Consider the following 72,089-nt stretch of genomic DNA (forward strand, 5'->3'; position numbering starts at 1 on the left):
TAAAATTGCCATACCACAACTGCCATATTAGAGTGTAAAAATAAAAAAAAAAATTAATTGAGCTCAAAATTTAAGATGGACTGGTTCATGAGAATCAATGGAAAGGGACTACAAATGAAAATGGTGGTGCAGACAATTAACACTTAATGGAGACAGTGAAAGTGGAATCTATGCATTTGCAACAACATACAAATTTGTCCCAGCAGTGACTCCAAACATTCAGATTGGGCAATACAGGAGGAAGAAGGGAATAGAGTTAGAAAGTAAAGGAGAAAAGAAGGAGGTATGACAGGTGAAATAGGTGAGACCTGTGGTAGAATAAGAAAGTAAGCAGTATGTGAGGGATTGAGAGAGAATTATTTAATGAAGAGGAGATAGATGTAGAAGACAGAATCACTGAATTCCTCACAATTCAAGAATATTTAATGTTCAAAACTTTACTGCCTTCCTGATTTTTTAAATCCTATATCTTCTTTCAATTCCTTTCATGTTGCTATTCATATTCTAAATAACAAGGCATTTTTATCCTTTAGAAAACCAACAGACTCTACTGTTTGTTGCACAATACCTAAGCTATCATTGTGTCAGGATTATGATAAGAGGCTGACATGATTTGTGAAAATATAATGTGAATTTTTTTTTACCCCAACGACAGTTAGAGAACTCTAAGAGAAAAATATAGATTAGGACCCAGAGTCAGCAGGATAATGAACTACTTTCTATGAGTCTTTGGCAGTTTGAGGTACACACTACAGATTTTCCATACAGAATACTTTAAAACTCTTGCACATTTTACCATCTGCCCTAGAGTTCTATTTCCAGATAACTTCTTGGTCTTTACAATAATGATCTTGTGGTATCACTGTCTATTTGCAAATAGTAGTTATATTTTAGCTCATTCTTTTGCAACAGAGAGAGTTGGTTTCAGGAATACTTATACTCACATATTTAGCTACTTCCTTTCAGTGGCCTCCACACTATAGCTTAATTGATCCTAAAAAGAAAGTGTTTTGTTTCTCAGCTTTAGCAGGCGTAGCAAGCTTTTACAGAAGTAGTCTCAGTGGAAAACAGAGTTTGAAAGGCTTCAAAACCCTCTTTCTAAAAACGCATGAGGAAAATTTGGTAGGAGGCTGATCCCAAGTATTCAGTTATATCTTTTGTGTTTTAAGTGTTTTAAGTCAGGAGCTCAATAACTAAAGTCAGAGTTCTTTAGTTTTTGAAATTTTTTTTTCTCTTTGCTCATAAGAAAGAGCTTAGCTATATGACAAATTCAAAACACATGCACACAGACAGGCATAGATGTCTCTCTCCTTAGCTTTCCTTCCCAAGCCATTAAACCAAGATCAACAAAGTTGAACTGCAGGGCATTATGGTTCTTTGATTTCTAACTTATAGACTAAATGTCCTTCAAGACTTTTATAAATTTCTCAACAAAATAATTAAGGGAGAAGCATTTAGTTCACTCCTGCATTACTCTGTGAGAATGCCTCTTAGGTCAGATTGGAGCTGCTCAATGTTTCTTACTGAAACAAGCAAGAAATTGGATAAAATTATCAGACACCAGCCCAGTACAAACGAAAGGTACATTTTGACATAATCCTTACTTAACTAAACTGTAGAAATCATTAGTGCAGACTGTTGTGAATGACAACATTTCATAAGGATTAAATAGTGATTAGATGTTCGAGTAGAAGCTGTTTTACACAAAGTCCTGGGAATTCTACAGAAAAAAAACTTGCACTTGACAAACTTCCTCCACTAAATATCTACTTTTGGTCATTTTGGAGTCAGAAGAGAGGGCCAACTGCATTTTTTTAAAACAGCATGGTCATTCCATGCTCACAAACTGGTGTGCAAAATAAATTCTTCCACTTTCTAATACCTGTGGTCTCTTGATGATCGTGCCAAACAGAATGGGTTTTGGTGCAGTTTATAAAATATGTGAGTAATCCTAGCATTCTCAGGTTGCACTATCACTTCATTTACTCATAATTTTAAAATATGCATTCTACTAAAGTTTCAGGGGCAGTTATTTTTCATATGGAACACTTCACCTTTTTACGGACCAGCAGTCTATCAGTTTCAGATGACCCCTTTAAGTATAACAAGAATATTATAGGACTTTGAAGGCTTGAAAGCACTAATTGTTGATGTCCTATAAAAAATGATCATTTCAATACACTGACACAACATTCTTTTACCACACATGATTTTACACTTAACATTTGCATCATTAAATCTTAACATTCATTCAAATACATAAGGTAATACAAGTTTTTTCACTTGTATAGTGCTCTGTTTGACTCAAAGAAACTTTAGTTTTCAGAAGCAGAATGTGCATATTTTAATTTTTTGGTGATTCATACCCAAGGAAACCTGATGCAATCCTTTCATTTTTAATTAAATTGTGCATTCTTATGTCAGGTCTATCATTAATATGTATATTAAAATTTTTTTTTTATGTCTTAAAAAAAAAAAAGTAGCATGACCCTCTGAGATCTCAGCCATTACCCCTAACTTTGTGTTATTGACAAACTTACTGAAGGTACATGCTGCCCTATTGTTTAGATTGTTAATGAAAATACTAAAAATATTTAACTCAATATTGACCCCTGAGGTAAACTGTGTCTCCAATTGCTGTCCCTTCATGATCCTGAATTCCACTGTCTCATGTTTATTTCAATCAAGGATATCTTTGTCCTTCACATCCTAAATGACCCCTTCATTTTTGCTGAGTTTGAGGCCCAGTAGAGCACCTCTCCTTGTTCGGTCCTGTATCACCCGGGTGAGGAAGTTGTCATTGATGCATTCTATGAACTTCCTAGTTTGTTTGTGCCCTGCTGTGCTGTCCCTTTAGAAAATAACAGGTCCCCCATGAAGTCCCCCATGGCGACAAGAACCTGCCAATGTGAGAATGCTCCTATCTGCTATGTGTAGGGTATATATATCCACTTCATCCTTCTGGTCAGGCAACCTATATTAGACACCCACTACTCTTCAACCTTTAATCTTTACCCATCAACTCTTAGCTGGCTCATTACCATTCCCAGACAGAGCTCCATATATTCGGTCCCTCACATTAGGATCTACTCCACTTCCTTGTTTTCCCAGCCTGTCTTTCCTAAAATGCCTGTATCTCTCCATTGGACATTTCGGTCAAGGGAGCCATGGCACCCTGTCTTTGTGACTCCAACAGGATCATAACCCTGGAACTCCACACAGATCTCCAATTTATGTTCATGCCTCATGTTGCAAGCATTACTGTACGTGAGAATCAGTGTTACAAGGCAACATTCATTGTACCATATATCCTTACCTATAAAAGCCCAGCTACCTTCACAGTAATCAGATAGGACTAAGCTTGATTTTTACTGGTGTTGCTGAGACATCATTATTGGACCTAGTGAACATTTTTATCATGTTTTGTTCATGAATACGTCCAGGGCAGATAGCTAGGCTTGCAAGCTGCAGCACAAGCGGAAGGTTGAGCTCTGGGTGACAAGAGCCTGAGGTCAGAGGCTGTGAACTGCCACCCCTCTACACAACAAAGGAGCCGGGGACCTGTGGTACCAGGCAGGTGATAGGACACTCAGAGGCACATCAGGAGCTGATCAACACCAGACTTTTGTGCTTAGACTGTGAGGGTATAAAAGCCCAGGGTTTGCTTTGTTTGGGGTTCCTCCTTAGCGGCACCAGCTCAAGCTGTTATTTTGTTATTTACTTATTGCGTCAAGATTAAGCTATTTTAAGGATCGGGACATCTGAGACTGCTGTGGGAAACCTGGGGTCGAGTAGGTAAGGAAACCTGGTCTGATTATGTGAGCATGGGGTATGTAGCTGAAATGGGGCCTTGGTCCTATCTCAGGTGGTGCAAGTGTGACTGCCAGAGTGGCTCCTGGATGGTCAGACAAGGAAGCTTCCTTAGGAGTTTTATCTTCCCCTATAAATCTCTTCTGTTTTAAACTGTTATTAACCTGTTTTTGCATTCCTTTCCCATGAAAAGTTTGTTAAGTTTAAGTAGAGTGCACAAAGAAGAATCCATTGTAGTGCCAAGAAAACATGAAAAGGTAAGATGTGACCAAGAACTCAGAGGTTTTAAAAAGGTTTGCTACCATCTTAAAAAATCCTCAGACTATGCTTTTACAAAAAAAAAAAGGTAATTGTTTCCATCTTTTATCAGTGAAAACTGTCAGTCACACATCAGTAAAAACAAGCAGAGACTTCTTAGACCTCTGATAATTTAATGGTATAAGGCAGAGGATGATCGTATTCACACCAAATGCTTTTTTTAGTAATTTTACTCCTTAATTCTCTTCAGTTGACTCTCTGGTACTCATAGGTTAATTTGAATTTAAGGGCATAATGGGATACAAATAAGAACATAGTTTTATTTATTGTTTTCATTCCTGTATGGTCCTTTTAAAAGACTGAATCTTTTGGGAAGAATGTTGAAGCATGTTTTTTCTTCATAACTGGACACTTTCCTTGAGAGTTTTGGCCCCAAAAATCTCAGCATCAAGCTGCCTCGCAGCCCTTGCTGTTCTGGATACCATGAGATATGGTCATACATGGAAATCTTCTCTGCTATCAGAAGGTGAGAAGGAGGTACCCCTTTCCGCGAGTCTGCGTTTAGGTGTTTTGGTATTTATTGCTAATTATTTAATTATTAGGCAGCTTGCTATAGTTGAATCTGTGTAGGTATGAAAGCAGTGTTTGTAAAGTAATACAATTTGTTCCATTAATAGCAGTCTGCCTTAGCAATCAAAACCTGTGGCCACATTTCTTCTCATTTTGAATTCTTACTGGGAGATTTTTCAGGTATTAGAACTGCACTTTCAGACCTGTCTGCGATCTGGTTTAAACTGTCTTTGAGATTCTCTCTTTTTGTGAAATCCCGACTGCTGACAACAGGTACATTCAGATGGAAAAGAAATTTCATTTGCCTCTGGAATAAATCCCATATGTATTCAAAAGACATCTTTCTCTGAGCCTATCAATCAGAAAGTCATGTAGGAAAGAGTTCATACATCACTAAATTAACATGATGTTCTGTTCTGAAAATATTGACGTTGAATATTCAATATATAATAAAATAACAGAAAAATAGTTGACGTGATTTCTACACATGTAACCAGAATCTTTCCCACAAAGAAAACTGAGATATACATTGTTAATTTTATAGTGACACTTAGATATAACATATATCTATGTCTTTTGGAAACATCTGGAAAAGTAAAGGAATTGTGGGAAATTGTGAGAAACAAACCTTGTGTTGCTTTTGACTCATGTTAGACTCAAAAGATACTATAGGAAAGAATTGTAGACAGCCTTTACTTAAACCTTTACTTAAAGCAGTTTGCATAATCTACCCCCCCAACCCTACTCAGTTTTGTGAGGTTTCATGGTAGAGGAGGGGTGGTTCTTCATTGAGATGAGAGAAAGAAAAACATCACCAAGAGTTCATAGGAACTTCACTTTCATAAAATATAGCAATCCTCTAAAAAACCCTTTCTTGCATTATCTTTTTTTACTGATATTTCTGTTTCCTTCATATTCTAGGAGAGCATTTTATTTCTCACTGGCTTACACAATGTTCTGAAAAGAAGACAGAAGGTCAAAAGATCACCAGAATATTTCTGTTTTTAAGGAAAAATTTTGTTCTGGAGTATCAGACATGTGCATAAGACAATGCAGATCACCAATTTATTTTTTTTTCTTGGAAGTGCTTGACATTTCTGTCTCAGAAACATAAAATGTGCATGTGTGAATGAGTGCAGTGATATTACATTAAATAGAATCATAGAGAACAGAGTTGAACTATTTGTGGATTACATATAATAGTTTCATTTTCTTCAGGGTTATGTATTAGAGAGAGTAAAAAATTTGAAAAATAATAAAAATCATGACCTAAACCTTCTCATTCATGGCAACATTTTACCATTAAAATAGGTGGATTGCAGTTGTTTGACATCTCTAATGACTCATGACCATGTCCAAGAGACTGCAAGCATGCTGACCCAGTATATCATACTATCCAAGAAGAAAAGAAGGATGCATGAAGAAAATACCTACTTGAATTTCATTTGAGTGAGGGTATCTGGCTTCCAACAATAGAGAACTAAAGTAACTGTGACTCTGTAGTGTTGTCCAAGTGTAATTTTAAGACCTAGTGGTCCCCAGCTAGTGCCAAAAACTAGTTCTGTACAGAATGTCTATTTGTTGTAGATGAAATCAACTCTTTCTTTGACTTATTTCCTTTAACCACTGTGAGAAACAGTCGCCCACTTTAGCAGCAATTACCTCATGTGGGAGAAGTATGGGAAACATTAGGAAAAACTCTCTAACTAGATGTCAATGCCTGAATTAAATTACTCGGGAAATAAATGGGGTATTTCAAACACTGGTGATTTTTTAGTTTTGGTTGTTTGTTCTTTTTAGGAACTTATTAACTAAAACGATTCCCTGACAGATTTTTTAACTAAGTACTGAATGCCTTCAAATGGTATTTAGAGAAATGATGAGGTTAAGGAAGCTATTGCTTACACATCGTGGTGGTGAACTGTGAGCACTTGGCTGAACTCAGTGACTCTATGAGCCTGACTAATTCCCAAGAGTCAGACTTTTGAAGAGTCCTCACCTCCTTTGTCCACAGAAAACCATTTTATTTACCCATATCATATTACAGTATATCATATTGCATAGCATGCAGCAGAATGACTGGTGTATGGACGATACTCCCAATGCCGTGCTAAACTGATGAAGCTAATACATGTAAGAGATTTGTAGACTTTGGCTGAGCTGCTGGCCAAGCAGTAACAGAAAACTTCTAATTGTGGCAGTGAGAGAAGGGACCAAGAACCAGAGGTAAGCCAGTGGCAGACCCCTGTGACATGAAAAACTACAAATTACCTAAATTTTCAAACCCAAAATAATTGAATCTTCTATTATCCTGACATCTAGGGTACAAAGACAATTTTTTTTACTGAGAGAATAATTTAAAAATCATGTAAGAACATATATCTAATACGGGGGCCTTCGGTTTCTTTACTCCTTTTTCTTACATATAAGGTCACAAGTGGACACAATTCTGAAAAGATACTAGCAGTTCTGAGCATTTTTGGCTAGAATATTAATGAAATTAGAAGAATAAGTGCACAGACAAACAACTCACAATTCAACTTCTATTCAATGTTTTGGGAGAGGAATTTTTTTGTTTGGTTGATTGGGGGTTTTTTTGTTACTGTTTGATTCTTTTGGTGTTTTATTTTGGGGCTTTTTTTGTATGTAATAACATGAAAATGGTAAGACGTTTTGCTTCTGAAACAATTTTGGGTATACTGTGAGCAAATCATGCCTTTCTACACAAATACAACCTGGAACATTTATCAAATGTTTATGTTTTCCATATTAAAGACTCAAATAGGTACTGAATATATTTATATTGGCTGAGATGTATAAAAATATTTTTAAGTTATATAATATTTTACCTAATTATTATTATTAATAATAGTAATAATTCCTTTGAATGTGCCATATATTTTTTACTGTGCATCCTATATGTGGTTTTGAGAAAAAAGAATTCCTCAAAAATGGGGTTAAAATGGTTTGCTAGATTTTCCTTTCAGAGATCTTACAAAAGTATGGCCTTTGAGCATGCTGTTAGGATTGAACTTCTTGACTACTTTCTTAGAAATTTATTAAAAATACGATATCTCTCAAATCACCCTTAAAATGGTATCATTTTAATTTTAATTTCATGTAGATATTGAAACAAAGAACTTTCAGTAGATACATGATATCTAAAATATAACACATAATATCTAAAACATAATACGTAGGTAATTTCATGTTAATTTCTTCCATTTGCATGATGACACAACCCTACCAGTTTTGCCATTTATGTCACATTTTCGTTCTGGGAAATTTGGTTGGAAAATTCAGACCAGAAGAATGTGGGCTGCCTCTTCTGTTGCTGTTATAAAAGACATTTTCCTAAATTAAGAAAATAAATACATTCAATCAATGCTTCCATGATGTCAGTATTCTCAAAGAAAAATCTATTTTATTGTTATCCAAAAATGTGTTATAATGTAACCCTTGTCATGTGATTTTATGTCTTTTTTTAATAAAAATATAAAAAAAAATAAAATTTTTATATGTTGTCTATAGATTCTTCAGATAATGTTTACTACAAAAAGAATTCCTCCTAAGAGGACAATGCAGAAAGCCTGTGTGCCATTGGTGAAGTGGATTTAACCCCATAAAGCTGGTATAAAGAGAGAGACAAGAGTGAGGGAATGATCTCATAGGAGCTACTACAGACCTACTTTGAATATTTTTAAGCCCTAAAGCAACAGTATCACGTACTTCAATTTAATTTCTCCACACTGCTTTACTTTGATTATTTCAATGAGTGCACTCGACTCATATAAAGATACCAATTTCAAATGGAAAAGAGAAAATTGTCAGAAAGGAAAATTCCCTCACTTGCAAATACAAATATACTAGTTTTTGGAAAAATGTTTCTGCCATGTTGAACTTTTTTATTACATATAGAGAACAGGAAGTTTGATCGGGGGAAGAGTGGATTTTTTAGGAACTGCCAGTGGGATAGTGCATACAGGTTTACTGTAATTTCAGCTTTCTTTGGTGGACCAAGATTTAAGTATCTGTCTAGAGAGAGGATTTGTCAGACAATGTAGTATAAATGTGGTGACTTTCCATTTGGAGACAGCACTTTGTCACTGAAGAAACCTACATAAAGAGTTTACACTGCAAAGTTAGAAAGGATGAAACCTCCCCTTGGACAGTTCTGGCATACTGGAGTCCCACACTGTGGGTGATCCTTTAGGTTGCTTAAGAAATAGAATTGTTTTGTGTTGGTTTTATTACTTAGGGTGGGGAATAGTTTCCTCTAGGGCTAAACAATTTGGCCTCTGCTTGTTTTGTGCTTATCACATACATCTCTTCCAAAAATAGATTGCTTTGACCAGCACTCATCTGATTAAGGTGTAAGTTCCTTGCTCATGGTGCACTATGTTTAGTTCACATCATAAGCTTATTTTTGTAGAAAAGATTATACATATATACAATGCTGTATATTTATATTAAATTCAGAATAATGTGAACATAATGTTTAGTGTATTTTAACATTAATTCTCTTTAAGTAGAGTATTTAAAATGTCCATGTTTTTATTCTTGGTATAAAAATGCAAGCAAATAACGTTCAAAACTATTTTGAATCCCACTAATTTGAATCATTGACACCAATGACTGCTCAGCAGTGAGATGGTTATTTAGACGTTAGATGTTATACAAAAACAAAAATTAAAAACAAACCCAAACCCAAACCAATCCTCAAGCCTTTGAATATTTTTTCTTCTAAAATTTTGAATTTCAGTGAAAATGAATGTAGCTCATGGAGCTTTCACTCCCTGGCACTTCAAATGATTTTGTTTCTGTCTTTTCCCAGTTACACAAAATATGATTGAGTCTATACCTGGCTCTGAGATGCTGTCAATAGTACCACATTTGATAGCCTTTTGTACTAGGCCAAGGTAATTGTAATGTTAATAATGAAAATAAATCACAATTAGTGTATGCTCTTTGTGGCATTAGGAAAAAGTCTTTAAATAACAATAGTAGATTTTTTTGCTTTCTTTTGGAAACAAATTAAGCTTGAGTGGAAGATCTCTTAAGATCTCAGTCGTCATGTTAATGCAATGAATTGCAGCAAAAAGAACATGTATCAGCTTGTAGTCTCTCCACTGCTTAACCACAAAAGGTTAGACTAATGTTTTCCCAGCATCCTTACTGTGGCATTCTCTGACTTTTATGCATCAGACCTCTGTTAACATTTTCAGGAGTTTTCCTATTTATTTTGCAAGCGAATTGATGTGTTATTGAATTATTAACATGTTGCTCTTTTTAGAACAGCAAGTTCTTGTTTGCTCTAGGTTAACATTACCCCAGGAGTAATAGTGCAAAAGTAATTATTAGGTTATTAATTTAACAAAGTCTTTTTGATCTAGTTCAATTTTAAGACTAAAGCTATAGACTTCATACTTAATTTTACCATGGGAAAAAAACACCAACAAATCTGTCATAAATCAGAAGAAGTACAAATGCCAGTGGCTTTATAGGAGCAAACATTTTATTGTTAATAACATTTCTAGATAAAAAAGATTTACAGCTCGGTACAACTTCATAATGAAGTTTAAAAGTTTTGTATATTATACATTGCCATATCTACAGGTATGATAGACTGCAGTTCAGGTACACTGGTTATTTGCAGTAGACATGGCGAGAAGGATCTGTGGATGAATTTGTTCAGGGCTCCATGCTGTGACTTATACATTAATCATGAAGCATCATGCTTATGCAAATATGCAGCAGTCTAATTAGTCATACAGAGTAGAACATGGAATAATGTTATGAGCTATTGGGCCTCTGGAATATGTTCGTCAGCCAATTTTCAAAAGCAAAGTAGATCGAAGATGTTTTTTTGCTTTGGAAAACAAATATATAATTGTCTTCTTAGTGCTTATTTCATGCTTTCAATTTTAAAATAAAACCTGACCCCAGTTGGTATGACATTTTCCTAGACACTGAAGAGTGGCTGCAGATATTCTGAATCACTGACAAAGAAAACAAAATGTTCATCCAGAGCCCAGACCAAAAACTTTGAGAATCCTATATTTGGAGAATTTATTCAGCGTGTTTTGTGCATTCTGTCTCGTGAAAATGTTGAGGTTGGATTTAGCACTTTCTTCTTGCTACAACATGTGATTAATCAAAATATTCTGATTTTACTTCTGAGAATTCAACATCTTAAAGATAAATATGCAGAATATTAAGCATTTCACTTTATAATACAAGGTTTCATTGCAGAGATTTGTCCATAAATTACTCTTTAACAAAATTACTATGTGCTTCCTTCTTCCATGAATTTTTGTCATATTTTCTTCACATCTTTTAATAAGATTGGATAAAAATTAAACAGTAATTTACTTACTTTTTTGCAGCTGTTGTAGAGAAAAAGAAATTACTTACAAAACAAGTCACGAGTGTCATGATAAACACAACACAGCACTAAGCAATCCTAAAATAACCATACTTTTCACTAAATAAGCTCATCTTTCTTGATTTATGCATTCTTCACCTGTTCACAGGTTAGTGTGCAGATCAAATTCCATCTATACACACTAGCGAAATACAGAGTGCTGTTTATGTGTACAAAAATAATTATCTCTGACAACAAAAGCGAATGTCTAAAGACTGCCATAGAAAGAGAGAATTAAGACCTATTAACAAAGGTGCCAGTATGCTTAGAAATATCTGAAGATACTCCCTGCTGTGGTGGCCCGTGATGCAAGGGGGTTTTAGTAGAAAATGATGTTCCAGCTGCAGTAGAGCATCAAATAAAAGATAAAGAGCAGAAATTTTAGGTGGTAAGCAAAAGATTTGTCCTTTTTAAAAGATATAAGAAAGAGGGTATGAAAGTGTGAGATTTTGTGATTTTTAAATTGCAGAGGACACATCATCATCTGAATATCATATCACAGGATGATGAGGAGGCTGTCAGTCTTCTTCCTGTCCAGCAGAGGATTATTGGAGCCCCTTACAAAGAAAAGTATTATATATTTTGTTGTATCTCTCTCTATCAGTAAGGCAGCACCAAAGGTGACTTAAAAGAGGGGTTTAGGGTGAGATTTGGCTGTTTGGGGGTTCCTGTGGCCATGAACACCTAAGCACTGCCTTTTGAGGAGTCAGAAGCCCTCGGCAGGCAAACAGGTGAGCAGAGAATGGTGCCAAGAGCAATCGGGGCAGATTTAAACGGCTCCAGAGAGGGTGTGGAACAGAGGTGTGGCATGTCAGGACATTTGCACTGCTGTTTGCACAGGCAGGACAAACAGGAAGGACTCCTCTCTGACCATCTGGGAGCAGCCAACAGAGGCAATAAATAGACTCAGAAAGCAGGTAAGGTAGAGTAATGTTGATCATAGTCCTATGATCTCTCTCAAAATCCGGTTTCTCAAATACATTAACCACTTGGATTTTTGAAGCGTGACTACATTTTAAACAATGAGGTTCAAAAGCCTGCATAGCAAGGAGGACTTTTCAGAAGATTTGGGTATTATTTGACAGATATCTCCAGTTTGTCTCTGTGTATCTATTGAAAGGAGGTGTGTGAATTATATCGACAATAAAATCTTAGTATTTCTGAGTTCACGAAGTTTAGCTTTGCCTTATACAACACATAATTTCATTTTTGCCTTAATCCCTGCAATCTACATCACCTGATCCTTACCTTCTCAAAGAATGAAGACATCAGTCCTCCTCAAACCAGAAAAATTTAGAAAACCTGTGAAAGAAGAAACAATACCACAAGCTGATCAACTGGCTTCACATATATCTGTTCCTTTTATTCAGAGAAGCAGTGTAGCTTTTTAAAGCAGAAATTTCATTAATAGCAAGTTGCAGAAAAATATAATTTTTTAAAAATCTAGACAAATTTGCTCCCCAGTCTTTTAAAAGCATCAGAAATTGTAGCTTAAACCTTTTGAAGTGGTGAGAAAGCGAGACCATTAATTTCTTTGAGTCTGTAAATTGGCTGCTAAGAATAAGTTCCCATGCAGTCCATTCTTTAAATATGTACAAACAACTTGTGTATCAGTGAATAGAGTTGACATTTTAATTTGTTTAGAGTGTCAGGTGCAATTCTTGCTCATTTGGGACTAATTTCTAAAATCTTGACATACCAGGTTGGGTGGAGCTTTGAGTAGTCTATTCTGGTAGAAGGTGTCCCTGCCCATGGCAGGGGGATTAGACCTAAATGGTCTTTAAGGTGCCTTCAACCCAAACAGTCCTATGATTCTATCCTTTTAAAATATTAGGTCAACTTCTACGAAACTCAGCCTGAATTACTTTTGCAGAATTAGGTTAGTAATACTGCTTTTACTGTTCTCATAGATTACTGTCTTTATGAATTAAGTTTCTCTGTGTAGGAATGTCCAGTTGTCATAAACTGTCACAATACTCTTTTTTATTGAGTGGAAAATAGCTTCCTTGCTTGGAGAAAACGTGAAGAGCAGCAAAAAAATCAGTAAACTCTCTTATCTTACTGACATGCTAGTATTACTACTCCTTCAGTGATTAACATTTTATATCTCATTACATACCGCTAAAGGTAATTAACTCTAGAGGTATCTTTATGGGATTACACACCTAGATTACCTACAGGTAATCTATCTGTGTAATCTACAGCTTCTTATTCTGGTACAAGATTATTTTAGTAATGTAGTCGATGGCCTTTATCTTCTAGGAGGAGTACACTGAACTGAACAGTTTCAAATCCTGGGGGGGATCTTGAGGTGATCTGTGACCTCATACTTTTTTGATGCATGTTGAAAAGTAAAGTAAACTTGTGCTGTGTAATTTATATATTTTATTAAAAGGATAACAAGGATACATAAACTTAACTGTATTAATCTAAATTTACTAAGACTACTTATTTCCATTTGTCTTGTGAGAGACCAAATGCTAACTCAGAAAAGTTGTAAATCATCTTACCTATTTTATGCTTTTATCTTTTCCTGAAGGCTCATGCATCTTCTTGAACTCCCTTCAGGTCACATAGTAAAGCATCTTGTCTTCTCTGAAAGTGTATATCAGCTATATATTTTCTCCTTATATCTTACTATTTAATGTTATTGACACTCTTTTTCATTACTCTTTCCATGAAAATAAAATAAAATTGTTAGGGGAAAAAAAAAAGAAATCCCACAGTCTTAATACTGAATTCCTTCCAAAGGACTGCACAGTACTCTGGAGTATCAACCTCTTCTCCCAGTTTTGTGTCATAACCAAACTTACTGAGGAGGTACTCTGCCCCTTCATCCAAGTCTTTTGTGAACAATTTCAGTAGTACTGGCCTCAGTATTGACTCTTGTGGGACTCCACTAGTTACTAGCCTCTAATGAGACACTGTGCCATCAGTCACAGCCCTCTGGGGTCTGCCATTCAGCCAGTTCTCAATCCACCTCAGTCTGCTCATCCAACCTACACTTCCTGAACTTGTCTAATGTAGGGTACTGTTAAGTCCATATTCTCATAATTTCATTAATTAATTTTCTCATTAAAGACAAATTTCTTCTTGCTGCAGAAGGAAAAGGACAAGGATGAGGGTACTGGCCATGGTGTGACTTGGATTATCTATGGAAGACTAGTGACTAGGTTTACAGATGTAAATGGTCTATGTCTCAAGAGGCCTTAGAAAATAACTCTGCTTATCAGGGAAAGAGTGAGACTTTTTGATTCAGAACAGGGTCTACCTTTTTTTGAAGAACTCATTCCCTCTTTCATAGAGTTTCTCCTTAAAAACTCCAACAGTGCCCTTTACTCTTACGGGTATTTCTCATCTGTAAAGAAAGTTACTGTAGAGGGACAGCCAGCTGCCTAGGATTACAAATTACAGCAGAAATCTCCTGCATTAGACAGGTCACTCATCATGACCCCTGACACTGCTGTTTCTCAGAGGTCTTTCTGTTTCAGTTTAGTGTTAAGGATGCATCCTTTTAAGTATGCCACACTGCATTAATATCTCCATTTTTTAATATATTTTATGTTGCTATTTTTGTTGCTCTTTGGAAGACATGTCAGCCTCTTCTTCCTATTTAAAAATATTAGTATCCATAATTTACTCAAATAGAATAAATCACTGTCACTTTATTACTTTATTTTACTTTTTTAGAGTCCAGCCCAGAAGTTTTAAGTCAAATGACTTTTATTTACGGCCAGAGTTTGCTAGTTCTATAAATGTTACCTTGTGTCTTATCATCTCACCATCTTCTATTGATGGAGGGAATAAAACAAAGCTGTGAAGTTTTAATAGAAAGGTTTCTCATGAAAAGAATACACTTCCTCTTGAAACTGGACATAACTGATTATTAAAATAGTGCAAGGATTCTTCTTTGTTTAAAATATGCCTGTCTGTCAGTCTCCAAAATTACTTTTATTCCTACTCAATAAATTCACATATTAGCAGTAAACATTATCTGAATCCATTTGTAAAACATGTAAAATACAATTTACTGTTTACCTTTTCTTTACATGCAGAATTCCAGCCCTTTGGTTTAAATCTGTATTACAATTACAATGTTACCAAACATACTGTGAGTTAAAGACAAACACATTCTTGTAATCAAGATATATTTGAAAGGTTTAGCAACATTATTTTATAAGCATATTTTAATAGGTGCTCCACATTTTAAATTATTTCTTTTGAAAACTGCATTACTGTAAAATCTTCCCATGACCTTTCAGATGTGCAGCTTGCATAAGTCCCTGAAGTGATGCAGCAATAGCCACTGCACTGTTACAAATCTCCTTTGCAATTATAATGCTATCTGTGTATGCATTGGAACTGTTGACAAAACTACATTACAATTTTCTAGAATGCCCATTTAATCATAAATATTCCACAGTCCTGCAGTAGTAATTTAGATGTATTGGGGGTTTTTTGTTTGGTTTGTTTTTTTTCCTCATAGTGCTAAATTAGTTGATTCTTAAAATATTGATTTAGGCCCTTAGGGTTGCACACTGATCTAACCCACGCTTGATGAAAACTGAATTATAGATAAATTCCCCTCCTTACTGGAATAGAATAGCTTAGATATTGAAAGAAAAGTTGGCGACCTATTAATTTTAAAATTGAAAAATTTACTTCTTAGAACTTCTAGAATTTTATAATACTTAAGGTACTCTAAGTTGGACAAAGTTAGCCGTAAAAATATTTGAGCATACCGTCTTCTAAAGAATTCAAAATTATCTTTTATGCAATTTTTCATATGACTAGCAATAGTAATCTTTGCTTAAATCAGAAAAACATACCTTGTATTTTATAAAACAAAACTATCAGTCATGATAAAGGAGTTTATTTGTTGTTCTAAATTTTCAGTAATTACAGTTAATTTGAAAAACACAAATAGGAAGATCTAAGAGAATATTGAAATGGAATATTGCTAACATTCTATTAATATTAAGAGCCTTGTTCATTTACAATGTATTTGAATGTAATTTGTATATTTATTAATATTTTACTGACAATATCCAAAATAAGAAGATATAAAGTATGTTTACGGTAAAAAAAAAAATTATAGTCCAAATTTATTGTATCAATAATTGGGTAACATGAACATAACATGTAAGTCACGACAATTAGATGTAACTGCCTCGTGTATGAAAAAGTACTGATGTATTTCACTTGTGTACATGTTGAATTTATGTGGTATTAGAAATACAGAATTAATTAAAGTAGTACAAAGTGAAGAATTCAATCCTTTGATGACACAATAATGTTAAAGACAAGTAATATGGAAAGGAAAGCCATATAGGAAAGGAGATTTGTATATGACGAGAGAAAGATCCTCTTTTTCCGAAAAGAAATTACCAGATATGCAAGGGAAAGATGTTACACTGATGTTTGATCTATGAATTAGAATTTCAATTTGTCTGAAATTGCCAGAGGAGACTTGTAAGAGCAGTTTCTCAGTTTGTGTGAACTCTATGTCATAATCCTAAGAATCAAGTAATTTACCCTATATTTTGTAAAAAAATCCCCAAACTGTGATTCTTTGGAGATGTTTTATTTCAAGGTACAAACTCTGAGCATTAGATTGCATTGAGATAATCACTGAACAGGAAGAAATAGGTAACTGGGGTAAATTTCTTTTTTATGTTTCCTTTTAGGCCAGATATGCTGCATATCCTTCATAGCATTGTGCCATAATTCTTCCAACAGTAGAAGAATTAGAGTGGGTGGTTTTTTGCAAGAAAATATATACTAGAGAGAGTATCTTGAATCTTGCCTTTTTTTTTTCCTTAATCTAAAGTTTAAGCTATGAATAGATCTACTGCAATATGAACAATCTGTGCAGGAGAAAGGAGACGGGGAAGAAGACAGTTCTATCACTGTTAGCTTCTTCATGACCTCCAGGTTAAAACTACCAGTATGCTAACACAATAATTAATATATTATATATATACTTCAACAAAGTTTACGTGCAACAAAGTTAAATCTTAACTGACTGAGACGTGGGAGCTGGTGGTATAGACAACAGAAGCCTGGGAATAATTAAGAGGGACCACAGAGACCTAGGAGAGGTGATAAAGGGCTCCGGAACTCAAGTACTTTTTTGTCAATCCTTTGGATCAAATGAAAGGCATTCAAAATGGCCAAACAAACCCGGCAGGTTAACAACTAGTTAGAAAAATGGTGCCATAGTCAAGGTTTTGGTTACACAGACTGTTGGACTCATTTTGCCAAACCTGATCTACTGGGGGCTGATGGGGTTCATCTGACAAAGGGGGCAAAAAATATCTTTGGTCAGGGACTTGTCAGACTGGTAAAGGGGGCTTCCAACTAGATTTGTTGAGAGGAGGGTACCTATCCAAGCCAATCCTACCAGTCAGATGCCAATACCTGTAATGGATGCCTGGAAAAGTACAAAGGCATTCCAGATACTCCAGCCAGCAAGTCAGCTTTGTCCAGGGCCTGACTCAGATGCCTATACACAAATGCACATAGTATAGGGAACAAACAAAAGGAAATAGAAGCATACACGTGCCTGCATAGACATAATATCAGTGGAATCACAGAGATATGGTGGGATGGCTTCTATGACTGGAGCATTGGAATGGAAGGTTTTAGGCTTTTTATGAAAGACGGACTAGGGAGATGATGAAGGCATGTAGCCTTCCATACCAATGACTGCCTGGAGTGTATGGAACTCTCTCTGGTGAAGGATGAGGAACCAGTTGAGAGCTTGTGGGTTAAGATCCAAGGGAGTTTAGGGACAGGAGATGTTATAATGGGGATCTTCTGCAGGACGCCCAGTCAAGGGAATGGTATGGATGAAGCCCTCTACAGGCTTCATCCTGTAGAGGATGAAGCAGCTTCACGTTCACAAGCCCTGGTACTCATGGGGGATTTCAACCACCCTGACATCTGTTAGAAGGACAAAACATCAAGGCACAAGCAATCCTGGAGGTTCCTCAAATGTGTCAACAACACCTTCCTCACACAAGGGATTGAGAAACCAACAAGGAGTGGTGCCATGGTGGACCTTGTGCTCACCATCGGGGAGGAGCTGATGGGGAATGTAGTGTTCCAAGGTAGCCTTGGTAATTGTGACCACAGAAGGGTGGAATCCTAGATCTTTAGGGCAGTAAGAAGGACTCACAGCAAGCTCACTGTCCTGGACTTCACTAGAGCAGACTTTGGCCTCCTCAAGGACTAGGAGGTCCCGGTAGAGTCCCATGGGATAAAGATCTGGAGAAAAGAGGGATCCTGGATGCTGTCTGATATTCAAGGATCACCTCCTCCAACTTCAGCAGGAAATTGGGCAAAAATGCCAGGAGGTTTCCATGGATGGATAAGAAGCTGATGAAAAAACTCAGAGCCAAAAAGAAAGCTTTCAGAAGGTTGAAATGAGAACAAGTAGATTGGGAAGAATACAGGGAAATTGTACAGGAACCTAGAGATAAAGTGAGGGAAGCCAAGGCCCAGTTAGAGTCTGGTATATCAACGACAACAGGAAGGGTTTCTACAGATATATTGTAAACAAAAGAAAGGCTAGAGATAATGTACCCTCTCTGGAAGAAAACACTAGACCTGCCTACCCTGGACAAAGAGAAGGCTGAGGTTCTTAATGACTTCAATGACTTCTTAATGACTCAATCTTCAATGGTAAGTGCTCTACCCACACCACCCAAGTCAAGAAAGGCAAAGGCAGGGACTGGAAGAATGAGAATGTTAAGCCCACTGTACGAGAGCATCAGGTTCAAGACCATCTAAGGAACCCACATATGTACAAGTCCCTGGGACCTGATGAGATTCATCTGTGGGTCTTGAGGTAGGTGGTAGATGAAGTTGCTAAACCACTATCCATAATTTTTGAAAAATAATGGCAGTCAGGTGAAGTTCACATGGATTGGAAAAAGGGAACTATAATGCCCATTTTTAAAAAGGGGAAAGAGGAAGACCCAGGAAACTATAGACCAGTCAGTCTCTGTGCCAGGCAAGATCATGGAGCAGATTCTTCTGGAAACTATGCTGAGGCACATGGAAAACAAAGAAGTGATTTGTAGCAGACAACATGGCTTTAGGAAGGTTAAATCATGACTGACAAATCTGGTGACTTTTATGACAGAGCTTCAGCATTGGTGGATAGGGGTGGAGAAACTGACATTATCTACCTGGACTTATGCAAAGAATTTGACACTGTCCTGCATGACATCCTTGTCTCTAAATTAGAGAGACGTGTTTGAGGAATGGACCACTCCGTAGATAAAGAACTGGTGGGATGCAAAGAGTTGTGGTCAATGGCTCATTGTCCACTTGGAAATCAGTGAAAAGTGGTGTCCCTAAGAGGTTGCTACTGGGACTGATGCTGTTCCACATCTTTGTCGGTAACATGGACGGTGGGATTGAGTGCACCTTCAGCAAGTTTACTGATGACACCAAGCTCTGCAGTGCAGTAAACGAGATGAAGGGAAGGGATGCCATCCACAGGGACCCTGATACACTGAGAGGTGGGCTGATGGATTATCATGAATCATAGAATCATAGAATCAACTGCGTTGGAAGGGACCTCCAAGATCATTAAGTCCAACCCTTGATCCACTAGGACCGTGGTTACTAGACCATGGCATTAAGTGCCATATCCAATCTCATCTTAAAAACCTCCAGCAATGAGGAATCCACACCAGGCAGCCCATTCCAATGCCTGATTACCCTTTCTGTAAAGAATTTCTCCCTAATATCCAACCTAAACCTCCCCCGGCAGAGCTTAAGACCGTTTCCTCTTGTCTTACTGATAGCTGCCTGGGAAAAGAGACCAACCTCCACCTGGCTACAACCTCCTTTCAGGGAGTTGTAGAGAGTGATGAGGTATCCCCTGAGCCTCCTCTTCTCCAGGTTGAACAACCCCAGTTCCCTCATCCTCTCCTCATAGGACTTGTGCTCCAGTCCCTTCACCAACCTTGTTCTCTTCTCTGGACCTGCTCCAGCACCTCAATATCCTTCCTGAACTGAGGGGCCCAGAACTGGACACAGTACTCCAGGTGTGACCTCACCAGCACTGAGTACCGGGGAAGAATCACTTCCCTGGACCTGTTGGCCACACTGTTCCTGATCCAGGCCAGGATACCATTGGCCTTCTTGGCCACCTGGGCACACTGTTGGCTCATGTTCAGCTTCCTGTCAATCCAAACTCCCGGGTCCCTTTCTGCCTGGTTGCTCTCCAACCACTCTGTCCCCAGCCTGTAGCGCTGCAAGGGGTTGTTGTGGCCAAAGCAGAGGACCTGGCACTTGGCCTTGTTGAACCCCATCCCACTGGAATCAGCCCAACTCTCCAGCCTGTCCAGGTTCCTCTGCAGAGTCCTCCCGCCTGCCAGCTGATTGACACTCTCCCCTAACTTAGTGTCATCTGCAAACTTGCTGATGGTGGACTCAATCCCCTCATCTAAATCATCAGTAAAGATATTAAACAGAACTGGGCCCAACACTGATCCCTGGGGGACACCACTAGTGACCGGCCGCCAACTGGATGCAGCACAATTCATCAGCACTCTCTGGGCCTGGCCCTTCAGCTAGAGTTCCTAACCCAGCACAGAGTGCCCCTGTCCAAGCCGTGGGCTGCCAGCTTTTTCAGGAGAATGCTGTGAAAGACGGTGTTAAAGGCTTTGCTCAAGTCCAGATAGACACATCCACAGCCTTCCCCTCATCCACCAGGCAGGTCACCTGATCATAAAAGGAGATCAGGTTGGTCAGACAGGACCTGCCCCTCCTAAACCCGTGCTGGCTGGGTCTGATCCCCTGTCCATCCCGTAGGTGCTGTGTGATTGAACTGAGGATGATCTGCTCCATAACTTTGCCAGGCACTGAGGTCAGGCTGACAGGCCTGGAGTTTTCCGGGTTCTCCTTTGCCACAGTCGGGTTGGAAAGGGTCCGCGACAGCAAACAGGGTTCGAGTGAAGTAAAAGATTGAGCCTGGTTGTTGCTGTGTGTACTCACAGTCCAGAAAGCCAAAAAAATCCTGGGCTTCATCAAAAGGAGCATGTCCAGCAGATCAAGGGAGGTGAATTTTCTCCTTTACTCTGCTCTGAGAGATCCCATCTGGAGTGCTGCATACAGTTCTGGTACCTCCAAATAAGAGGGACATAGAACTGTTGGATCAAATCCAGGGAAGGGTCACAAAGTTAATAAGAGGACTGGAACACCTCCCTTACAAAGACAGGTTGAGAAAGTTGTGACTAGATGATCTTTGAGGTCCCTTCCAACCCTTAACATTCTACGATTTGATGATTCTATAACCGGGTAGGCCAATAACATGTACAAATGGAAAATACTATTGAATTTTTCTAGAAAGAAATGTATGAAGCAATGGCACTGAACAACACTCAAACAAAACACCTACCACATAAGTTGTATTTACACTGTGTAGCAATTCTTGTCCTTCATCTCAAAGTAACATGTAATGCTAAAGAAAACTATTAAGCCATGGCAAAAAAAGTACAGTGATACCATAGCACAAAGCTAGACCTAGACTAATTAGTTTTGCAGAAGATAATCTGTCCTTAGAAGGACCATGTTATCATAACTATATTTTTTCTTGAACCCAAATATCGACCAAATAGTTCAAAGGAAAATGTATGTTTTATTATCCAGTGTAGATATGAATTACCTTGTTGTGTTTGCACACACTGGTGGAATATGTGCAAAACCTTCAAAACTCAGACCACAATGCAAACAAAAAAAGGATTTATGTAAGGGTTTGCAAAAAAAGACTTAAAAGGGAACATGTGGAAATATGAAGTGTATTGTGTACAGATACATCATGGTGAACTTTGACAGACAGATTTTTCTCCCTGCAGGCAAAAAAAAAAGTCATTAGCTTATGTTTCACTGGGCAATAATGTGTTTATCCTGTGGTTGTCGTGGCTGTCGGATCAAGGACAACATTCTAGATTCGTGCGTTTTTCCACTGTTCTTTGCTCACAGATTCATACGTCTGCCTGTAGTTTCAGGTAAAGCAGTAGCAGTGTTATTTAGCTAACTTGCTATATCATGTTGTTGGGTTTCTAGTCCAGAAATTAATGAGTACTTCTCAAAGTGAAATTCTTACAGACAGATCTGATAGGCTATTTCTTTAAAACCATTTTAATAAATCAGAAAAAGGATCCAGTAACTGTACATGTTTTATATATACAAAAAAACCTGATAAACTTTTCCCATATATATATTGGATTTATTATATTTCTCCAAAGCAATTTGACAAGCACTGAATTATACTCCCTCTCAGCTTCCAAAAGAACTTTAGTAATAAAAGCAGAAAAGTTGCTGCTGAAATTCATTTTCTTATAGATTTATAAGAAAACTGAAAACTGCTTTGATGTCTTTTGCATTCCCTTGCCATTTTAAAAAAAGAAAGAAAAAAAGAAAAAAGAAAAAAAAGATAAAAGATAAAAGAACTTCTATTAAATTTAACAACACTCTTCTCCTCTTCCCCTGCTTCGAACCTTATTTATCTTTTATGAGGCCTGGGCATCTTGCCATAATAAAACTGCATAATATACTAGAGTTCTATAATCATTTAGTGGTTTCTCCTTTTTTTACCCTAACAACTCACTGTGGCATTGACCCTGCCATTTAAGAATTTGATTTGAATGGATCAAAACTTTAAGTAGTACAGCATGTAGTTCAATATTCAAAGCAGTGAACTTGGACAATTAAGGTACCTAATTTTCAGAGGGATTGCTAGCTCTACTTGCTGCTAACAACATTCCTCGCAGCTTAGTTTTACCTAAAAGTAGTAACTGGGATATATATCTTTTCAGAAGTTGTGGAAAGAAAATATTAAGAAATATTAGAAAATGTATAAACATGCTACATATCCTTGAATTTATTAGATTTTCTTTTGTTATTGATTTCCATTAGATGATTTTCCACAATAAAATTATCGATTTCTAGTGAATCGAAGAACTTCTGATTATATCTCAACTGAGGTCTTATTTTTTTCAGATTTCTGAGAATATAGACCTCTTTTACCATCTTATCCTTCTTTCTTTCATTTAAAGGCATTCCATTGTCTCTGAGAAGTGGATCGAATGTAGTTATGGACAAAATTATTGATGATTTTGATTGAGTTGAAGCAAACTATTAAAGGGGAGGTTTTTATTCTGGTTTTGTTTGGATTTTCTCTTAATGTAGGCATCAGTAATGAAACTACCTACTCAGAGTACCTGTCCAGACCTCTTTTAAAAAGGTTGGAGAAAAAAAAACATTTGGAGTGAATGATCCTAATGAAAATAAGCAAATTATTTCCAGTGAACATTTTCCTGAAATCTCCTTTTTTTCCAAGGACGATAACTGGAGTTAAGTTCTTTTGTCTTCATCAGAGTGTTTAATTTTAGATTACAAGAAACCTTCCCATTTTATCATTTTGTCTTTAACACAAACGTGAGATTTTTGCAAGTTATTTTAGCCGAATTACAATATAACTCATTGAAACATTTATAAGAAACATAAACATCTGTATTTTAGACAGAAATATAAACGTAGGCTATAATTGCATTCATACTGCTCAAAAGCTATTCCTCTGCTCAAAAGCAAAGGAAAGAAGAGCAATATCTGAAGGATATTGTGGATATTGTCTTGAGAATTTTGAGCTTTAACTGTCTCTGGTAACCTGATATTGTATTTCTGCATTCATCAACTGAAACTACACAGCAGTTAAAAACTGTGAAAAAGAAAACAAATAATATAATACAGAAAGAAACCTGAGATACATTTCTCTTGAATATGTTGAATGTGTAGTTTTAAAGGTCCTGTCAAGACAGTGGCTGGCAGAGTAATTGCCCTTACCTGCTTCCCAGGTAGACAGAAAATGCTAAACTGAAGACTGCAAACAGAATAAAGTTTGGTACTTAAGATCACAGAAATGGAGAAGACATAAGGGAACAAGGCTTTGAGAGGGAGGTAGATCTGTGTAGATTTCTTCTTAAGGACGTTACTCTCAAGAAAATGCCTTCTGTGCTCTAATATTTGAGCCTTGGTTTTCTGAGTCAGCCCACCAACATTCACATTGAATGTTTTAATAGATGTTGTGCAACTCCATTCTAGCTCTGAGAGAAAATCCACCTAGGAATTCTAAGGCATTTTTGTTAATACAGAGTCTTTTTTAAACTTCTTCTGTATTATATTTCCTGAGTTCCTAAATTCTCTCTTTTAAAACTGTGCAAGTGACATCAAGTAATCACAGGTTGCAATGCAGCATATAATGAAAGAGAAGTGAGATTTTATACCTATCTTTTTCTCTCTGTCAAAGATTTGAGCAGTGATGGTAAATTATCTCACACTAAATAGTAAACAGAAGTTTAAAGTCTGCTCTGGCAATTAAAGTGCTAATCTGAGAAATGTGATGCCTACTTTAAGTTCCTTGATGTTCTGTAGACTTTCTCTGTGACCTTGAACAAATCACCTAGTGGAATTTTTCTTGCCTACATATAGTAGTCTGAAAACCAGGGAGACAGACCAACCAAGTTACCTAGATTAATCTAGATATATCTAACCACTGGAGGATAATGCAAGCAGGCAACTTCTTCCGTCTTTTTTAGGATAGGACAAATCACCTTTAGAGATAATCTCTCTCTCCTACAAGTGATTTTGATAGATTCTTAAAGTGAGGTGAGGCTTATCCCACTTTTAATCTTCCTATGCTTCAATTCTCCATACACCTGAACTATGAACATAATGAAATTTCTTTTCCCTTTTAGGTTATTATGAAAAGAGTAAAGCATGCAGTATTGAAATAATGTAAGAATGGGATGATAAAAGTATCACAGACATGGACATATCCTGGTATGCCCATCAGGATAAGAAAATCCAAAGGCTTTATAACTCCAATCCTAGTATTTTGCTAAACTCAATTCTAGCACTCTTAAAATCAGCTTTAATCAGAATAGTATCCCAACTGACACCCACCTGGGTTCTTATTAGTCATTCAGAGACCAACACTTGGTACCAAATTGTTGAGGAGAAAATGAAATACATGCTATAAATAAATGCTAGTTAGCATTCAGGTGTTCAGAAATTTGTTTTGTTCCTGCCATGCATGCTATCGATCAGCAAACCTAGTTGTAAGTGCAACAGGTGCCTATCACTGAAAATACGATATCTTTATTATAAATGATAAAAGAGACATGACATTCATGAGTTTCTGCCTTTTGCTTGGAAGGAAGTTAAACAATTCATTTTTCGACAATAGACAACAGATGACTGAAACCAGAAGAAATTTCAGGCCAAGTTCTCAACCAAGTCTGTCAAGATGAAGTGAAGTGTTGGTGATTTCTAGCAAGAAGACAAATTCAAAAAAGCAGCCTATGAGTTGAAACTGAAAAAAAAACCCTAGGTTTTTGGGTTTTTTTTAACAAGTGTACTGTGGAATTTATTAGTGTTCTTTGAGCTTAGGGTGACTTATATTTGCATTGTAAAGCTGTCAAGTCAATTTTACTTCTTTTTCACGCTCGGGGAATTCTTCTTTCTGTCAGAGGGTCACCTTTAAGACTACTACATCACTTGTGTGGATGGAAAATCTCTTCTGGACAGCAAGTTCATCAAGGTAAAGTAGTTGTATTAGAGAAAGCTTCTAGGGCAAAAGCGGCTAGTACCTGTTGTTACCGTTGAGGAGCATGTAAGTTTGATAGGTAGTAGTCAGCTTATAGGTAGTGGTCAGCTTTACTGCAGGACAGAATGACTTAGGAAAATATCAGTTTGGGGATATTTGGAATATTTTCTATCCAAGAATATCCACTACAGTTTTTTCAGTGAAAGGATGTCATCCAAAGCTGAGATGTTTATTCAGTTGTGACATAAGTCCATGATTTCAAGTGATCCCACAGAGAGGATGGACCCTTCAAATCCGAACAGAAAAATGTCAGGTCAGTATTCTGAGTAGACAAAGATTTATGTGTTTTGGTTTTTTATGTACCTTGTATCAGTAAAAAGAAAATCTTTTTGCTTTTCCCTTTCATACGTGTTCTCATATGCAGGGTATCTTTTTAAAGAAATGTCAAATTTGGGTCTCTCCAGAGCACACTTGATAGTTCTTGGATCATTATATCAATTGCTCAAGTCATTCTAGTTTTCAGAAAATCTTCATTTTATTCTCACTCTGATACTATTTCTTTCATCTTCAGGATTGACTTCAAATTATTCATGTTTTCTATGAAAATTACATAATGGTCATGAGGTGCCCAAATATGCATTTTCCAATTTCCCTTATAATAATTAAAACAATCAAAATATTCCAAATCCTGTGAATCATTTATAATTTGAAAGTTGCCACTACCTTTCTGTGATCAAGTAGTTGATTTCTCCAATAGAATGTAATAAGATTTTGATTTTAAGCCTTTGCAGTGCTGTTCATATAGTTCAAAAGGCTGGAACTATATTCCTAACAACCTAATTTCAGTTTGCAACAGAGAAGATTCTACTTCAGAAATCAAAAATCAGTGACAGAAGAGATCTATAAAATGAGACTTTTAAACTGAAGCATCACAATCCAGTGCAAACTGTGCTTCCTACCGTGGTCTGTAAGTCACAAGAGCTTGGATCCATTTAGGAAAGTGTTAAAAGTTGTCTCATACACCTCATACCTTAGTTTTTCTTTTAAATAATGGGAAAGATAACAGTCCTCAAAACACTGGGGTTGATTCATGAGGTGGATTATCCTTTTTCTATAAACAATAATAAAGAGGATGTGAATAAGCTTTAAATTACCAGAGGCAGAAGCTAATATTTCCACATGCATATATTTCCTCTTAATAACTTTCTGCTTCTTATTAACCCAGCAGCTGGAATAAAACTTATTAGAACAAACTGTGGTCTCCCAGGAACGTTCGTCCTCTCAAGCCAATGGATCAATGCTATATAAATAGCTTGATATTCTTATTTAGTCAGGTTGTCCATATCAATTTTCCATACACCATCATCTCTGGTCTAGTTTCCCTCCAGGCTGAGCCCATTAATATATGCTGTGTCTGGTTGTTGCTGGATTAATTTTTATGTTTTGTATCTTTGTGCCATATCAATGCAAAGCAAATTAGGCAAGATACTGCATGTGTATCCCCAAAAGGAATACAGGCAAAATGAACTAACCTAAGTTGCCAGCCTTACTATAGTACTGCCAACATCAACTACTCTGCTGGAGAAAGAATACCCTGCTCTATTAAGAATACGTCAACCTGATGAATATGTTGGTAAAGTAATCTTTATTTTTTATCTCTTTCATTTCTGCAGTGTGAATAGGTTTTTTAACCAATACACTCTTCTGCAGTAAAAAAGAAGCACTTCTCAGTTTCTCACTCCATTACTAGTCATATTTTTCCTAACTTCTCTAAATATGTATTGGTTTGTATAATACCTTTAGTTCATTTGGTACTGATTACATTTGTTAGTTAGGAATTATTGCAATGCAAGGTGGCATCTGCTATCTCCTTCTGGCGCCCTTTTTTATGATGTAAGCTAAGTCAGCCTGCAGTCAATGACAGCCAACAGAAACTAAGATTGTTGACCATTATTTGCATAGAAAAAGCATAATTTACAGCAGCAAAAACCGGCTCTGCTCCTCAGATAAAACTTAGCCTACTTTTAAAGTATTGACTTAGCTGTGACTCTAACATATTGCTTTCTTCTTCCTTGATATGACTTTTTCTGCCCCAACATATAGTAAAAACATGGCAGAATCAGAAAAAATGATGTTCAGTGCTTATTTTGTAAATATTTCATAACCCTTTCTAGATAACATGATCGATTTACTGCATATAGATTTATATTAGGAAGGTTATTTTAATCAGGATGTCTTCTTTTGCAGTATAAGACCTTCTACCTGTGTTCTTACTTCCTCTGCCATTCATATTCACAAGTAGCATCACTGTGTTTGTTAACATATGAGTTAAAAATAAATTGTCTTACTATGTACGCTGTGTTTTTAATATAATCCCTTATTACTTTAAAAAATGCAGCTAAACAGAACAGTTGCCTTCCAAGCAGTCACTCTATTAGTCTGTAAATCATAAGCACTGTGGAAATCACAAACTGCCCATCCGTCAGCCCTAAGGATTTAATCTTTTCTAAGGTTAGTGACATAGGATGTAATCACGCAAGCTGCAATTCTTTTGAAATACCAACCTTGCTTTACCTGATATGAGTATTTTAATGAAACCACTGCTGGGCTCAGTACTATGGGCTCAGAAACTAGTCTGCATATCTCATAACAAATATGGAAAGACCGACAAACTTATGTTTGTGACTGAGCTTTTCTGAATGTGCTTGATCTCCAGGATCGCCCTCAAAAAGCCTTTGTTTTGTCTCACTGCTTAGGTTGCAAATTACAGTCCTTTAGTTTCATGCTAAGGCAAGGACATAGAGGGTTTTTTTGTCACATGTAACAATGCATACATGGTCAAATTCTGCATATGAAAGAGCTTCTCTCAGATCAGTTACTTTTGAATCCACCCACTGATTTGACAATGAAGTTTTGGTCTCAAACACTGTAAAATTTCCTATGATTTTTATGAAAATAGGTAGCCAGATGTGGGAAAGAGACTTTATTAATGCCTTTACTAAAGGGAGAGTTCTTGCGCACCAGAAATGTTAAAAATCAAGTTCCTTGGCTCATGGAACTACTTATTTGAAAATCTGACTCTGAACCTCATCAGTATCTCCTTACTCTTTGACAGATGTTCAGTGTTCTGCATGAAGATGTATCCTAGAGAAATAAAACAATAACAATGTTTTCATTTTAGTTGCTTCAATTTTGATACTTGTTTTCGTTCCCAGAAGCAAATGTTTTCCTCTTGTTCTTTCATAAACTGCCATGGGATAAAATAAAATAAATCTCTAAGAACAAAAAGAAAACAATAAAGCTCTTAAGTGGTTGTTTGGTTTCTGTTCAGACTCCTAACAGCTGCTTCATTCTTCTTCACTGGTTCCAGATTTAATAAGGCCATGTAAGTCTTTAAGGAGGCAGCAATTAAGAAGTTTCTTCCTTTTTTTTTTTTTTTTAATCTTTTGTTCCAGATTCTAACATAAAATCATGTACTCCAGTTTTCCTTTGAGTATAAAGCCTGAATTTCTTATTTATGATTCCTAATATTATTTTTAAAAATTGTGAAAGTAACAAAAAGATTTGTTTTCCAAGAATAACAGCACAAAGTTCTTGTCCCACATACTGCTTTGACTCAAAATAAATCAATAAAATAAATAAGTCTTGATTCTGGTGAAATAATCAGACTTTTTCAAAGCAAAACTGAATGAGACAGGTCAATTCAATGATGGTTTATTCTCATCATTATTTCTCTGTGTAAGCAGTACTGAAACATTTGAGGAAATGTTGCCATAGAAGTTTTCTTATGTTGTCACTTTTCTGAATAGAACTAAATGACTCACTCATTTCTTATCTAAGAACTTTGCATTAATATTTGGGCTTTCCTTGGCTTTTACCTTATTATTTTAGTACTCTACTCTACTTCTTTCAGTTTCGTATGCTCTATTCTTCTTTGGAGATCACATTTGTTTTAACAAAGTTGATGTATTCTGAAGCTACACTTACTTAAAAGTGTCATAGAATCACAAAATATCCTCAGTTAGAAGGGACATATTAGGATCACCAGAATACCATCAATCAAAGTATCATCAACAAGTATTCTTGTTATAGTTGAGTTCATGTGTGTACCGGTGGGTAGAGCTAATTTTCTTCACAGTGGATAGTACGGGGCCATGTTTTGGGTTTGTGCTGAAAAGAGTGTTGATGATATAGGGGTGTTTTCATTACTGCTGTGTAGGGCTTACACAGGGTCAAGGATTTTTTTGCTCTTTGTACCACCTCGCCCACAAGGAGCCTGGGAGTGCGAAAGAAGATGGGATGGGACACAGCTGGGACAGCTGACCAAAGAGATATTCTATACCATATGGTGTCACAACATATAAAGCTGGGGTAAGAAGGAGGAAGGGGTGCATGTTTGGAGTGATGGTATTTGACTTCCCATCCTGGAACCCTGCTTTTCTGGAGATGGCTGAACACCTGCCTGCCCATGGGAAGTGGTGAATTAATTCCTTGTTTAGCTTTGCTTGCACACACGATTTTCTTTACCCGTTAAATATTCTTTATCTCAACCCAAGGTCTTTAGTACTTTTACCCTTTAAATTCTCTGCCCCATCCCAGCAGGGGGAGTGAGCCAAGGGCTCTGTGGTGTTTAACTGTCAGCTGGGGTTAACACAAAACAACACGATAGAGAAAAAGTATACACAAATAAAGAAGGAAGGAAGGAAGAAAGGAAGGAAGGAGGGAAAGAAGGAAGGAAGAAAGGATGGTTGCCCAGGGAGGTCATGGATGCCCCAACCCTGGTAGTGGTAAAGTCCAGGTTGGATAAGGCCTTGAGCAACCTGGTCTAGTGAGAAGTGTCCCTGTGAGGGCGGGAAGGGTTGGGACTAGATGGTCTTGAATGTCTCTTCTAACCCTTCCAACGTTCTAGGATTCTGTGAGTGTTCCATGGGAGTATGAGGTTCTTCACAGAAGGAAAGAGTAGGACTGAGAGACTTTTAAAATTAATTTTGCTCTTTATTTTAGCACTTCAAAAACTTTGACCTTATCAGTCATTCTTTGAATTTTACCACTTCAGACACTAGTGTGTATTCCACAGGAAATTAAAAAATTAATTACATCGTGAACTGCATTATGCAGGCTTTCACAGTGCTGCTGGCTTCTGTTCCCAGACACTTGAATGCACTTGAGGTGCCTTTTTTTTTTTTCTTAAGGTAGACTATATTCGTGGGTGTCACTTTTTTGTATAGTATGGTGGGGTGTTTTTCTGACGTTCACTGAAACAGGAAAAGTATGTGTTGTTCCTGTGGACATGGGAAGCTTTAAAGACTTGTTTGCTTCTACAGCAATTGACTTATTGCTGTCCTAGTTACAACAACAGCAATGCTTCACTATATTATTTGGCAGCTGAAAAAGCCTTTTGACACTATTCCATCATCAGCCTCCTACTGTTAAATCTTTAATAGTATTTATAACATCACCTGTCATTGGATAGAGTTCCAATGGTATTTTATCTTTACTCCTTGCCTTTGCTTTTTACTAGAAACCAGTAGAAATGAGGTACGCAATTACTGAAGAAAACCTGTACTGCTCCAAAGATATATTCTCAATAGACTAAATTATCCCCAACTTGAAAATTAAATTAAATTCAAATTGAATTTTAGACAGTAGTGATAAAATTTTAAAGAGGAAATTGATAGTTGAAAATCTCTATTTATTTTTAATGAAGTTTCACAGACTAGTCATCTTATTTTTCCAACATTTGCAATGTTGATTTGACATCTCCAATACTAGTTTTAGTGTTATATTTTCTTTAAGAAAAGAAAATGTGTCATTCTTGACTTATATGCCTTATAGCTAAATCAAAAGCAAGTGAGAAAGACATTTGTATTCTGTAATAGATAGCAATACATAGTCTTCTCAAAATCTTAGTGTTTCACAGCTGAAACTGTGCTAATCTTGATATCAGTTAAAGCATCATTTGATTATTCTAGACTGAAAACCAGATTTTTAGTGAGAATGTACCTAATTTTGTGAACAAAAGTTGCAGAAAACCACCTTCCGTCTTCATCTTTTGCCTTTGAGCCTTCAGCCAATTCTCATGGACCTTAAGGGCTGGGTTGCTGGACTATTTGAATTGCAGAATCATCAAGGCTGGAAGATACCTTCAAGATGATCACTACCATGATCAGCCCTAAACCATATCCCCAAGTGCCATATCCAGATGCCTCTTGGACACTTCTAGAGATTTGACTCCACCAGCTCCCTGGGCAGTTCATTCCAACGCCTGATCACTCTTCCATTGATTTTTTTTTTTTTTCTGATGTCTAATCTGAACTTCCCCTCTGCATTTTGAGGGCATTTCCTCTCATCCTTTCCCTTGACATATGACAGAGGAGATTGACTCCCCACCTCACTACAGTCTCCTCTTAGTTAGTTGTAGAGAGCAATGAGGTCCCCCCACCAAGCCTCCTCTTCTCCAGACTAAACAACCCCAGTTGCCCAAGCCATTCCTCATAAGACATGTTTTCTAGACCCTTCACCAGCTTTGTTGCCCTTCTTCAGACATGCCTAATTTGAAGTAACATCAAGAATGAGGTTTCCAGTTTGTCTTTACTCTTTCCCCCTCTGAATTTTAAAGAAAAAGAGAAATTCAGGAAAAAATAATATACTCAGTAAAATCTGTAAAATTAGGGAATACCAAGGCCCAGATCTTTTACAATAAAACCATTTTTACTTCTCCTCTCAGCTCTGAAATGTTGCAATATAGGCTCTATACTTAGACCTGTATTGAGTTGAATTAGTGACATGCTTAAAACACAAAATTATGTCTTGGATGCTTCTTTGAATAACAAATCAAAACCATCAAATCTATGTCTTCAAAGGGATTTCTCTACCCTTTTAAATAAAAATGAATGTCTTTATACCATTTTGTTGACAGAGACTAACAAGATGTTATTGACCTCATATATACTTTAGAGTAAAAATCTTCTTCAAAAAGTCAAATCTACAAGGGTGATAATTTCATATTACAGAATGACAGCTTAGCATTTCTGATTTTCGCAGTGCCCTGTGTAGGTGTAATGTTTCAATATACCAATCTTTAATGCAGTAGTCTTACAATCAGTGAAATTATAACCTCTTTATTAAGGCTATGTCTTGGTTTTGGTTCCTCTTGTTTGAAAGGTGACTGTCATCTCTGAGGTATCTAAGTTTAAACCTAATCCTGGTTATGTGGGCAATTTCACACTGCAATGGGAAACATATCTCAAAGGGAAATTAGAGAAGTATTAACCACTCTAAATATGACAATTTATCCCTGATAAGCATCCAAAATTTAGACAGTTATTTGGACCTCTGTCTCAGTTTAATGGGACTGAAGTGTTTTGCTAAGGAGGATGAGTTACGAGGAAGACCAAACCCCTCCCTCTAAGCAATTGTAAATCCGAAATTAAGAGGCTTCAATTGAGAAAGTATGGAGGAAGACAAATATAACAGCCCTTTATTAAAGGACAAAACAGAAACAGTTCAGTACTTTCTGCTTTTCTTGGTGCAATTCTAACCACGACCAGCAGGGGGCACTCTTGGATCCCTGGCGGAGCAGAGCCTGCAGTTGCTCGGTGTTGGTCAGCAGGGGGCGCTGCTGAGCTCTGGTGGTCACCGTCTGGGGCCCCGGTGCGTGGGAGAAGCCAAAAATGGAGATCTCCCCCCCCACACCAAGAAGGGGAAGGGGGGTGGCTCTTCCCATGAAACTCATGCTCTCTGCAGCTGGCTGTGGCCAAGATTTCCCCACTTACATCAATGGACACACGCTGCTGCTAACACAGGAGCAGAGGAGAGAAAGGGCAACCTCCTTCCTGAAAGGTTCTTCCACGGGTGGGTCAAGCCTCTCTGATGAAGTCCGAGCAGGTCTAGACTGGGGCAGGACAGGGTGCAGGAAAATGGAGGCAAACTGGGGTCAGAAAACAGCCAGATGACCAGGCCGAAAAATAAAGTGAACCTCAGACCCCTCCAACACACACCTTGTCTGAGTTAGGGTAAAAGTGAAATGCCTCCCGCTTCTGAGAAGAGTTAAAAAAAACCTCATCACCCCTCCCCACAGTCTTCAGAGGGCCGTCAGCTTAGAATGTGGATCTACTGGTTAGTTCCTTTGTGTGTGTCAATTACACTAGGCAAAAACTACCCTCCCCTTTCAACATTCCCCCCCTTACAACAATGCAGGGGAAAGAAAAATTCCCTGCCTGGTTTTTTAGAACAAGTAAACCTATGACAACCTCTCTTTGGTCTTTAAATCTTGCTAGGATTTCTTAAAATGCTTCCACATTTTTTGTGTTTATTAGCTGTATTTTGGTATTAACTACATTTCTAGATGTAAATGGAAGATTATAAATTTTTAAAAATTTCAATATGGGGAGTCATTCAGTAAACTTTTTATTTATGTGCTTCAAGATTGGGACTGGAATCTATAGACTATTAAAGTCTGTAACTGAAAGAAATAGTATTTGGGAGTTCTAGTATATACCAAGTTTATGATGCTACTCTTAGGCAGACAATAAAATAAAAAGGAATTCCTTGTCAGGAATTGTCTTCCTGAAATGGTAGATATAAAATAGAAAATTGGTTTAGAAATTCTTCCGGGGAAAGTACTCACTTGGATATGTTTGATGTTTCTAGTCCTGGTCAACTTATAAATATTTCAAAAATTCCTTTGAAGTTTTTCACTTTCTGTCTCAGTCAAAACAGCAAGTGAAAAATGTACAGAAGAGAAAGACAATGTTTGGTCTTTTAGACTTTATATTAAACAGCAGCAACAAATAGATTTTCCATGAACAAATCCAAAATATGCAACCAATTTTTTTGCATTTACACAATGCTGTACAGAACTTCTCTTTTCCAGAGGATGACTGTTTGCTATTGCTGCTATATGACATTTTTTTGAGAGGTTTACTACGCTGTAGATATTGGATCTGTACTAGACTGACTTATCTGAGGTGAGATGATCAGCAAAGTTGCTAATTCGTACACCTTACCTATGCAGAGAGAGATTTGGGAATGCTCCTGGGGGTAGGGCCCACATGCACAGCTCCGCCCTTCATGATGGAGGGAGAATTGCACACTCAGACTTTTCCATACAAGCCTAAATTTTTGTGCCATTTATTATTATATCTATTCACTGGGTTCAAGGGGCTGATGCAAATAAAATATTGTTTCCATTACCTGTTATGGGTAGATGGAAAAGTATTTTTGAGGAGAATTTAGGTCCTCCAATCTGAAGGTCTAGCTCTCATCTAGGAAACTTTTGGTAGCAGCTTTCTCTTTAGTGCAATCCAAACAAAGTTCACTCTGTCAAAATCAGATGTTTGGGTTTCATGTCCTACTTTCTCCTTGTGACAGACAAAACAGAATGTAGCATGATATAGTTGCCTGAGAGTTGGCGCTCTCTAGGATACCATAGGTAACTACAGTGGACTGGCAGCTGGAACACAGAGATTGTTGGAGGCCCTTGCACTTCTTCAGTGGCAGCTGGAGTGTAGGTAGGACATCCCCTCAACCCTTTATGGACTAATGATGATCCATTTGTCAAACAAGAATTTTCTCTTACACTTGGATTTGCCAAGACACAATTAAGCTGGTCTACTGGAAGGTACCCCTGCTCATGGCAGGGGGGTTGGAACTAAATGGTGCCCTAGGTCCCTTCCAAGTCAAACTATTCTATGATCCTATAATTGTATGAGTCTATGATAACAATTTCCTTGGATATGTCATTTTCAGTTACATTCCAGGAAGCTTAATTGTTGTTGAATGGTAGGGATACTCATTGTTAAATGGTAGGGATACAGACTGTCAGGTCATACTATTTAATGGCTGTGCAACATTTCAGCTTCACAAACCCACTCTGTTACCATTTGCTATTTAGTAGTTAATAGATTGCATAAGTTCCATCTAAACATATGTAGATGAAGTGTCTTTAACAACAACAGCTGCTTGTGTATGCATCCAGTTGTACTACTTCTGACATGGTAGCTGCGCATTAAAACTCAGACACACTAACACTGTAACACTGTTAGGTCTTTTTATCAGAACATGGGATAAAAACAGTCTAGCTCAAATCATTCCTTCTCAAGTAGTAAGGACTCTTATATTTGATGACCCAAAATATACACAAGAGCTTTTTAGATTAGATCAGTTTGATCTAATTAGATTAGATTATGAGCTCAGAATAGAGAATGCTGGCTGAAATCTTTGGTCTTGTATACTGAAAAAGAAATAATTTGGCACTTCTGTTGCAGTTTCCAATATGTTTGGTGTTTGGAATATATGACATATCAGTTTTGCAAAATGAGAGAAACAATTCATTGTCATCAAGGCTCTTGGTTGGTAGGTTTATGTGTTTCATTGAACAACTAGTTTTAGAGTATTTCATTTTTATAACTTCAAAAAATAACATCTTTCATTTCACAGAAAATAAAATGCTGCTCGTCTTAGATGAAAGTAACAGGTGAAAGTTGGTTCCACTTGCACATGGTATGAAAATTCAAATACTAAAGAATAAAATAAATCATGAATATTCAGATTTTAATAAATGAACGTTTCCATTCCAAGAGCAGTACTGCTTATATTTGGATCCTATAATCAGCCTTAGGATTTGGTGTTGGTGAAGAAATTTCTTTCTTGGCCTAAAGCTGTGTGCTTTTTAGTGTTCTTTCATCCAACTATTTTATTTGTCCTCTTTTGGTCCCATTTATATTCTGTTCTACATACTAACACTTTCTGATCCCCTGTCTTGGATTTCCTTTTCTCAGCTCTTATCCCAGCAGATTTCTTTTCAAAATACAGGCATAGCTCTGAGAAAAAGGCTTGGGAAGTAGGATCCCTGGGGAGAAGACCTCAAGGGAAATGAAACAGCTCAACTTAAATGTAACGAGTCGATCACAGGATTGCACAGGAATGAATGCAGTTAAGTGTGCTAGGTTTGTATTGTATATTTCTTGAACAGCGATTCTAATTTCCCTGTACTAAATAATCATACTTCAAACCTGTCTAAAAGAATTTTTTAAATTAAGCAATATGAGAAAGATATTTGAACTCTAGGTTAAAAAAAGTTTTTATTTCACTCAATAATACTGATCTATTTACTGGTCATTTGGGCTAAATTTCAAAAAACTTTGCACCCCAAAAAAGTACCTAGTCCTGGGGTATTAAAACAGCATATATTAACAGAAATTTTATGGTTGACAGCTGGGCCGGTTGATGATAGCTGAAGAAAAACAAGTTTTGCTAACTGGAAAGATTATTACTGAAGGGCTCACACTAGTGAGACGGCAAAATCAAATACAGATTGTGCCTTTAGCTCTTGGGATTGTAATATGTGTGACTGTGAAATCTGCATATGCAACCTGATGGTTTTTCATGGCACGTTTTTACTCATTCTGTATATGAAAGACAAATGATATCTTGTTTTCCTGGCACCACACCAAACAATTTCTTGATGTAAGATACAGCCTAAACAGAACAATGTCATGATTTTATGCAAATTGTGCTGGCTCATCTGCACTAATTCTTAGTAATCATTAAGGTTTTAAAAATATATATGTCACTTTATTTATCAGTCACCTGTAATATTTGTTTTCCAAAATCTAACGTATAAAACTGGGTTTAATACACTATAAATCAGTTTATGCTAATGTAGAGAACTGAGTTTTAAACTACTATAGAGCCATCAATAGCTAAATTCTGTGGTATAACTTCAGAGACTTGGATAACACAGGCCTTTTAACCTTTAGCCAGCTCTTTATAGCACAGGCTATAAATTAGGAAGGAATTTGACTTTTAGTGGTTTCATATTACAGTCTATCAGGACAGTGTAGAAACAGGAGCTATTTCTATTAGCATAGTAATGAAACATTTTTTCCAGAGATAGTGAATGAAATCAACCCGCTAATTAGATTTTATGTGTAATACTTGATGGTCAACATTATTCAAAGAGATAGCAAAAGCTTCCATTTAATGCAGCCAATATTCTTGTTTATATTGGACAAGGAAAAAGAAAGAGAAGATAGAATAAGCCACCATGACAGTAGTGCATTTCAGAACAAAATCATGTGCATCTCACCTTTTCACTTCCATTATGCAGATCTGAAAAGGTTGGTGAGACCAGTGGCACTGAATCAACAGAATTTGATTTATAGCCACTTTTGTTCAGACTATCAAACCAAGTCCAATAGTAAGAATAGGTAGCTAGGGAACATTAATACTCTTGCATTTTATATAAACCAATATAAGAGTAGTACTAAACATTTTACTAAGAGGGATTCTGTATTCATGAAGGCAAGGTTGATTAATTCTGTTCTGTAACATCTTAAATGCATATCTAGAATTACCAAAGAGCACATCTTAGTCTTTTCTGTAAGTTATGTATGAATACTTTTACTCTAATTTCTTCTTTTCTACTTTTATATTCCTTTTCTTACCTTCTTCCCCTCTAAATATCTAGTACCTTTAATAGCTCTTTCTCTGTTTCTCATGTACTTATCATGACTCAATAACACATGTAGATTTTCTTTCCTGCTTGCAGAATTATTGCATAATTTAGTATTCAATTCAAGGATTTTCAGAGGAATTTACTGCATAATTTTTAACATCATAAAATTCGTAAAAATAATGTATAGGACTATGTTTCAATGAAAAATGAAAAATAATTGTTTCATTCATATGAGCAACAAGGAGAGGTTGAAAAGGAAACATTCTTTTAACAGAAAATCTCTGATTATGCAGCTGTAGAAAGAAAAGGTAATTGACATTTACTCACTCTCATATAGAGACTAAATGACTGCTTTCATCAGATCTCTTTTGCACAGTATTTAAAGTCTAAGTGGAAATAACTTTTGACAAATTGCAAGTAACTCAGCAAATATATTAATAGTAATTTATGTGAATTTTGTATAATATAATTTATGCCAAGATTGCTGAAATTTTGTTGGATCATCACTCTATGAAAGTACAGAATAATATATTGACCTCCTCAAGTAAAAAACTTTAAATAGAGCTTATCTGGCATTTTTTTTTTCTCATTATAGAATAAGCAGCTGCATTAACTGCTTACCAAAGATTCATAATATATTGCTCTTCTACTTTATTCAGCTCTTGAGTAGAAATGATTCCAAAACACAACCTTACATGTAAACAGTCTCACACTGTTCATAATTCTGTTGTATAAACAGATTTTCACCTACATAAACAGATACAAACAACACCAAATGCTCTCATATCGTGGGGGGTTGAACACTGTGAATTTCAATCTAAATGTTGTACCTTAATCAAGGTGAATTGACTGAATATTTTTCTCTCTGTGTGTGCTCTTCACAGTTGTCTAAGACTTCCATAACAGAGTCAACTTCTACAGAGAAATGTGACATAGCTACAGAAAAACTACTTTATATATGTAAGGTTTTATTGAATCTAATATTTAAAAGATGACAGAACATTTTGAAATCTTAATACAAAATGAGAAACAATCCAAATATTGCTCTAGAAAAAATTGTTCAAAATTTTTCCCTTTTTCATGTATACGTAAAACTAATTCTGTCCCCACTTTATTCCCCTTTCCACACTATAACCCTATGTATTAAGTTTGGCATTTCATTGTTTTTACACTATGGAAAATAGGGAATATTCATTCTTATTCATTGTATCCATGACTTCTTATGATTCCAGAGTCATCTATCATATTCACTTTTATTTTATTATTATTTATTATTTTATGTTTGCAAAACTGAAGAGTACAAAACAGTTTAAGTCCCTTCTTTCTCCAAAGCGAGTCTGTAATTCTGATAATCTTCAATTACCCCGCACAGATTGTAACTGGTGACTTTTCTCCAGACCTCAGGTGAGCACTTTGTAATTAGTGGGTAAGCTAACACATCGTAGTCTTTAAAGCAATCACAAAGTTCTATATAACTATGACATTGGTAACAGAACTCCCTGTAACTGTGGTTTGCTTATTGGACAGGTTCCTATTTGTAATTGGGTATTTTGGCACCAGAATGTTAAATATCAAGACTTGGAAGAGAGAAGGGAAAGAACAGTAGAGAAACCCTCTCAGCAATGGAATTACTTTCACCTTATCCTTTTTTCTCCTTCTCTTTTTTATTTACATGGTCTATTTACCTGAAGGTAAGATTGCCCTATGACTTCAATATTGATTTTTTTCAGGTTACCCTGTTTGGTCTTAAGAGACTTGATAATATGTAAATAAGGAACAAAATTTTTTTCTCTATAGTGTTGCTTTATTGTTTGTTTTTATTTGCTTGGATGGTTGGTCAGTCTTTAATACAGTTATTACAAATAATTAGAAAAATAGAGTTTGCAATGATATTTGTCATCCACTCTCCCAGAGGTATTGTGTGAGATGTACCCCTTAAATTCAGGTCAGTGTAGATTTAGGCTGGATTGATGAAAAGAGATTGCTAATTAAAATATGTAGATTCCACCAGGGACCAGTGTATTTTGAGACACAAAGTGTAATTTTCAAATAGCAATGACTGCAATCTCAAAAGATTTTTCATTGACTTTTCTCCTGCAGTCTTCCATTATTTTCAGTTCCCCCACACCAGAGTAGCAGCTGCACTAATAAATTAAAAACCTAAATTCTGGGATGAAAAGTAGTTTATTTCACTTCAAAATGTGGTCACATTACAAAACAAAATGAAAACAAAACAATAAAATGTAGTAAGACTGTGATTCTTAAAATAAGTACAAAAAATTTTTTACAACTGCAGTCAAATTCCAAAAAGCAATTTTCACCTCTTTTTGCTGAAAAGTGAGCCCTTTTACAACATCTGTAATGACCAGGCTAGTACAATACTTTGTAAGAATAAAATTACATACCATGGAAGTCAGGATTCTCACAGTGGATCAAAGCTACATTTTAATATGGCAGAGAGCACTGAAATACTTTCTCTTACAGCATATGCTGCCAGTACCTTTAAAAAAATTTCTATCAATTTTATGGATTCAAAAAAAAAAGCTAACATTCAGTTTGGGTGAATAAACAGAGATATTTCTGAATGGAATTAAGTGATCTTTCTGTAATATGACAGTTAGCTTGAAGAAGATGAAGCTCAGTAATCAGTTGATCGTAGCTGAAATTGGAACTATAGCCCAAAACATCTCATGGACATATATTTTGCTTGCGTTTGGTGGACCTACAAACATTTCCCTATACTTTAAATCAAACAGCAGTCTTTCTTGCAAGATCTGGATTGAATATTGGGCATTGCAAAACAATAATTTTAAAAAAGGTATATAAAATAGATTCCTTAATTGAACTTGAATGGCTTGAATTGGTGTTATCACCTGTCTCTGTCTGCATTATTAACTTTTTTTAAGCTCTAATATTTTATTTTGTCTTAAACTTTCAGCCTCCTGAATTTTTTTCAGCCTAGCTGCAAGCTTTCGTCTGATTGATATATTGAATGAAGCAGTATTTTCATGAAAAATTTGACTTCTGTTGACAAAACTTGTCCTTGAAAAATTGCTATATAAAATCGTTCAAAAAGTTAAACTCTTCCATTAGAACTGTCATGACATCAGTTAAAGGGACCATTTCAGTCTTTCACTGTTGCAACAAATGTTTATCGTCCTCTTTGCAAGATAATTCTCTGAAGATAAAACAAGTTTTCTTCAACAAAAAATTCAGCTTGTTAGAGACAACATACTGGTGCTTGCTGACTTCCTACTTACACTCTTTGTATCTTGGAATATAGTAGAATTTTTCATTTTATGATTAGAGCCCTTTAGAAAAAGTATTATCTCTAAAATAGTTACATAATAATGTGTATATTAGACTGTAATATAGCTTATTGCATTTAGTTTGCTATATCTCTACCTTAACCTTTTAATTTTTAGGTCTCATACTTCTAGCTTATAACATACTGTGGTGGTTTGAGTTGCCCTCCCGGAGGGGGGGCTGGAAGTTCTTGGTCCCAGATGAGTTTCCGGTGAGGGGCCAATTGGAGCTGTTTTTCACCACTGTGAAATTAGGGTATTACAACAGCCAGAAGGAAGTTGTTGGCAGTGTGAGAGAGAGAGAGATTCGGAGCCATGAGGTGAGAGAAGAGAGGCCTGTGGGTCCCTTGAGGGGGCCATGCCCTCTTTCCCCCGATGGCTGGACTGCGTGGAGCCCAGGACAGTATTAAAACTGAACCAAGTGCTGTGGTTAAGGCTAGGGTGCCTTCCCCCCACCACTGCTTAGGAGAGGCAGTGACATGGATTTAAGAGGCCATCCAGGGAGTTGGAGCTAGCCCCCAGTAGGCAGGTACGGCATTTGGAGCTGAGCCAGAGACGGGCCAAGGGGTGGTCTGGAACCGGAGAAACAACTGCAATCGTGCAGAGCTGGAAGACCTTGAGGTAGAGGAGAAAGACCAAAGCAGTCTTGCTGCTACCCTCTATTCTCCTATAATGGCGGGGGAGAGGTAATGACCTTGAACTGAGGCTGAGCAACGGAGAGACAGGCCGAAGGGCTTGGAGGAGGCTCTACGCGAGGTTTGGGTGGGGGCAGCCAAAAACTAAAGGAGGAATGCAGGAGGGGACAAATGCCTACCCGTGACATGTGGAAGCTGAGAAGCTGCAGCAACTGTAAAAGAGAGAAGCCAAACTGAGCAGGCTTTTTCTGGGTAAGGACTTTTGGTGAAAACTATTTGGGGTATAAAAAATGAGCAAGACCCAGAAATCCTGCAACCTGGAGAGGAAAACTGAGCATCTTACTCTCTGGGAGGAACCTTCACGAACCAGGGAGAAAAGACTCAAAGCTGACTCTCTGGACCTTGTGATGAAGACCTGGTAAAACAAGTGTTCCCTTGTAGCCCAGGAGAAGACCTCAGCAGAAGTCAAGGAGCTGGTGGGGGAGCAAAAAACCCCTTCCCTGATACCCCAATGAGAGAGAGACTTTAACTATCGCCCTGGAGGGTTTTTCTTCTGAACTGATGTGGGAAGACCCCTAGGGGTGGTAGAGATTGTATTACTGTGTGTTTGTTCGCTTTTTAGTTTCTTTAGTATTTATTGTGTTAGTAATAAATTTTGATACAATTCCTCCATGCTGAGTTGTACCTGTCTGAAACCTTCTCTCTCGTACATTGAGGCAAATTGTGGAGAAGCTTGAAAGCTGGATTTTTTGGGGGGTTAAACTCCCACAAATTCTCTTCATGATCTTTACGCCAAGTTCTGCATCATCATCTACTTAACGCAGACATTAAATACAGTTGTTGTTATTTCTGAAATTTTTTGTCCACTTAACCATAACTTCTGAAAAGAGGTTTATTTTTTCAGCATTATATCTGCAATTTTGAGACAGAGATTTCTATGATATCTTTTCATAGAACCTATCTCCTGAAATTGTCATTTTTTCAGTCACTTTGAAATATAGGGATCAAGTTCTGCCAGCAAACCAAGTTATTGAATTAAGTGACTGTCATTCTCTGTGCTTAACAATCTGTCTTCTGCCCATTTGGCTTAGTGGTACTACAGAGTAGTCCTTGTCTGGCAAAAGAACATTGTTACTTTTTACATTATGACTCTTCTGTTTGTTCTTCTAAGAATATTAAAAATATTTTTGCCTCCAACATTTTCTGTATTATTTTGAAGTATGAGAACAATTCTTGGAGACAGTTGCAAGCTCTGAATCATTCAAATTTGTTTCAAGTTCTTTTTAAAAAAAACAAGACAGGGCACACTAAACCATTTCCAGACAGCCCAACCCAGCTATCAGCACTGAGCTACCATAAAAGAAAGGCAGTCTGATAGACAAATTGTCACTAAGAAGGTTAGTGTTCCTTTTACCTGTGCTTAAAACACTCCATCCTTTGAAATTCGCAAAGTTTTTCTTTCTCTTCCCACAGGTACTGAATGTGACTGTGAATACTTTTGGCAATGTAAAGTCTGTGAGCTTTCTGCTCTGATGATTTGGTTTAAGAACGAAAATTCAAGATAGGGACAGTCCAGGGTCAGTAAGAGCTCCCTGGAAGAAGACTCAAAGTTATAAGAAAACTTTACAGGCTAAAACAGTCAGAAAGCCGTGTCAGGAGAGTTCTTTTCTATTCATGCTACACTGAGCTTCCATGGATGACATTATGAGATGTGTTACCTGAGGAGAAAACAAAAGTTAATCTTGAATCCTCCCCTGCAACCTGGTTGGGTGCTGTGTTGTTCTTAATGCTTTGTTTCTTCATGGCTCATATATTATCAAAAGGATTGTCTGGCACCAGATAGGTTTTATGATCAAAGAATTCACTCAGCATTTGCCTGCTGGCAGTCTGTCCTTTTCCAGGGTATTTCAGTGAAGTTCAGCCAAATGCTACTGCTTTTCAGCATGTTCTCTCTCTCCATAATCATGATTCAAAAATCAGCATAAGGTTTAAAGAACAAGTATAAATGTTCTGCCTTGCAGCTGAAGTTCCATATTCTGTACATTGATGGCAAACAGAAAAGCTGGTGGATGGGGGACTCAGTTTCAAATATTTCAGTGAGAGCAAATAAACTAAATCAGCAGTGTGTAATTTATTCCTTGTACTTACACTCTGCAGAATCTGAGACCTCTAAAACACTGGTCTCATCTGTGAATCATCCATGGATTTTCTTATGTATTCTCTAGCCTAGTACCTGTTAGGGGAAAATATGCTGTGTCAGCACTGACAAGCTGAGTGAAGTGAAACTGATGGAGCTCCATGTCCCAGGTCCAATCAGCAGTGAGGCTGAGCAAGAATTCCCAGTAGGCACATGCATACAGGAACACATACACACAAATATACATGGCCATCCATACAGGTTGATAGAGACAGACAAGACACACAGAGTATTCACATGAACACAGGCAGAACCAATGGCCTCATCCTGCTCCCCCATCTAGCTGAGCAAGGTGGAGATGCATAGTAAGGCTATAAATACATGCAATGACAACATGGATCCTTCCAGCAGCCATGATCAGATACCTGATCTGCCCAGCAGTGGCCATGGATACCAGACTCCCCTTTTGCTCTCAAAATGAACATAGAAGACTCAAGGCCATAATCCCACTCCAATTACTATTACATACCTCTCACTCATGATCATACTCACATGCACAACCCCTAAAGCTGGCCAAGATTTCCCTGATCTCTAGTTAGTTTCCCCATAATCTCACATTTAGAGACACATGATCCCATCCCCTTTGGCTCCTCAGCCACTTTATCCACCACTGGCTTGATCTTCACTAGCGCTCACATGTAAGATTCCATTTCTTTAATCTGCTCCCAGTCTTCTGCTTCAGACATGTATACCAAAAAGTTACTGATTTGAGAGCATCTGCTTTATAGCCCACTATGTGAATAGTTTTGTGAAAAGAAATCAAGAGTAAGTCAGCCTGAAATGTCTTGGTACAGGACAGAGTTTGCAAATGGGAGCAGGAACAAGAAGGTGCAAGGCCAACAAGAATAAGAGATGGCAACTTTTGAGTCAAACCTGTTTAGTCATATCCATAAAATCTATGTAGTCTGATACAGAGATCAAGACAAATCCTCCCTCCTTGGCCTCCTGCATTTCCTGACGGGTCTAGGAATTACAGATAGAGTATACATACATGAGTTTAGATCAGTGGGGAGAGGTATGTAGATAATAATGCCAGTGTAACATCAGATACTTAAGCACAGTGCTATATGTGGATTTTAGGTCATTAGCAAACAATAAGACATGAATAGAGAAGGATTTTCAAGAATTTAGGTACAGAATCACAGAATGGTTAAGGTTGGAAGGGACCATCACTAGGTTCACCTGGTCCAACTTCCCTGCTCAAGAAGTGTCATCCTAGAGCACATTGCTCAGTAGTGCATCCAGACAGTTCTTGAATATGTCCAGTGAGGGAGTCTCCACAACCTCTCTGGGCAATATGTTCCACTGCTCAGTCACCTGCACAATAAAGATGTTCTTCCTCAAATTCAGGTGGAACTTCCTGTGTATCAGATTCTGCCTGCTGACTCTTGTACATAGGGATACAAACAAACAAACAATAAAATAAGGAGGAATAATAAAATGCAATAATACAAAAAATTAACAAAAGAAAGGCCAAACAACAACAACAACAGGAAGAAATAAACCTTAAAGAAAACACGAAATTGTATTAGAAATAAATAATGCTACCTAAATGCTTTACCTGTCTACTAATTACCAAATCCATGGTAGTTAAGTGTGATTTCTAGAAACATAGTCTGAGTGACTGAAAAAAGCTTTTAAACTGAATTCAGGCACCATAAGGATCCTTAAGGTTTTGCTGCAGGAGAATTCATCAGAAATGTAAGTTTATTCAGTGTCAAGTGTGGATCCTTAAAGTCACCTGAAGAAAAAATAACTCCTTTTTAGTATATGCCTTCTTGATAACACCAAAAATGTGAAAGTTTTATTACCATGGTACAGATTCTAGCTTTTGATAATTAAGACATTGAAATTTTGGCTGTGAGGTCTTGGTGACAAAACACTAAGGTCTTGATTTGGAACCTTGCTTTTCTTTATAACTTTAATTTGCGTTCACTGTAAGAGTTTCTTTCAAATTTGTAGTGGTAGTCCTGAGATTGATGTCATAGCCCATTATTATAGGATGTTAAATTTTTTATTAATTTTATCAGTATTTGATGATGAAGTTTCCCAGATTTCCAACCAGCTGTCTGTAGTATGACTATTCTATTGACAGGCAATGTCCCTTAAGCCTGATAGTCTTATAACTTTACATGTCATGTGCTTTTGGGGGAAGAAAAATTTTAGATATCTCTACTTCTTCGTTAAGGTTGTCACTATCTACATTCACAGTGTTTGATTTAGCTGCTTCTTTTGTAATGAAATATAACTTTATAAAAAGTGGAAATGAAGGATCAGCATAATGTCATACACAGGTAGATACATCCCGCTGGAAAATGTTGAATGTAGATAGATTCAAAAGCAGTGGATGTAAACATGCTTCTCTGAATATGGTGTTCACTTGTGTGGGTCTGACCTCTTTTCTGTTGATGGCTCAGGGCATGTCATTCAGGAGTAGACATAGATCAGACCCTATATTCCATCTGATCTGTAATTCTTTCTGCCTTGGTGGTAAACACCAGATGTTTATGAGTAGATGTTAGAGCAGGCTGCCCACAGAAACTCTTCCTTTGTACTTCCAGACATTGAGTACTTGATTTTTACTTTCAGAAGAAACTGTTGCTTGGGCATCCCAATATCTGGCTTTTCCATGGCTTTCAGAACTCTTGAGGGCTCCAAACAGCTAACTGATCTGTCCCAAAAGATGCCAGATTGAAGCTTGGGTCTTGGATAGTAATGAGGCATTCACACATAAAGGCAGTTTAAAGCAGAGTCACTAGAGGAACAAGTGTGAGAGTAAGTTGAGCTTGGCAAAACCAAAAATAAAATAAAAGGACCATAGATTTTCTGCTGTCAGAAATTATAACCGGAATAGCTGAAAGCATTGCAGTTAAGTTCAAAATGATGAACCTCTGTAACACTGTTCCTTCTAAATAATATCTCAAATTCTATAAGACAGAAGTGAGGTAATATTTTTCCCATTCTTTGTGGACAAGGAAAAAAATCAAGAGAAATTCTTCAGTGTACCTAAACATGCTAATCCCTAAAGATCAAAGAAAATAAACATACAGTTCCTCATTGTTGCTTTATTTGTTCTGCTGCTGAAAGGAGTATATTTGCAGAAAAGCTTATTAAACAATGAGATGCCTTATTGGCTTTTGAAAAACTTTGTGCCCATTCTACCAGCATATTCTGGAGCAAAGACCCAAAATAAATAAAATAATTGTCATTGTTATTATTAATAAAGGAATATCTTACCAAGAAGTTATTTTATTAGTAGCCAGAGGGAGAAAAGGTTATATTTTTATACAACGTGGTGTTCCAGATCCAATGTGATTAAAACCAATCAAGTTGAAGAGAAAGACTCTTGTGTCAATTGAAACTTTTTTGATTTATATTTAAATTTTCTGTGCATACTCATGTATGGTATAGCTTGCTGTGTTCAATATACCATGACAAATTACATGTGTATAGGATGATCTAATTGTTTACTTCTTTTCTTAAATCAGTAGTTAGAGGCATTTCAGGAACTATTTTAATGTATTTAGCGTGTTCTACTTTGCACCGACAGCAAAGTAATGAGTTATTGTTGAACAATGTAATACTGAGATGCTTAATTCTGTAAAATACCTATAATTAAATAAATACAGTATGTACAAATAAAGTAAATAGGAATAACCAAGTTGCAGCCCCTAGCTGCAAAAGTCTTAGTCTGCAGATGATCTTCTGTCCAAATCCTGGCAATCTTGTATTCCTATCTCCACACAGAGTTTAGTATATGTATACTCTCTGTATACTGATATGTATATATATTAGATATATAGAGAGTTTATATAAATAAAATTAATATGCATAGGTATTAGTTCTGGCTGAGGTGGAGTTCATTTCCCCATAACAGCTCTCACAGTGCTGTGCTCTGCATTGGTAGCTAGAAGGGTGTTGATAACACACCAGTGTTTTGGCTACTGCTGAGCACAGCATCAGCACATAATGACACAAGTAGGCCAGCTGACCCAAACTGACTAAAGGGATATTCCATACCATATGACATCAGCTCAGATATAAAAGCTAAGGCAAGGAGCAGGAAGGCAGGCATTCCTTGTCTCCAATGGCTGCCTGCTGAGGAACTGTCACACGTGCTGAAGCCCTGCTTTTTGGAAGTGGCCAATCATCGCTGTTCATGGGAAGTAGAGAATAAACTGTGTTACTTTTTGCTTTGCTTTTGTGTGTGCAAGTTTTTGCTTTAGTTTTGCTTCAACAAACTCTCTTATCCCAACTCATGAGTTGTTTTCCATCCTACTCACTCCCCTTGACCACTGGGAAGGGGAGTGATAGAGACTGTGTGGGCATCTGGCCTCTTGCCAAAGTCAACCCATCACAACATACCAAAATATCTCTCTCATCATCTTCTATTAAGTGTTGGAATTTAAGTGTCTGCATAGACTAACACACAAATATTATTTTCAGTACTAATTTATAAGGAAGTTTCAAAAACTAAACTTTAAAAACCCTGTTGTAGAGGTAGGCATAATTTTATTACATTGATTTTCTGCAGGAAAGCATGCAGGTTACAGAGTTGCAGGGGTTTTTTATTCTAACATATCAGTATAGAATGTGCAATATAATAATCATTTTAGTTGTACTTTGAGAGTTCAGCATGATCTTATGGGTCACTGAATTCATTTCATTAACTCATCACAAACTACAATGACAGCAAAGTCACCTACTGTGCCACCTTCATCTGAAGTAAATAGCATGGAGAATTTAAACAAGTGTTTCTGCTCCCTTCAATGCTTCAGAAAATCAAGTTATTATTGGTCCTTATGTGAGTTTTTAAAGTATCTTTGCAGTTCATCATTCACATACACTTACACCATCATTGTAAATGATAAGTGCTTTCCATGTAGTTAAGAAGAGGATATATATAACCTGGTTACCTAAATTAGAGTTATAAGACCGTGTTTCATTATGTCTCACCAATGCAGGGGTTTCAGCAAACAGTTCATTGAGAAATAAATGTGAATATAGCCAAAGTGAATAACAGAAAAAGAAAGGCATATCTTTTCCTTCAACAAGACTACTCTCTCTTTTTTTCACATGCTTTTAAAAAAACTTTAGATTGTATTTGCTTTTGAACTCCATGAAAATTTACAGGAGTAGAAAATAAAAATAAGAGTAATGTAGCTCACCCTGAGTCATATCAACAAATGCAGCTACGTTTGTAAATCATTCTTACTACTGCTTTTTAATCCTTTGTGCCTAAAGTTAGAGGTTCTGTTTGAAGGAGTAGACCATAGAGCTCTTGTCAGTAAACACAAATCCTAGTTTCGAACCTACTGCTGGCCCAGTGTGTCTCTGTCTTTACTTTTGCCTTGTGAATATTGAATGAAGATACTAAGAATTTCCAGTATGTACTGCTGATTTAGGTTGCTTTTTCCTTTGGATATTCTAGATATGATTTTCCAAAAACTTGCATCTTTAGGCTTTTGCTGATCCTACCTCAAATTCTCTATATTCAGAATTTCGAAGAATTTACCCCAAAACTGAGACTTTCAATTTTTCTTTCTCCAGTGTGTTCATTTGCACTTTACAGACACAGAATACTGGAAAGGATGCTGTCTTATCAGACAGGCACAGTGTTTTTCTTCTTACTCATCAATGCTGTGTTTTCTTTAGGTAAGAAAAGATAACAACAATGAGCACTAACTTTTTGTGTGCCTCTGGGACTGCAATGGGCTACTGAAAACTAGAGATAGGATCACTGGCTTTGCTGAGAGACTACATTTACTTTAGATATATGTATAAGAGACTCAGGAGAGAGGAAACTACATTCTGGTGTCTTAATGTGTTTCCATCTTTTTTCACCTTCTCTTTCTCCTTGCTTCTGTAATGATTTCTTATCCTTCTGTTAAAACCTGCAGGAAATATAACAGCTTCAGTGGCATGACTAATACATGTTTATGCAGTAGTGAAGGGACTGTAGCAATGTCTTTGAGTTGAGTGAACTTTTTGACTGTACATTGAAACACCTCATCAGAGGGGAATTTACTTCATATATTTTGCCCAGCAACAATCTCTAATTAATGTCCCTTTCACCTCCCACCCCCAACCTAAAACTCTCTCAAATATACATATTCTCTGTGCATGAATGCTTTCACAGGGCTTTTGGTTTCGCTCAACTCTATTGAGAAGTTAGCTATCACAAAATCATTTAATAGCCCTTTTATATGCCATTCTTTCTGCCTGCTAATTTATGGTTCTTTCTTATACATGTCTGCATTCTTGGAACTACCCTTTGGAGACAACATCCTGCCCTGAATGAAGAGGAGATTTTGGTTTGCCTTTTTCTCTCTTTCTCTCTCTCTCTCTCTCTCCTTCTCTCTCTCTCTCTCTCTCTCTCCTTCTCTGTATGTGTGGGAAGTAAACCCCTCACTTGAAAATTCATGTGCCTTTGTCAAGGACATCTGATATACACTGAAAATGTAACTTACTTGTGGATGAGGACTCCGAAGAACAAGAGGGAAAAGACTACTAGCGCTGGACTGTGGCATTGAAAGAAGTCACGGAAGAAGAGGAATGGATTTGAAATAATGGACTTGCTTAACTGAGACTGTTGAATGGAGAGAAATTACAAGTTTATGGCTGTTTAATGTTTTTTAATAATGCTTTGTCCCTATCCCTATGTTGTAACGGTTCGTTCCTACAAGAGTTCCACTCCCTTCTCATGCATATTCTATTGTTATCCCTCTCCTTTATGCTCTGCTCTGTACCCAATCGTTGTTCCTCCTTTCCACAGCTCCTCTCTTTGTTTACCATACTCTGGAAAGTTCTCCCAGCTCCCCTATAAAAGGGGGAGCCATTTAAATAAACTGGTTCACTCCTTTCCACCCAAAAACATGTGTCGGACCCTGAGTGAACTTCCCTGTGTCCCTAGCCAGGCTGCGTTAGTTACTAGTTATACATTTTTCTTGACATACTTACCAATCATCTTAGTCAGCATTAGCTGTTTAGTACATAGTGTTCAGTTCCCTTTTCTGTGCTAGAATAAGCTTAGAACAAACACCTAATTTATAATTCTATTGTATCACAACATTGCCCTGGCTCTGCACCCAGTTACATGAGAATGTTTAACCCTTTTATTCCAATTTCATTATTTCTAAACTTTGTCAGACTTCATTTGTTTGTCAATTCTATACACATATGATAATATAGGAATGTTTATGTTTTCTCTCTCTAAGGCTCTCCTTTTGCCAAGTCCTGTGGCCATACAAAGCATGCTGGTTGTCTAATTTAATTTGGACTTTTGAGGGAGATGGTTCTTCTACTTTCTTCTGACAGTGTTGGGCTACTGGAAGACTGGATATCAATTTATTTGCCCTCATTAAAAGAAGGTACTTGCAGCTGCAAGTTTTTGAATAATTATTTGTACAAGAATCTACACTGAATTCATGTAATGAAAAAAAAATATTTATTTTTTGAGGATAACGTAGTAAAAGAAGAATTCTCTAGCATTTGATATTTTAATGATTAGACATGTCATGGATTAATGAATAACACTGGGATTCATCAGTTACTTAATGTTTGTCTTGAAATTACTTATTCTTACTGAGATTAAAAAATGAAAGATGAATTTACTTATTACTAGAGACTATTAGAAAGTACAATTCATCTAAGGAAGACAATTTCTGTAGTGAAATAATCTGTATTATTTCTAACTATAGAAAGGTCTCATGAAATTAGAAAAGCATTAGAATAATACTGTGATTTAGCACATTCTTATAGCAAAATACACTTACAGCAGAATAATTTTCAAAATCTGTAAAGGCAAAAAACATTTAGAGTATATTTCTTCTGTGTATTTCTTCTCAAATAACATAAGTGTTCAGATCTCTGTTTCTGTCTATAGGCCAAAATTCACTTCTGAATAGAAGGATCCATATATGTATTTTTAAAATGTCAAGATGTTATGTATTTGACATATTTTATCAACTTATTTTTTACATTTTCTGTGTTTTAAAATTCTCTTTGATTTGTGTTGGAACAAAATAAAATATGGAGAGAACTCAACAACAGCATCACCTTCTCTTGAACACTAAATTAAGAAAAGAAATTAGTAGATCCTCAGCTTTCACTTACTGAGAAAGCCAAACCTGATACTTAGGTACTTAATTAGCTAAACCAGGGCAGTTGAGCAGGTGCAGAAGTGCAAGTCCCAACGATACTGGACAGTCAAATACTGGGACAAGGATGTAGTCTAAACATCATTAAAGGTTCAGTGGAAGCTGAGTAGGAATTTCTAGATTGCAATTTTCAATGTCCCAAGTCCCGTACTGGACCTTGACATTAGTAACTTTTTTTAAAAGTTGCTTCTACTAATGAAAATTTTGTTTTATAAATTGGTCACATATTCTGCACTTAGTTTTGGTCTATTTAGGGATGCTACAGAAAGGTTGATATTGGGTTTATTTCTATTTTTTTTCAAAATGAGTAGCATTCTATGAGATACATAAGAAATGACTGAACCTCTTAGATGTGCCCTAGGCAGCTCTCATATCTGCTGTCTTTTCAGATCTCTTGCACCCTGTATCCATTTACAAGTTAAAGAACAGGTTACAGAGTGACTTTATTAAATTCTTACATGTTGTTGTACAAGACTTCAATGATTTCAGTAAATTGAATGAAATACTCAAAGCAGCATGCATCCTGTTCCATTCAGCAAAGACATATTGAGGCAAATCAGCAGCTCTATTACCTCTATCGACTTTTACCATGTGTTCTTTTCATTTTACTGATTTTATTCTGAAGATATAAAATACTTTCACATTATTAACAACCCCTGTATCCCAGCAAAATATGATGCAGTGACAGGAATATATCTTTTTTCCTATAAAATCTAACACTTGTAGCTAATGTAAACCTTAGAACAAAGAGATATGAGAAAATTCTTGTTATATTGCTCCTTCTTTTACTGGCTAACAATTCTACCCCAAAACCAAAGCTTTCCAAGCTGACTGAGCTCTGAACTCAGTCTCTATAGACACTTACAACATATTATTCATAATGTACTCTGGTTTATTTGCCCTTTCCTCTAGCACATGCTATATGATTTTCAAGAACTATCCAGTAATATATACATATCTATTTAGCAAATCATAATAAGATGTCTGTCATTATGCATAACAGTAAAAAATTCCTTGTGAAATAGTTTCCTTCAAAGCATTTTTATGGGATTTTTTTGTTAGATTTTTTGCTGTTGTTTTTTCTTTGTTGTCAAAAAGATATATTTCGTATTTGTTACCTTCAGTATGGATGCATACACTGACAATTAAACGCAGGTCATCTGTTAACTGAGGAATGATAGCAAAGAAAGGACTTTGGCTTTTCACTGTCTGTGTGCCTCTAGCTTCTATGCTACAAGGTGAAGAGATGGAGCCATAGTCTGTAACATTTTGCTGATTTCTATGTTGTTCTTTTGTCATTATTACTTTTCACAGACTATATTTCTTGATCAGTGCTTTTTCACTCTTCTCTTCTGATCTCTTTAGAGGACTTAATAAAATACATCATCATATCTGAGTAAGCCCAACACATCCATTTCAAATGAAAGTGCATTTCAATAGGAAAGCATCGTATGACACAGCTGAGAACAGATAAATCTAGGTGTATCTAGGTCTACTCAGGCTGCATTTGCAGATGCAAGTAATACTGTATTACTGCAGAGGAACTTGAAAGATGTTTTCAACTTGAGTTACCACGTAAATCTGTCTTTGTAGTTTGGACAGAGTGGAGAAATGGGTATCTATGAGTGTCTCTGCCCTCAGATAAAGCTCTGATATCAAATAGCAATCACATTATTTCTGAGCATCCCAAGTTTAACGTGCAGAGTAATGGACCTCGTACTATGGAACCTGTTGAACCTAAAACAATTCCTCTGAAGCTCCTCTCAACCCATCTGCAGCCCTACAGCTGTTCTGGATGATAAATTGTATAGGTGAAGAAATTACTGCAAACACACAGCTTGTGGTGTCAGAAAAGAGATAAAGGAAGTTTGGTTTCCCGTAGTCTGGGTCATGCACCTGTGGTACTATGCAGATTTTTTGACTGCTCAAAAGAAAAGAGTTCGTTCTGCAGTCCCTCTGTCAATAGAGGTATTAGCAAGGTCTTTGTACAGAAATTGTAGGAACCTCTTCTGATATAGGGTGTATCATATTTGGTTGAAATTACTCAGTGTTGTAGTAGTCAGCCAGCAACTAAACACTCTCACAGCTGCTTTGCATTCTCCTGCCCTCAGTGAAATGAGGAGGAGAACAGGAAGTTCAAAAGAGAAAAGTAATGGGTCAAGATAAAGATAGTTTAATAAGGGAACGAAAGACAAAAAAAAAGTGATCCAGAGGCAACTGCCTCCCACAAGCAGACTAATGCCCAACCAGCCTTTGAGCAATGACCACCTTGGAAGACGCACACTCCTGCCCAACACTGGGCCCTGTTCTCCCTCTTCTTCCCCTACACCCATTTTTTTTATTGCTGAGTGTATATGATATGGAAACTCCATTGGAAAATCTGAACCAGTTATTTCATCTCTAATCCCTCACAGGTTCTTGGCCACCCCCAGCCTACTTGCTTGGGGTTGCATGAAGGGGAAAGCAGAATGGTAAAACAAAAACAGAAAGTTTTGAAGTTGTGCTGGTGCCGTTTGGCAAAACCACAAACATTGCAGTGCTGTTTTAGCTATAAATCCAAAACATGGTAATATATGACCTGCTATGTAGAAGATTAACTGTCCTGGTCAGAGTCAGAACAGAGCAGTAGAGAATTTGTTATGCATGTCATTATGTAAACCTTATTTTTTATCAGGGCAGACGAGCTAATGAAGATATTATATGTACGAGCCTTGACACTGTTCCTGCAGAATCCTGTGCTTACCCTCAATGGTACCTAAAATTCTAATAACTCAGTAGCATCAGGTTAAATATGGAATTAAAAAAGTGTCCAAGGACTTCAAAAAGAACACCAGTCTTCCCACCTATGTTTTGTTTTCTTTTCTATTTTTTTTCTTTATTGGGTTTTACTTGTTTGAGTTTCTACTTCTATTTGGCCTTCTTCTTATAGCAGTAACAACAATGTTTGGAAAAGTTTGATCCACAGTACTTTGGCATAGATTGTTCACAGATGTTTTTGCCAGCCATTTTTATCCTTTTACGAAGTGAGTCACAAGTTAAAAACAAAGTCACAACACTATATATGGTGGCGGTCCTGTCTGCTAGCATATTGAAAACAAGAGAAACTTCAAATTAAGTCTATGGTAAGCCTGTCTGGATTTTTTTCTCCTTCATACTATAATAAAAATACATTAACTACTTTAAAAACCAGCATCGCACTCACATTACGATTGCTACAACAAACACATCCCAGATGTTGAGGAAAACTGCCATTTTTCAACAGGAGTTCTAATAAAGCAGTAGTATTTGTTGCATTACGCAAGACTTGGGAAATGCAGCAAATTTTGTGAGAGAAGGAGGATTAGAATCCTGAAATAAATGTGTTGGTATCTCCGGTTTCATTGAGAAGAAAATAAAAACAAACAAAACTAAAAACCCCTCTAAAAACACCCCAACAAAACAAATAACTGAAAGCCCCAACACATAAATAAGAAATTTAATCTTTCCAAGTGTTATCAAAAAATGGAAAATAAGAAAATTTTTAAGTTACACTTTTGACTTTCCACAAGTGAGAATCACAGAATCACAGAATCAGTCCGGTTGAAAGCAACCACAGTGGGTCATGAGGTCCAACCTCTGTGCTCAAGCAAGGTCATCCTGGAGCACACGGCACTAGAATGCATCCAGATGGTTTGTGAATATCTCCAGTGAGGGAGACTCCACAGTCACTCTGGGCTCTCTGTTCTGGTGTGATCACTCCACATTAAAGAAGTTCTTCCTTGTGTTCCAGAGGAACTTTCTGTGCATCACTTTCTGCCCATTGTCTCTTGTCCTATTGGTTGGCACTACCGAGAAGAGCCTGGTTCCTTCCTCTTGGTACACACCCTTTAGATACTTATACACATTGATGAGGTCCTCTCTCAGTCCTCTCTTCTTGATGCTGAACAGGCCCAGCTCCCTCAACCTTTCCTCATATGAGAGATTCCCCAGACCCTTGATCAATTTAGTTGCTCTCTGCTGATCTGCTCCAGGAGCTCCATGTCTCTTCTTTATTGTGGAGCCCAGAACTGAATCAACATTACGGGGTTATTGAGCTTCATCTTCTAGGAGGTGAATAGGTTTTTAAAGATTCATATTTTTTATACAGAGAAGGTAGTATTGTGAAAAATTACTCACATCTTGATATGTTTATTATTCTATGACTTGTTCTTTAAAATCATACTATTTTTTTGTCTTTGCAAAAAAAATGTAGTTTTTCCAAAAGGTTAGGAAAATTTCCACAAGAGCAAATCTTATGTACTCATAAGTGTTTGTAGCTTTTTGGAGGTCTTTAGGATAAGGAAAAAAAATTCCAAAAGCTGATATCAAACACTAAATAACATTTTAAAGTCTTGGAGATGTACCAAAGATATATGGCAAAATGGATTTGACTTTACCATTTCATTTGCTAGTGAATCTTTTAAGTGAAACATTTGCAGTTGTTAGAATTTCTAGTAAAACTAATTTCTAGTTTTAAAAGAATGCATATAAGAATGGAACAGAGAATTGCATTTCAGCCTATGTTGGCTAATTAGATTTTATTGTTTCTATATCTATACATCGGCAGGTATATCTATTTAAATTAACATTCATTGGCAGAGGTTTTGCTTTATCATTACTTCTCATTTGATAAATAGATAAAAGTTCCCATGCCAAAGTACTAGCACAATCCAAACTGGTCTTCATCCATTCCAAAAACATTTTTATTATAGCAAGGTGCAATTCAAAAGACGTAATGCATGTATTAAACATTTGTGCTAGCATAATACTACAAAGTATTGCAGTATCAGTTGTCATTGATTCATCATCATTAGGGAAGTAGTTTTTGTCAGTGCTGAGGATAGATATAATGAGACGCAGTTCCAAATATAAAGGGTAAAGTTGAAAAGATTTAAATTTAAATTTAAAAAGTGACTACTGGAAATCAATATTAATAATCAAGGGATTTAGCTTTGGAAACATCATGGTATTAAAAAAAATATTCAGATTTACAGTTGTTGCACTTTATGTATACAGAGAAATCAAGGACCAAATTGATTTTTTCTACATTTCTGTTTGTATTAAATAAACTCAGATAATACTTGAATGCTAAGTATAGTTATTTTAAAGTATTGCATATATGCAATATATGCCAAAGTGTATGATTACACGTCTTTATCTGTCTCTGAGTTTCACTTATACTGAACCATCTTACTTATGTTGTCATTAGTGTAATCTATATCTAATATCTTGTTGGTAGAAGGACAATTTTATGTTGTGTCCAATTATTTTGCTAAAAAATACTGCAGTGAAGAGTCAGTAGTTAAGCAGGCAATGAAACTGAAATGTACCTATGTAGAATTCTACTTCAGAATTTATCTCCCTCAAACTAGCATTTTCCCACCTGGTTTCTGTTCTGTATGTGAATTATTTTGCACATGATTAAAATGTCTCTCATATCCAGTTTAGTACAAAGCACAGTAGTAAGAGACACTCACCAGGAGGTTACAGCAGTGGCAAACCATAGAAGGCTAGCACAGAATATGTGGATACCTTCTGAAAACAAATAGAGGAACCTTTAGGCGTTGAATTAAAAAGATTTTTATGAACACTTACTAAGATGTAAACCTCTACTAGTAGAAATTCATTAAACTGACAACTGTGTAACTCACTACATTTTCCTCCTCAGTTTTTAACCACAAATTGAATCAAAAAGATTTATGGTTTATAGAGATGATAAAAGTTCAGTGTCAGAGGCGTATCAGAGGGATGCAGGGTGAAGCATTCTGGGTCTTGTAGTCTCCAGAAGTACACTGACACATGGGCAATATGTGTTCTACTGTGATTGGGTCTAGGCGAATCACATGCTCCCAGAAGGGTACATAAGGGGGCATTTTCCTTTATATAAAAGATTTGGCTGCTTGCCATCTGAGCTGCTGGGTCGTGCTTTATTATATTACATTACTAAGCCACAAATGGCACCTCATGTTGGGCATCAGATATGGCGTATTAATATAACATGTAAATAAATAGTTCTTGTGGACATCTGATAATAAGGATGTCATCAATTTCTCAGTGGCTGGCTTAGTAACTACCATTAACTGCCAAAAAGGTCTGGCTAAATAAAATAGTAATATCTTGTACTACACCAGTAATTCTCAGAGTTCTTAAAAAAAAAAAAAAGCATTCATTATCCTCATTTTAAATTGACACACAGAATATCTTGTTGGACAGCATTGAAAGCTGAGGTCTGATGACTCTTTCTGCAACATACGAAAAACATAACTCCTTATCGCTGACTACTTTGTTCTTGTCTATATAAGACCATTTCTCCAACAGTCATTGTAAGGGAAAGGATGCCCATATCTCAGTTATACTATACTAAGCCAAAGGACTTTAACCTAAACTATTAATTAATAAAGATGCTAGACTTTTTTACTAATGTGTGGGTATGCCACCTACATTGCTGGAGACAAATAACTTCTAATGAAAAGAACACAATAGAAGGAAGCATCTGATTTGTCCACAGAGTGATACTTACAATTTTTCCAGAATTGCCCATCAATGTCCTACATTGCCTGGTTACTAAGTCAGAAAAAGGATGTGAATCCCCTACTACATTATCCAGTATAGCATACTTCCTCAGTTATTGAGATTTAAACACAGTATAATACTGCGTTAAACTAGTCTCCCTTAATAGAAAAATACTTTAGACAGTCTGGGACAGAATTTGACCTTCTATTTTTGAAGTTCCCCTTTGTTGCAAACCTTCCCCTGTGGGGAAGAAATCCCTGTGTCTGAGGCTGGTTCTCATATTTACCCTGAAAGGGACTCTTTCATTTGAAGTTCTGAATATAACAACTTCCTTAACACCAGGAAGGAGATAAAACTCCCATTTACTTCTAGCTTTTTATACATGACTACATTATAACTTTCCTTTATATTCCCTTTGTGTATTAGTGTCTTGACTATTCTTTAGAATTAACTTATTTTGAGGAATAAAGTGTTTAACTATACTTTTGTAATATGTCTACAGTATTAAATTTTATTTTAGCTACGCAGTATCAACAAATGGTATATCAAAATCACAATAAAAAAATTCAGAAGTAGAATTTGTTAAACATGCTATCAGTTTTCACCAGAGGCTTGAATATGATCTTAATTGGCACAGCTTTAATATCATTAACAGTTTCGCATATGCTTCAGCTAGTGTTCATGCAGATGAGAACAAATATCAATATCCATCTGTCAAGTGAAGGCAGCACATATGGTACCTTACAACCTTAAAATAAATCAGGTATGGTTTATAAAATGTGATTCAAACCACTATAGTGTGCAATAGCATAAGCAGGATTTGCTCACCTTGCTTTGCCTTCTAATTAAAGACAGGCCTGCATGAAAATCTTGAGCTGAATACCTTCTTTTGCAAAAATAACGTGTGTGCAATATTGAGCTTCTCAGGAGTGCATCTATACATTGGTTACATTACATCTATACCTATTTTGCTTTTTATGTGTATACAGATAGGTAAATGAAAGTAGTGGCTTATAGACAGTTACAGCACATCTATGTGAATCTAATATGTATGTATATCAGGCAAATCCCACAAATTATAACATTTTCCTAGTTGTGTTACTGACTGCTAAAACGTGGCTTTAAGAACTAAAAAAAACTTAATTCTTTGATGAAAGCAGATGGAAGAGTCCCATGTGAGTAGAGATAGTCTAGCAATTTTCAAGAATGTATTAATTCAGTAGTTTCCACTTGAAATCAAAAGATAGCAGTTGTGTCAAAACTAGACTTACTATCTAGCTTTTTAACACAACCTCCTTTCTACATTGCAGTTATGCCCTTTTTAGTGGAAACAGGGAGAGTTTGTAAAAAGAAGAATCTAAACACTCTTTAGAATAAAAGAGTGTTCTGCTCTCTAGAGAACTGTGATGCTTACTGTAGGCTCATATCAGGAATGTCACTGAGTGACTACCAGGACTCATAAAGTTCACCAACTATTAGTCACTGCTGTTGATTCATGTGGGTGCCAGTGATACAGACAGAAGCAGTCTAAGCAGCATCAAGAATGGTTATAGAGCCCTGGGAGTGGCAGTAAAGGACTCTGGAGTACATGTAATTTTTTCATCAATCCTCCTAATCAAAGGAAAGGATTTTGAAAGGACCAGTTGAACCTGAAGAATTAACAAATGGTTACAGGACCAGTGCCACAGCCAGGGATTTAGCTACTTAGATCCTGGGACTTGGTTTTGAGAAACCTGGTCTACTGGGAACTGGTGGGATCCATCTGTCAGACAAGAAGAAGGACATCTCTGGTTATAGGCTTGCCGAGCTCGTGATGCTGACTTTAAATGAAAGAAACCGGGGGAGGGTAATCTCAGTCCATCTCACTACTATCAGTTTGATGCAAAGGGCTAGCAAGAGGTGACTGCGGAGGGATCAGAGTTCAGCAGGAGAACACCTGAAGTGCAGCACTAAGGAATTGCAGCTTCTCTAGCCAGTAAGTCAGTGTCACTGGGGGCTCTAGAAAGTAGAGTAGAAGCCTCTACTCTGTCCTGGTGAGGCCATATCTAGACTACTGTGTTAAGTTCTGGGCTCCCCAGTCCAAGAAAGACAAGGAACTACTGGAAAGGGTTACTGAGAGGGCTATGAAGATCATTAGGGGACTGGAACATCTCTCTTGTGAGGAAAGGCTGAGAGAGCAGGGCCTGTTTAGCCTGGAGAAGAGATGACTGAGATGAGATCTTATCAATGCATAAAATTATCTTGAGGGTAGATGTCAAGAGATTGGGGCCAGACATTTTTCAGTGATGTTAAGCAACGGGATAAGGATCAACAGGCACAGACTGGAACACAGGAGGTTCCATCCAAATATGAGGAAAAACTTCTTTACTTCATGGGTGACAGAGCACTAGAACAGGCTGCCCAGATAGGTTTTAGACTCTCCTTGTCTGGAGATACACAGTTCCTGTCTAGACATGACCCTGTGCAACCTGCTCTGGGTGAACCTGTTTTAGCAGAACTAGATGATCTCCAGAGCTCCCTTCCAACACCAACCGCTCTGTGATTCTGTGAACCTTATTGAGAAGTATGTTGTTTAATAGAAACTTCCCACACACAGAAAATATTTGAATTGAGTGTAGAGCCAAATCCTTAGCTGTAAAGTAAAGCTATGTGAATAAAAATGCTTTGCAAAATGTCTTCTCCTTTTCTATGAGAAAACAAAAAAAAAAAGATAAAATATGAACTGTATTCTGAGCATAATAAGACAAGTGGGTGTTAAATATCTGATTTAGAAATTTCATAGAAGATTCATCATAAGTTTCCTTTTGGCTTTTTGTTATAATGAGAGATTTCAGAACTGACATAGGACCAAGAAAAAAACTGAAGGGTATTATCATAAAAAGGCTTGGAAGATAAAACAATAACAATTCCTTCAACACTGCCATACAGAACCTGTCTGCACAAGAGAGAGTGATCTTAAGACCAAGTTATGACTAAATGTCTAGTTAAGTAAGTCCATATATAAGCTAAATGTGTATGTACAGCAAAACGAAGGACTAGCTCTAGTATTGTATTGACAATGCCACTTAGCTTTCAGCAGTGTAGAGAGCTCAGAGACAAGTATGGCAGAGTGTACAGAAAGGAACTCCAGAAGGTATCCTCCAGAACATGGTAAAGTTGGTGGGTGCTTATCCTATACAAATAATAGATGATTTCTCACTCTTTTTCCTTAAACTTTCATCCCTTAGCCAATTAAAGGAGTTCAAATAGAACTATGTTTACAAGATATAAAATAAAGTCTGGAAAGTTTAAAATTTTTAAATAAGTCTTAAGCTGAATTTCATCCTTAAAAAAATACCTAATCTGTTTCTTGTATATCAAGCCTCATTTGAAGTTTTTCTCTAGGCTATTTTTGTTATAGATCTCTGGATTTAATTGAAAACGTAGTACATTTGTTTTACATTTCCTTTTCAAACTGTAGGTTTGAGATGGTGGACTTATACACAAAAAAATAAATTTAAGATGATAAATTCACATTTGCTGTAATGTTATTTATTTCAGCAGCAACTCTGACCCAGATATTTAGAACCATATTTTTCAAAGATTTCATTATCTCATAGTAATTTTTCAATTCACCAGGGAAACCAAAGACATGCAAGAGAACCAGAAAAAGAAATCAAAAACAATTAAAAGTACTCATGATAGTAATTTCTTCTGTACCCAAAGAGAATTTAAAGCCTATTATTTAGTTTTCTACAGAAAAAAAAAAACAACCAAACAACAAAAAGCCCAAGAAACCAAAATCAGAAAAAAATTCAATAAAGTGAATAATACATCAAAAACTAAGATACAAAAGATTTATCCTATTTTTCTATCCTTTCTAAAATAATAATTAATGTCATCAGTAGATTAGAGTATTTATTTGGCAAAGATGAAATATATTGCATTTTATCTGAATTACTCTGTTGAATTCACTGATACTGTGGAAACAAATATGTAAGGTTATTTGGGAAAGTCAGGACATATTCTCCCATAGAAAAAAAATAATTTCAAGGCCTGAACCAATTCAGTACCTATCATAGTTTGTCCCTTTGTGACTTGCAATAACATTACTTAGGATTCAAATATATCAAGGTCTTAAAACATTCAAGATTATGCAGTGGGAATGGTATATCTGTGCACAATAGGACAATGGAGGATGTTTCAGAAAATTTGCTTAAAAAGTTTCTGATGTCTTAAGCCAAAGTTTGGACTCTATAGCTGCTTGAGAAAAAAATGGAGAAATACTGGAAAAAAAGGTGTTAAAGATTGACTTTTCCTCCATGAGAAGAGAAGCCCCTTGGAGTGCTTTCAATACAATTGGGAACTACATCACATGGTGTTATTAAAACTTATGTGTTAGGACATAAAGTGATCAGCAGCTAGAACCAGGAAAAAAAATTCTTTGCTAAGTCAGGAGCAGTGGGGTGAGGGAGGTGAGGGGGAACATGAAAAATACGTAAAGTGCAGTTTTTTCACTTGATTTATTTTTGTTTGATTTGTTGTTTGAAGTCAGTCCCAGTTCCAAGCCCACCTTTGGCAATGTGATAGTAGATTAGAGTTCATAAATGTCAAGTGGTCTCTTCACATCAGCTTGCAGCGGTATGACTGTATATGCAGGGACTGCTTTCTTTGTTCATTTTGGTAATAAAAAAAGGTTTCTGCAGTAGCTGAAGGATTTATAAAGCCCTCACTCTGCCTTTTTTTCTTTTTTTTTTTTATTTTCTTGCAGTAGCATGTTACCTGTAATTCATTTATGTGTAGACCTTCTGCAAAATCTGTGTTTTAACAATCATCTGTTTCTACAATCTCAGACTGACTTTGCTGTGGTGTGCTAGAGTACAGAAGAGGAAACTGTCAGCAGCAGCTGATTTATAAGAGTGATTTACCTTCTGGAGAGTGCAATTATGTTCATAGTTAAGAATTAATCAGGTGAGAGAATTATAGAATAATCACACTCTTGACTTTGGAAGGACAAACTAAATGGAGATTGTTACACTGAGTCATCTCAGTAGATGGAGATCTCTTTACTCTTTAACAGCTGGAAGACCAGGTTTCCTGGATAACTGTCTTTATTCTTAAAGAGAGAGAAAATGAGCTCATATAAGTGACAACATAGGAGAAAGTTGAAGCAAGAACAAAGTACATTAACAATCATAAAATTATAATAAACCAGAAAAAATTCTAGCTGAGATTTTTTTTTTTTTTAATTTGCCACTATAACATTGTGTACAATTCTGTGAATATAAGAAAGGGTCTCTGCTGACTAAAAGGTTTTTCTTTCTCTTCTTAATAATGAGAGTGATGTCTTATACATTTCAATCTTCTTAGTATATGTCCTTTATTGGTTATGTTTTATTAAATCTCATGACAGTTGGATCTCCATTTGAAGATGTCACACTGTTTGAAAGTCTAAAGCCTATAAGATGAGATTTTCCATATAGTTTATTGAGACTACAGGATTTTTTACTGAGTATATTTTACTTTACGTTGTATCTGATCTCACTGCTATCCTTTAAAGGTAAAATCTCACCCTAGGCACTGGCAATCAGATATGTCATGTGCAATCATACTCAGTCTGCAGGGGATATTGACTTAGTGAGGTACTTTGTACAATCAAAAGTCTCCTTTAGTTCCAATGGATTTTGATTAAAGTTTGTGAGGTTCATCGCATCCAATGAAGTGGAGCTGATCGTTTCACTTACTACCTGGGAGGCTAGAATATTTCAGGAAGTATGTTATCAAGCAAGTATTAGTTACAGTCATACAGTTACAAAGACAACCCAGGCTCTCCACATTACAATAATACTTAGTACTTCAAAGCACAATCTCTTTTACTAGCTTAATGGGAAACGTGGTCTTGAGCAAACTAACGGTAGAGAAAAAATATTATGAGCAAATTCTACCAGAATTTCCTCTACTTAAAGCAGTCACAGTTCCTTGTATAGTGATGATGTGTAGTCCCTAGCACTTAAAGTCACAGTTTACTTTTTATTTCAAAAATAATATATGATAGTAAGCTCTGTAGGAGGATACACTTCTGGAGTTTTTTGCACACCCAATATGCCTGAATCCAGAGCAGGCATTAGAACCACTGCAGCATTGATACATTGATACTACAATAAAGATACATTTCATCTTTCCCAAAGGAAAATGTTTTATGATAAAAGAGCTGCTTACATTCAAGCAGGAGAGAGAAAAGATCTAAAAATTCAGCACACTGATTTCCCGTGAGCAGATTCTCTGACAGCAAAGGTGAAAACTCACTTTCTAAATCAAACATACTGTGTTGTGTAGGATGAGTTTCATTTGGCTTCCCTTCCTCATAATGCCTCCTTATCCCTACAACATGTTGGGGTTCTTTTTAGCAGTGTTTGAAAAGTCACCTTGGGACTAGACAAATTATCTTTCCTGTTATGTCATGTTCTCAAGGAGACTATGCAATGGCATTAATTTTGGTAAGAAAAAAAGAGCATAATGTCCACATTGGCAAATAAATGGTCCAGTATTTATTTACATATCTCCCAAGTGTTTCTCAAAGGACCCATTCAAGATGAAATTCTGTCTGTCCCAAAGGAGACAAAGGTGTTTTTTACCTTATTTGCACAATGAGGGAGCTGTTTATTAAGGCAGCAGTCTGCATATCATTATGCATAATTATAACTGTGATTACAGCCCTTCTCTCTGAGTTGCCACCTGCAATAATCTGCATCACTCGTATTTAGCATAAATGTAGTAATATTTAAAGTGTAGATTACAGCATTTTTTTCTGAAACACAGAGCTGCACAGAAACCAATGATCATACAGATTTTTTGTTTTCCAAACCTTTACAGGCTTTCTTTAGAGTACTATGATTTGGCAGCCACTATATAAGCATGTACCATCTTATCTATATTCAAAGCAGAAAATGTCAATATCAATTGCAAGAATATCAGACTTCGAAGTTTTGGGGCCTGCAGAACTCACCAGAAAACTATCCTACTAGGTCATCAAAAAGTTATAGAATAAATAAGGAGGGAAGAAAAAAAAACAGGTTTGTGTATCTCCAACTTTAGTAAATACCTCAAGAAAGAAGTGAGATATTTTCAAACTTTTTTTTTCCTTTCCTAGACTAAGCAGGTACAAAGAGTTTCAATTCTAAGGAGAAAGTCCATCAGAAAAGAATAGAAATATAATTTTTTAGAGAACTATTCAGCTAATTATGCGCTGAACATAATATGTGCTCTTTTCTTTGCTAGTTCTTTTCTGGGGACATCAGAAATTTTTAGGAATTTCAGACTTATAGTATTGTTGAGTGATTTTTATTGCTACTTTATGATTGCTGTGGTGTTATCTGTGTTTTGTTTGTTTTCCAAGGTAGTTTTATGGTCCTAACTTGTGTCAGAATGATGATGTTAGATTATGCAGACAGCTTATCCAAGCCAAGAATCAGTATACACCTGTGTCTAACTGGCTAGTCAGTCTGTAAGTGGACAGAGTGAAAATTGAAAAAGTAACAAATTGACATTGCTTCTATGAGGTTTTCTTAAAGTCTTGAATTCTGAAATGTTTGATCAGACTTTTTTTTCCTATCATTATGGAAATAGACACCCAACTTCTAGCCATAGGAAGAGATAAATTTTAAAAAGACATTAATTTTTGTATCAGAATTTGACAAAATAATTTGGCTAGAAATCACAATAAAGATCTGTTATTTAAGGCAGCAGAATACTGCACACAGAATCACAGAATCAGTTAGATTGGAAAAGATCTGAGATCATCGAGTCCAACCTTTGACCTAACGCCGACTTGTCTACTAGTCCATAGCACTAGATGCCGCATCCAGTCTCTTCCACAATACTTTCAGGGACAACCACTCTGGTGGGATCATTCCCACTGAGCGTGGACGAAAGTTTTTTTTCTAAATGAAGTTTGTATTTATTTTGGTTCTGCAAAATACTAGGAGAAATTACTTTATATCCATTTCATAATTTTATAACCCTCCTGATGAAAGACCCTGTGAATATCGCAAAGAATCCCAGAGGATACAGGTCATGGTTATCATTCCATTAGCCATGCTTCATACTAGCATGTACAAATATTAGTATGAAGCAAGTTGTGATATACTGTACTTTGTCTGACATACATTACTAAGTTCCAGTCTTTTTTGTGTATAATAAAGTTTCAGTGGCATAATTTTTAATGTAGAGGATAGTCATAAGAAACTAAAAGATATACTTCTGGTATAATCTTTTATCTTCGAGAGGCTTTATATCAGTACCATAAACTAAGACACAAAACACATGATATTGCCCATATATTTAGCTTCAATTGGTTCAATGGATCATAAAATTATTACTGTAATCATATTTCTTAATAGTCTAGATGTAAGTTGCTGCTAGAAACACAGCAAAACATGCAAAGTAGTCTTATAGAACACAGCATATTTTGTACTTCATGTAACTATGACAGGGTTCCATGTTTAAGATTCATTTAACATATTAGTCCAAGTGTTAAAGGAATTGAACTTGAACTCGACTTCAGGTTCTTAGGAATGAGCTTCAATCCTCTCCACTCATTTATGTTGGTTTACAGGAAGGGGAAGAGGGAAGGAGAGGAGAGGGAAGAGGAGGAAAGGGAAGGAGAGGAGAACTATTTATATAACGAAGTAAGGAGAATTTTTCTATTGCACAGAAATATCTCATTTGGAGCAGTGGTTTTATCATCCAGACTGCAGACTCCAGTCTTTTGCACATGTCTTTCGCACATGTCTAATAGAGTAGGCCTTAAGATTAATATGGGGGAGGCTTCTTTTTCTCATGAAGCCTCCAATTTATGTCTGACTACCAAGCTGGACAGTGAAAACGTGGTAGAAAGCCAAATAAAGCCTTTTCTGTTAAGAAGTATCAGAATTGCTTTCAACGAAAAGCTGATTTTTTTATATATGTTTCTTTGTTACATTTTCAAGTGGGATGGAAGAAGTATATGGAACATCATTTACAACACTTTGACAAGCACTCTGCACACTACTTGTGAAGAGTGAATTGCAGTTGCTCGGATGAATGATTCTGAGTAAAATCCTGATGCATTTTAAGGTTGCAGCAAAGTTCAATGAAAAGGAGAATCAGAGTGTATTATTTTCAGCTATTTACAAACTACATGGTGAGCAATGATAAGGGCATGATTTACAGAGTAACCAAGACTAGTATTTTCTTTAGTCAACACACATTTCTCTTTTCCATGATACATAGAGGTAACTTTAGAAGATGGACTCAGTTTTCCTTAATTCAGCTGACACCATCACAAAGCAACAGCCACTATTTACTCTGTCAGCTGTTGGAATTTCAAATAAGACACTGCATACAAATCTTTTATCATACAAAAAAATATTTAAGTACAAGAACAGAAGAGATGACTGAACTGATAGTCATTATCAGGTCTGACTAACCGTCTATGAGGATTAAGTACATAGATACATTTATGCCTGGTTTGAGTGTTGTTTAGAAATATAAGAAATGTCAGTAGCATCTGACACATAGCAATCCTTGTGCTTCTCCTAAGATCTTTTCCTAAACGACAAGGAGAACTGTTGTAGCCTCACAACAATCATGTACCTGTAACTCATTTCTGAAAAATCTTTTCTCACTCCTGAAATGTCCAAATCCTGTTGAAGACTAAATATTTTATGTGCAAAATCTTGGTACTGAAATAGAAACATCCACATAACAAGATTCAAAATATTTCTTTACTTCACAGGTATGTAGTAGTAAGTATATTTACTGTGTTTTGATCATAGGTTTGAGATCCTGGTTAGGTGGTACCTCTTTTTTCCCCTCAAATGGAACTTGCACATTTCTTTAATCCTTAGGTGTAGAATATTATGTTCCCTTTCTTGTAATTTCAAAGAAATTCCTTTAATCTCTCATATGCAGATTGGGCAAAGAAAAGGGTAAATTCAATGAGAAGGAATCAAAATCCTGTTATTATTAAAATGAGAGCATTAGCAAGATCTGAATAGAAAAATTCATAAACAAAATGTAAGTACAGAAAACTGCTTGCATTTCGTATGATGAAATGTTATCAGGAAGGCTTAGGGATTTCATAAAAGCAGCTTGGTACCTTAGGATTTTTAGGATTTTTAGCTTCTTGTAGATTTTAATGTAGTTGTGTAGTAGATATGGATTTTTAGTACAGCTGTGTACTTTCTCACATTTTAGTACAGCAGTTGACATTTACCAAACTCTATTCTCACACTTCATATTGAATTTTCTAAATTCTGCGGGCTTGTTTAGGTTCTTTTCAATTAAGGGCTCTAGAAAACACATCCTATTTAAGAACATATGCACCCTAGACTGGAAGAAGAAGATATCATTGTACCCAAAGCAACCTTGGAGGCTCGGAACCTTGGAGAAACTCTAAAGATAATGTATGGTGGAAGGAGGAGGAGGAGGAAGATGAGGAATAAAGGGCTCTTGAGACTTCTGACTCAATTCCAGGGAGCAAGGGGCAATTCAGGGAAGGATCTGGGGGTGGACAGTTCTTGGCTTGAATGGATTGTACTTTAAAACTGAGAACCCCTGGACACGGTGTACGCTTTATACTCCATGCACCATGAAGGCCTTCATTAAAAGAATTACTGTATATCTTATCTATACTAATATTGCCTGGTGAGTTTTTTCTTCCAATTTTAGGCATCAAATGTAATGAACATTTCTTATAGTTAATAGGAAGAAATTTAAGAACATTTGATTTGTTGTTTTAATCTTCCTGATGGGACAGAAAGTAATTTTCATGATCTGCTATGCAATTTTAGAATGTCTTCTTTATAATCCAAAAATAAAGTTAAAAAAATTAGGAAGTACATACAGTCTGGGAGATGTAATGCAGGATAATGGATTTAACTTGGTGTATCCTGCAAGGAATATTTTTGTGCTGACACCTGCATTGTATATATAGTTTTCACACAATCATCAGGAGGGTATATGTGAGTGCTCAAGGGCAGGAGAACCTTATCAGTATCACTTTTTTAAAGCAATCTCTAACATGGAAGTGTACTGAGAAATTACCAAAGAATTTTACTATATGTTTGCAAGAACAAACGTCAAAAAATCAGGAAACCAGTATTTACATTCTTACTGATGTTAAATTGAGTATTACATTCACCATAAGAAAGACTGGAATATCGGTCCCATTAACTCATGATACTGTTATTTTTTGATATATTAGTTCAAATTCAGCAATTGTGTATTTAATCAATAGTTTCAATTTTCTTCAAAGAATGGGTTACATTTCAGACTGAGTAATAGCATCAGAAGACCTACAATCCAAAAATTATCAGAGAACAGCCTTTTACTACATGAATGTCATTCAAAGAATAATTCATCGAAATCATCAAATACAAAAATGCAGTTAATAAACATCTGCTCATGCAAGGTACTGCACCTTGCTTCCCAAAGAAATGGATAGAACACACAAACCCCTTAAGCAATGCAATATTAAAAACCTGTATTTTAGTTTTCTTCTGGACAGAGGATATTATCTGGAAAGGCACAAAAAGAACTCCAAAATTATCATTTCAGTGTAATTCATGAAAATATGGCAACATGTGATACAAAAGCTGGAGCTATAAGGGCTGGAGCCCTTCACAGGATCTGAAAGGAAGTTCACAAGGAAACACATTTCTACTTAGATCTTACTTTAAGGTTAAGCAAAACTAACTATTCAATTAGATAGAATGGAAACAAGAAGAAGATGTAAAGTTAAGGTGTGTGTCTATAAGAGTCAATTTACTTTAGACTCTACAGAAAAAGAGTCTTAAAATAAATTTGAAATGTCTTTACCTGAGTACCACAATAGGACTCACTAATTATATTGATATGCTCCTGTCTTGGAAAAAGGAATCTAAATTAATTTAATATCTAATATATGTAATTTTGTGATCCTACTTTTACATATCTAAATGTAATTAATGTGCACTGTCGCTTTTCTATTTCAGATTATTTATGGAAGCATACTGCAGGAAAAAAAAAACAAAAAACAAAAAAACCGAAAAACAAAACAAAACCTTTTGTGGTTTTACCCCGGGTGGCAGCTCCACCCCACAGAGCTGCTCACTCACTCACCCCTGGTGGGGTGGGGCAGAAAAACATCAGGGTAAAAGTGACAAAACTCCGGAGTTGAGATAAAGACAGTTTAATAGGGAAAGAAAAAGGCACACATGCAAGCAAAGCAAAACAAGTGATTCATTCACTTCTCATGGGCAGGCAGGTGTTCAGGCATCCCCAGGACAGCAGAGCTCCAGTAAACGCAACAGTTACTTGGGAAGTCAAACACTATCACTCTGAACACCTCCACTCCCTTCTTCTTCCCTCAGCTTTGTATGATGAGCATAATGTCACATGGTGTGGCGTATCTCTTTTGTAACTTGGGGTCATCTGTCCCGACTGTGTCCCCTCCCAGTTCCTTGAGCACCCCCAGCTGATGGGGTGAGGTGAAAAGTGGAAAAGGCCTTGACTCCGTGCATGAGCTGCTCAGCAATAACAGAAATATCCCTGTATTTTCAACACTGTTTACAGCACAAATCCAAAACTTAGACCCATAATAGCTATTGTGAACAAAATTAACTCTGCCCCAGGCAAAACCAGAACTAACACAAACCAGGCAAAGAAATTATTACCAGGTTGGAGCACAATAATACAGTAAGAAGATCGTCACAAAGTTCATTTAATGTCTTATTTATGACTTATAGTTGTTTTCTTAACTTGTTTACAAGGTACATAAAGAAATATAAGTCAAAAAACTGTGACAGTATACATAAACATATATGCAAATGCATTGATTTTTTTCTGTCTGATACCTACCATTACAACAGACTTGACTTTCAGTTTGACTTTTTTATAACTTTCTGAAATTAAAAGTTGAAAAGAATTTTACTGCTGGAATATGCCTTTATTTCTTTACTCTTGTGTCTAGGGGCAACAGTTTTAATGAAAATGAAATAAACTGAGAAGTTTCAGGCTGTTCCTGCTGGAGTTCAACCTGCTTTATTTGGAAAAAAATGAGGAGTGCCTTCTCTGAGATTTACAAATATATGACACACAAGGAAGACTGTCTACT

The 72,089-nt window shown here is 36.5% G+C and overlaps 1 long non-coding RNA gene across 5 annotated transcripts; it reads left to right on the plus strand.

Moving 5' to 3' along the window:
* The first annotated feature begins 11,819 nt into the window (after nucleotides 1-11,819).
* On the plus strand, nucleotides 11,820-42,681 carry LOC113944639. Of its 5 annotated transcripts, none has more exons than XR_003526738.1 (5): nucleotides 11,820-11,979; nucleotides 25,614-25,682; nucleotides 35,061-35,200; nucleotides 39,445-39,839; nucleotides 41,087-42,681. It is a non-coding gene; the product is annotated as an uncharacterized LOC113944639 (long non-coding RNA). The 5 variants fall into 5 exon arrangements; XR_003526740.1 differs by having other exon boundaries at nucleotides 39,445-39,552; nucleotides 39,676-42,681; XR_003526737.1 differs by having other exon boundaries at nucleotides 39,445-42,681.
* The last annotated feature ends 29,408 nt before the right edge of the window (nucleotides 42,682-72,089 follow it).

Source organism: Corapipo altera, unplaced genomic scaffold (genome assembly GCF_003945725.1).
Source record: "Corapipo altera isolate COAL_440 unplaced genomic scaffold, ASM394572v1 23, whole genome shotgun sequence".
NCBI classification, from domain to species: domain Eukaryota; kingdom Metazoa; phylum Chordata; class Aves; order Passeriformes; family Pipridae; genus Corapipo; species Corapipo altera.